The sequence below is a fragment of the Silene latifolia genome, chromosome 3 (genome assembly GCF_048544455.1).
Source record: "Silene latifolia isolate original U9 population chromosome 3, ASM4854445v1, whole genome shotgun sequence".
NCBI lineage: Eukaryota > Viridiplantae > Streptophyta > Magnoliopsida > Caryophyllales > Caryophyllaceae > Silene > Silene latifolia.
Window position 1 is genome coordinate 21,852,091 of NC_133528.1, and position 72,089 is coordinate 21,924,179.

Consider the following 72,089-nt stretch of genomic DNA (forward strand, 5'->3'; position numbering starts at 1 on the left):
GGTGCCTGGCCGACTGGGAATGCGCTGACTTCCTCAATTCTTCGTTGACTTCCAACCCTTGTGTGTTCTCCCAGCCGGGCAACCGGTTACCGGGCTTATGACCGGCTGGGAAGTTCCTGTAAACTTAACTTCATTTCTTCACACTTGTTCTCCCAGCCGGGTAGCCGGCTGCCGGGCTACCGGCTGGGAGTTCTCTTTCCCTAAGCTGAGCTGAGTTGTATACATTTGGGGCTCCCAGCCGGCTGAACGGCTGCCGGCCTACCTGCTGGGAGTGCAGTTCGGCTTATTTTCCTCCTTATTCCATGCTTAGTCTAATCAACCCGTCTTTTTGCTTCAATTCTCCCGTTCCCGCCTCAATTCCTGCAAGGAGGGCACAATGTCATAGGCACGGGAATCGGGGCATGGATCGCAAGCAAGGACCTATAAAACCGACTCAAATGGAGTCGGAAAGCATGAAAATAGAGGGGAAAAAGGGTGCAAATGAATCCTATATCAGTAAACATCTCCAAGGCGTCCGATTTTTCTCTTACTCATATTGTATATATCTCGAAATGTTTCACCCTTGCTCAAATCATTGTCACTTATACCCTTACCAGAAGAATCACTAAAGAGTTCTTCATTACCCCACCACGGTATACCCTCCACCTCCCACCTCCTCCTAGGATTCAGATTTGTTTACAAAAAGCCGATCCCAACATCAGCTTTTTCTTTGCTAACTATAAAATACGTTCTTAGACACTCGCATGAACTACAGGCCTATAAACCACAAGCCTTTTCGGTTGCCCAATTTGATGCGCACGATTCATGGCTTGAAGCCTTGAATGTCCGCATGTAGGTTGAAATCTGAGTCGTATATTATCACAGTGTCAGCAGTAGCCAAATTGTTACCAAGGCCACAAGAACATGTTGAAAGTAGAAAAACAAATTGGCTCTTATCTTGATCCAAATTCAACCTACAAGTAATCTTAGAACAAGGGTTTACAAGTTTAAAAATCTTCTAACAATCTTGTAAGTGGTTAGAATAATGTTAAACTTGTAAGCTCTTATTCTCTTATTCATGTTATTAGGATGGCTGGCATGCCATTCATATTGACGAATTAAAGTCATTTCTTTAATATTTCCACGATACTCTACCACATTCAAATCTGGATTATGAAGACCCAAGAATTAAACTCCGTCATCCAATTAGGCATAGTTGAAAGAGAAACCAAGACAATACAAGGAAGCTCAAAAGAAAGTTATATTTATAAAATGTCAATCATTTACTACAAAATGTATTACTCCCTCCTATTTCATATGTTGTTCCCTTTTCAATAAAATACTACTTACATATATTAGAAAAAGTGGAACAACATATGAAATAGGAGTACTATAGACTAATAAGTAAAACTAGTGTAGTTCCCGTGCTATAGCACGGTACTTTTTAGATTTATTTTATAAAGAGATATTATCAATTAAATTATTTGCATAAATGAAGTATATTTTTAATTTAATGTTATAATCTACTAAATATAATATTAATAAGAGGTTGAAAAAAAAGTTTACTACCATAAGAAGACCTTTTAAGTTAAGTTATTTTTTTACTATTAAAAATAACACTATAATTTTATACCATTACATGCAACTAATTTATGACATTAATAGTACAATTATATTAAGTTAGTTGTATAATTTTATTAAAACGCATATTGACCTTAAAACGAAAAGCAGTAAAAACTATTCTTTGCGTCGAAAAAGACGATTTACGAATTATTAAAATAATGTTTTCACTTTTTAATTTCTAATAGAAAATACATAAGTGTTTTTACATCCTTCAAAAAATAGTCCATATTATTAAGACAAAAATTCACATAATAAATAACTGATGATTTCTTACAAAAGAGGTAACATATAAATATAATTTAAATTTAAATTTATACGAAATCAAATTCACTCATCTAGCTTATAATATGACATGTAAAGTCCAAAATTATGGGCTATTGATAACTTTTACTTTGATAGATGAGATAAAAAAAGTGGGCTACGTATAAGGTTCACAATTTACAATCTATCAAATCTTGTTGTGTTAGTAGTATCCAGAAAAATAGGCCCAATTAAGAAGAAGTCTCTTTAGGCGGGAAAACTAAGAGAATTTTTATTCTCTTAGTAGTAAGGGGGATGTATTACTATAGACTAATACGTAAAATGTTTTACTATAGACTAAACTCCATGTAGTCTACGGCACTAGACTATCATACAAAGTAAACTGGAGTAGTAGTATCACACAAGGTAAGCTGCTGGGTTGGGCAGCTTATCAAACGAAAGTTTGTATCTTAAGCACACGATTACTTGAAGAAAAAATACGTGCGTTGCTGCACCTTCTTACAGTGAATGTCTACTTCTTTCCCCAATTCTGACGTAAACCGGTTGATAAAGGTGTCACGAGGAGATGAAGAGCCAGGCAGAATCTCTGTAAACAAAAAAACAGGTTTACGTCAGAAGTGTATGTCGGCTTTCGGTCATAACCCTCCCTTCAAGACACCTCCCCCCCCTCTTTTTATATTAGGTGCATCCCACGTAGCTGTCATCTGAAAGTTTGAAACTGCACATATGAAAGACTATTCAGTAATTTGGTAGTTAACTAGTTTTATTACCTGTGAAATTCACAAGACTAGCTATGTTGTCGATGGTTTATGGACCTTAAGGACAAAATGGACTCATAAAAAAAAATTAATCAATACATATATATTTATTGTTATGTATATGACCACAATTTACTAAGCTTTTGCCCACGATTATTAATATTTTGTCACGTATATTGCTACGTTTCTTAGTGTTTTGCAACGATTATTATTGTTATTGTTGTATTTTTTTTTCTTTTTTTTATTATACTCCATCCGTCTGAGCCATTTTTCTACCTTTTATTATCTATAAAATCTTATTAAAAGGCTAGTCTCAAAAGGCCACGCAGACAATGCCACGTATGATAAGGAAAAGCCACGTATGCATTTGCAATGTCACATCTTAATCCGCGTATCACTCTAATCTATAAAATTTTATTAAAAGGCGACTTGAAACGCCTATTAAATGTCACGTAGACATCGAATAAAAGCCACCTGAGATTATAAATGTCATGTAGACATCGACTAAAAGCCACCTAGCAATAAATTATTTTTTAATCCACTCTTTTTTCCTTCTTTAAAAAAAAAACCAAAATCGGATTAGTAATCCCTGTTATTTACTCCACCCACATATGAATCAACTACTTATACAATTTTCAAAATATCATCTTCCCCATTTTTTTTGCCAAAATGCCTTTGGATTGCCGATGACCACGTTGAAATATATTTCTATCTATACAATATAGTTAAATGACTACCTAAATCATCTATAAAATACCATTAAAAGACTAACTTGAGTAGTATTTAATTGTCATGTGATAACTCTCAAAAACCTCCTACTATGCTATAATATTTCAATGCTAAAGAAACCCTATTATTTTATCACCTTTTTTTCCTAGTATTGGTAGTTTGATTTCTTACGTATAGGATGACCGTATACTCCATGACGGTACATGAGCACTAAGATGGTCTATCACTCTATTATTTGATATACATCATCTAATTGTGGAGGTAATTTAAACAATCTTACAATAAAAGCTCATAAAAAAATGGAGGAGGCACAAAAGAAGAAACACCCACATGAGTTGTTCAAAAGCAAGTTTGCTCTTAAAAAAAAGTTGAAGATCTGGGAAGGTTGCTTATCATCATGGACACTAATCCTCAGGAATGATATGATTATGATATATAACCTGATCTTTAACCTGATTTCCGCCGTACTCAACCACAACTGTAATCGCGTTCAAAAAATCACAAGTATATTAAGCAATAAAAGGAAAAGGTGATAAGACATATAGAGAGTTGTCTTGGGAAATTTCCAAAGTCGTTATGTGCAATTCCAACTTGCCCTCGGTAAACTTACGGCCTATTTGCAAATGTAACACGGTCTTGCTTAGTTTAACAACATAAAACATTAATTGCAACTCATGCTTACAAAGAAGATAAGAAAGGTATCTCAAATCTCCACTTTGGCTAAGTCCGACAACAACCATAGATATGATCCCATCTTCGAAAAAAATCATCACTCTATCCTGAAGTTCCGCATAAAGTCAAAGTTGTAATATATTTATACAGGCCATAAGACCCAAAGATAATCTCTACAAAATGACGACAAGAAAGGGGTGAATGTAAATCAGATTGTTGGTCAGCAGTTCTAATGAACATTGCAATTTGAATAGTTGTGAGACTTGAGATAGAATTGTTAACAGAGAGGCCAAATACTGACATATTTGAATAAATATGGCCAGACAGCCTCATAAAAAAGACCTTAATTGTTGTTCGAACTCTCAGAACCCTTAAGAAAAACAGTTGCATGCAAGAAAACACGATAGCACAACAAGCAATAAAATGGACCAACTGCAGAAAATATAGAGCAACTGAGTTAAAAGAAAAACACAAACTTAGAAAGAAAAAAAACTTTACAGGCCCAATTTGACTCACCGTAAGAAATGGGGAAAGGATCTTTACTTAATAAGAATTCTGTCCTTTATAAAATATGGTTGTCCGCAAAAACACTCTGGTTTTTCACTTATTATAAGACTTCGTTAACTCTCATATCCCAATAGATAGCAGTTTGAACAACATGCATGCATCACTAACCAGACTTCTCCAAAATACGATCCATCTTAACCAAACCTAGCGCCGATTGTAAAAGCCTGAGAATATGCTCTAACTAATTGTGTCTACTCTAAAGTTGATATGAATTGAGAAAAACGAGACTTGTATATGGCAACTCTAGTGTACCCGTTTAATCACTCACTTGAAAAACATAAAATGTATACTTAGGTTAACAAAAAATAACTACAATGGAAAATGATAATAAGATGGCACAATTAATGAAACAAAAAGAAATGGTAATCTTGAAAATAGGGAGACCAATTCAATTTCTGAAATCAACATCTTGTGCAGCATATGAACAAAAATCAACTACTCTATTCGAATGCTCCAAGCCTAAGATCTTTGGCAGATACGCCTGGGACCTTTAGGGCACCATAAAGCTATAATTTTTAGTATTGCTCATAGTTTGTGCTAATAAAATTTAAACTATGTACGTAATGCATATGACCTCAAAAGAAGTAAATTCTGGATCCGCCATTGGTGCCTCCCACTATGATACACTACAAACTAATGTAGTGGTATGCCGTATGGTAAGCTAAACTCGCATATAACACCACAAACAATTAGACAAACTAATATATTTTCAATTTGCATAGACAACTAGAAGTGAATTTGAAATCAATAACAACTATTATTCTAAGCATATTGTGTCTTTAACTTACAATTCTTCATACTCTAAAAACATTCACATTTCTAAAATACTACTCACTCCCTCTCATTCACTTGTCTACCTTTGATTTGACTAAAATACGGCAAAGGATTGCGACGGCGGCCAGCGAGCATATATAAAGTAGCCGATTTATATAAGGTACGTACACACAAAGCAATTCAATTTAGCATCAAGTAAAGTACATGTACATCAGTTCAAATACAACATCAGCACATGCATGCAACATTTCACAATATTGATAAAAAAAATATAGATCAAACTACATCCAGTACCTTATTACAATCTTAATTATAAAATTCAGCAATTAAAACGCAAAAATCAAATCAATTATTACTGACGTAAAAATAAAGGAATGATGAGATTCAAACAAATTACCTTATAACTGAATTAAGAAGAGTTGGACCTAGAAAATATTGCTTGAGGGCATCGAGATCGGCGAACAATTTTGGGGCAGTCAAACAGTGATAAAAAAAAAAATCTGCAAACGCTTACTAATTAGTCCAAAACAGTGAAAAATAATCAGCCGTTGGGTATTTGGCTCCCAAAATTGTGTTTGCAATGAAATGAAGAAGAAAGAATCTAGAGAATATAAATTAGAAGTGAAAGTAAGGAGGAACTGAGATAGTGTCTAGGTAAGAAGGAGGACATGAATACTGGTAATTGGTAAAGTGAAATGAACGATGGAGAGGAAATTTGGTGAAATGAGAGGGTGAGACTTGAGAGTGGAAAGACACATGAGCAAAGTGTGCAACACTGTTACTGGAACAGTAACTAAAGTTTGGTTTTTTTTTAAAGAGTATATATATATGGATATGGATATGGAAAAAAATTGATTTAACGTGTAAATGTAGTGCGCCACATGTCATTTTATTAGTTACTCAATCTATCATTTTTATGTTATTGTATAGACAATAAAACGTCAAAGATTAAGACTTTATGGATTTTGAAATTATATTTTTGTTTAGTTTATTTAACACTTACGAAGCCCAAAATGTAATATCTAATGTTCTTTTATTTGCATTTAATGTTTACAATTTTATTTTATTTTATCTTTTTTCTTTTTCTAAATAATAGTATAGATCCCGCGCTAATGCGCGGTATTTTAGATAAAGATATTAGAGAATTTAACAATTATACTAGTGGTATAACTCCATTTGAAATTTACTCATAAAATTTACTATTAGTAATGTTTGTTATTAAGAGATTGTCGGTTTTACTGAAATTATTTTGTTAACTTTATTTAAAAAAAACATTGTTGTTATATCATTATATCCAATAAAGGCGTAATATAAACGTGAATTAATGACATATGTAATAAAATCTAATAAGATATATGTTATAATAAATATACTTATGTACTCTGTATATGTTATATAAAAAAATTAAAAATTTTAACCAAAATTTAAAATGTTCACATAATAATTAGCAGAGATAGATATTAATATTAAGTCAGAATAATTCGTAAGTTTTTACGTTTTAGAATTAAAAATATCTATGAATATTATTAACTTGATGTACATAAGTTTGTATCAAAAGACGGAATAATAGAATTATTTAGAAAGTCTTTGCTAAAATAGTGTTTTATGGCCATCATGTTTAGTTTACCAAATAATAATAGTAAAATATTTTTCACATCATACGTTTAATAGTGTAATTTAATTAATCAGAATATCTAATTAATATATGTCTATGCAAATTGAAAAAATATTATATTCTTTTTAAATGGAATAGATTTATTTATTTTTTGGGAAAATTTTTTAGTAAGTTCTTATACTTTTAGTATAAGGGGGATAAGGGGATGACATGGCTTGCTTAGAACTCTCCAAAAAGTGAATGATATGTTATTATACTATAGATTTGCCTTTTTATATTATTTATAGATTAGCTCCATAATCCCTGAATTAAGTCTGTTTCAATGTATAGCCTTTCTACTTACCTGCACGGAAAAAAAAAACATAAATTCCAAGAAGAAATGGAACTCCAAGATGGCTACTTTACAGCATAATTGAGCTTCCTATATTCATTATCGACTGAAACACCTCGTAATTAAAGATAGAGAAAACTTAATCAAACTGATGCATACAATACACGGAGTATAAATTAAAAAGTAAGAGTCAAACATCATTTCTTTCCATTCTAGCATTATTTTCCTAAAGGAAGAGAGTGTTCGGCACTCCCTTCCACCCATTTTGGTATTCTCTTTAAAAAAAACCATTTTTATTCTAAACAGAACAATGACATTGATAATTGAAGTTTGAAATCTGCATAATTGTTACGTTTATGACTATGTACTCCGAAATTCAGATGATTTCGGTCCCTTGAGATGTGTGTGACGGACCATGTGGTGTTAGCAAAACTTTCTGCTTAAAAGTTATAAACTACTCAAAAGTCAATGCAAATCCTTAATCAATTGCCTCCTATTAAACAAGTCATTAGCGTTGTACTCACTTCGTAAAGGCTATATACTATGTTTAACTTTCTGTTTTTGGGGGCGGAGTTTACACATTTGAAGGATTTAAAGATTAGGGATATATGTCATGACGGAGGAGAATGATGGGAGGAAAAAATAAGACAAATCTTCGATGAAGAAGGCGCTAGGAAAATCCTCGCTATAGAAAAGATGAGGTGTATTGGACACATACTGAAAGTGGAGTGTATACTGTGAAAAGTGGATATGAAGTGGTGTTCAATAATTTTATGGACACAAAAGGGTCAACTAAGGATAAAGAGAGATTAAGCAATAGAGGACAGTCGTTTTGTAAGTCCCGATTATAGCATCTTCCTGGACCTCGAAAGTGGAGGATTTTAATGTGGAAGATTCTTTCCAAAACTTTATCTGTAGGAAGGGAACTCCTCAGAAGTAAATTGATGAATGAACATTCATGTTGTCTGTGTGACGGACACGACACTGCTCTGGAAACATTGGAACACCTTTTCAGGGATTGTGAAACAGTTAAAAGATTATGGGCGGGATCGAACCTGGGGCTCACCCCAAATCACTCGATGAATATGGATATAGGATTGTGGATTATAAATTGGATTACTTATCTTGAGAAGCTAGTGGATGTGGAAATGAGAGTGGTTCAGTTTTTAGTCGTTTTATGGAATATATGGACTATGCGTAATAATATTATGTTTAGAGGAGAAAAATTTCACCCACAAGATTTTTACAAGGTTTGGTCTCAAATGGTGGGGAAGTGGCAAACACTCTTAAATTTAAAGACAAGGAGCTGATTGACAAAGTTGAATCGCTTATGGATACGACAATGACTGATCTTAGGAGAATCCGTGATGGTTACCCTTACCTTCTCATAGGTGGGACTAGGACGTGTGAGGTCACAAGGTTAAAGTGGATGCGAGTTGGCAAAGATCTGTGATGCGGAAATTGGTTGGGTGGCTTATAATGGAGGAGAGGAATCCTTCTTTAAAGGGAGTTTTAAAGTAAGGTCTACTGAAATTGCTCCAGATATATAATTGATGTCGATACATGCGTGTTAAGTTTGTTAACAACGTAAAGGGATTGTTTTTAAATGCATATTACGATGGCTAATTCTCCACTTAAGAAGCGGAAACAGTGTACTAGGAATAAGGTCTCAACTAGGTTTGGTGTCCGGCTTCGCCCGGGCTACCTTTATTTACCGTTAAATTTTATTTTCAATGAAAAAATCTATGTTGGAATTGTCTAACTCACACATTTACTATTAGTAATATATTTTTCTTTGAAATATCTTCTAATTAAGATGAAATGTAAAATTTATTTTCAAATTATGAGACACCTTCATTACCCCGCTATTAATATTATTACTTTCACGACATTCTTTGTTAATATCATTACGTTCACTACTCCCGTGGTTACTATTGTTTCTTTTACTAATTCCTCTATTTTTTTTTGTTAAATTTATTATTTCCGTTAATTTTATCCGGCCTATATTTAAATCAATAAAATATTTCCTTGAGTCGATTGATTATTTAATTGTTTATACTTTTTCTCATTGTTATCACTACATTCGTTGTTACATTCACTACTCCCACTATCATTATTATAACTGTCACTACTCCCACATTAATACCCGTTAATTTTATTAATCTCGTTGCTGCTACTATTATTTTTACTACATTTAACTTAATTTATAATTCTATGATGATACTAATTAATTTCATAAGTAGGACATGTTAATTTTAAGAAAAATCACTATATTATTGTGTTTTCTAAATTTAATTACTTTAATTTAAGAGTAAATTATCAATTACATCCACGCTTAATACACATTTTTACATTTACTCCCACGTCAATTTTTTTTTTTAATTTACACCCAAATTAATAGCTCAGGTTAGAATTTGCACCCCAAGGCATTTTCAGGTGAAAAAGTTTATGAAATAACAAAATTGCCCCCGCGTATATTACTCTCAATAAACCTTTGACTCTTCATTTTACTTTCCCTATTTCACTTTTACCCTAATTTCATCCAAAATTTTCCCCTTTTAAATTCCCCCAAATTTTCGCAATAATTCCAATTAAACCTTAATTATTGATAGATTATCTATTGCTAATCCGCATTTCATCACACCTCTAAAGTGAACATTCAAATAAAAGCAAATGAACAAAATTGAGTATCGCTCAAATGAATTGCTCTCATGAAACAAAATCATTTCAGAAATGCAGATTGTTACTGGAAATAGGTTTATGAAATGTATATATGCCTTTCATATGATATATATGATAGATTGAAAAGAAAAGAGGATAGCAAACAAAAGAAAGTAGAACGAATACAAAGTGTAGAAAGAAAGCAGTGTCATATATAAAACAAAGTAAATCAAAGCAGATTGAAGTCTTGAATCTCAGCAATGGAAGTCAACTTGGTTATACGATCCAATTTGTTCATGGCATTACAATCTCTAGTTTGGTAAGTTCCAAATTGTTACACGAATCTACAAAGACGCTTTGAAGTGATGGGGTGTAAATTGGGATGTCCGAAATGAAAGTCAACTTGGTCATATAAGCTTAATAAAGGAATGAAGGAGGGCAAAGTCGTCGAAAAATAAATATTTTACCCAAAATATTTGAAATTTGACGGAAATTTAGCCTGAATTCGATATTGGGTGCAAATTTTAACCTGATCTATTAATTTGGGAGTAATTTAATAAAAAAATTTGACGTGGAAGTAAATGTAAAAATGTGTATTAAGAGTGGGTGTAATTGATAATTTACTCTTAATTTAATGTACTTTCCATAAATATTCTTCATCAAGGCATCTTTATATTATACTTTTAACCAAAACTATCTTATCTATATTAATGCAAAAGACAATGCTCAACACAGGATGCGCCACGTCATTCACCCAATTTTTCTTTTTCTTTTCTTTTTTTTGGAAAATTCAGGTAATGGTAGATCCTGTTTACGTGGAAAGAGTTTATTTCTTTAAATCGTCTCTGACAAACATGCGACAAATTATGTCATAGAAAATATTTTATGAAATAAATAGATAATCGGCAGAAGTAAAAGTAATTGCATATAAACGTAATGAATTAAAAATCGAAATAAATGAAAATAATTACATATAATCGGACTAAATTACATAGTTAATGAAATAAATAAATAATCGGCAGAAGTAAAAGAAATTGCATATAAACGGAATGAATTACAAATCGGAATAAATGAAAGTAATTACATATAATCGGACTGAATTACATAGTTAATGAAATAAATAGATAATCGGCAGAAGTAAAAGAAATTGCATATAAACGGAATGAATTACAAATCGGAATAAATGAAAGTAATTACATATAATCGGACTGAATTACATAGTTACTAATAAAATTACATAATTACGTGAATAAATTATATTTACTTATGGGATTGAATAACAAATAATGTGAATATTTTACAGAAATTAATGAAATAATTCGTCTTTGCCTTTATGCTTGACGAATATAGGTGTTCATACCTCCAAGAAACTTGGTGATTACGGAAAATACGTAACAATCAATGTCAAATCCCCGAGAACCACTATCATGAAAATTTTCAATTTTTAGAATAATTTGCCTATGTTAAAGTTGATTATTAAATTATATTTCTTTTTTCGGGATGTAAAGTTTTTTATGTATGCAAATTTTATTTACAATAGTATATTACGTTATTTCCTCTTAACCATTACATGTGAACACGTATTTGAAACAAGTGTAAACATTAATTATGTAGATCGCTGATCTAGACCAACTAGATAATTACAATTGAAATGCAAAAAAAAAAAAGATACATCCAAAAACATTAATACCGGCCCAAATACATACCCGTGCAATTTTGCACGGGTTTAAAACTAGTATAATATTTACATTGAGGTCCAATTCCTTTATCAAGTCCATCACACGGTACTATCGATTTAAAACTATATAGTATATTTAATTTGTATAAATTTCTTTAATTACATTAATTCCCTTGGTTTCTGGAATTAATATATAAATATTGATTGATAGCACAGCAAATTGTCAAACTAAAGAGTTCCCTCCATAACAAACCTGGGTTACCGAACTGGCTCGAGTACCCTACGAATCACGATAGTTAAGAGTGAATTCTATCCTATCGCTTACTAAAAATACATGTAACACACTTTATAAGGGCGAATCGTGAATGTAACCATGTCACAAACATTACTTTTATAACCATCAACAACAAAATTGTCCTATTATTAAGACAAGTGACACATGATTAATCCAACTCTATAACTTAAAACATTTAACACTGACCAACTATCGAACCGTAACAAGAATGCAGCTCCAAGAATCATGAACCTTTGAATGATACCTCATATTTGTCCAGTGAATTCAGTAAAGCCAATCTTGCATTAAACACTGCTGGAAATCGCTAAAGTGAGGCATGGTTTGACCATGATAGATGAAAGTCAAGCCCCACTGGAGCTCACAAGATTTGTATTGTCCAATCATCTGATATCCGAACATTAGGTTTACGAATTGTCAAAACCGGTGCTGTCTGAGGGTGGTGAACCAGGAGAGGGCCCATTTCAATTACTGCTTCATTGTTAGTAGGCTCAATGCGAGCGCTTTTGGGTCGAGATGACAGGCCAAGAATTATAATTCTTTCGATCACACAATCGGATGAAAAGAGCCTTTCATTATTGCCCAAGGGAGCCACGTTCAAGGAAGTAAGCTTGCCATCGGAGAAGATGAATCGGCGATGAATGTAGGCGTCACGCTGAAATTCGAAGGTCTTGCCATCGTCTACGTATAGCTCACCTTCGGCTTTTTGGGAACTGTTTAAAGCTATCACCTGAAACCAACAAGGGAAATATACACATCACAATACTCAAATAGATACCATTTTTTTTCATTGGAAGTGTCTTATAGAAATAGTTAGTCCCATTGATCCAAATCTAGTGACATATCATCAAATATTCCAATCCTCTGGTTGAAATGCACATATCGACAAGCTTAGCAACTAAAGCCATTGCGCGGAAGGAACTCTAGACTAAACACTCCCAAGCCCCACCCAAAAAAAAGGAAAGAAAAATATACATACCAGGGTGTATGGATCATTCACCATCTGGGTGGAACTTCGGCGGAAGCGATCTTTCCTGGGTATGATGGTACCAGCCCTTTGGAAAGCAGGAACACTTTCATCGGAGACATCCAATTTATGAGTGATCCCTCCCTTGTATGTGCTTCCACTCCTCATATCATACCAGGACTGTTCTCCGGGGAGATATACTGATACATGCTTAATTTTCTGGATAAAGCATATACATGTTCCACTATTATGATTTTCACGAGAAAAACAGGCACATGGAATTGACGTTAATTGGAGAATATGTAAGATCTCTAAAATCTGGAATTTTGGTAACAAACCTCAGAGTACACTCCTTGCACTAATATACCGTTTCCAACCATGAAGGCCTCGTCATTATTGAAAGCAGCTTCATCATTTGGAAACTCCATCCACAAAGGACGCATCACTGGAACACCACTTGTATTTGCCTCTCTAAATAACGTGTAGAAATAAGGAAGTAGCATGTACCGATTGTGAATGGCGTCTCTCATGAGTTCCGTGTTGCGTTCCCTGTGATTGAAAGAGAATTTATGAGTCAAGCATGTAAATCAGTTTCGAGAGTGTCTATCATTAGCCCTTTCTTCTCTTTAGTACACTTCTTTTCAAGAGGGACTTGTGACTTGTGACTTATGAGAGGTGTTAAGGGAGGTAAGAAATATATCCATGCACAATGTATTGACTCAAACATGTACCATAAATACTAAGATAAAATGCACAAGAATCAGAGTTACAATTCTTCATATAATCTCCCGTACACGTGTCGGCTTTTGACACTCATAAAGTGTTAATCAGTTAATGTACTTCAGCTCCATATACATATAAATGAACCCCTAGACATGAAACTAAAATAACTGGGCAGGTTTAACAGTAGAATAATTACCCAAACAACCATGGTTCTCTTCTTTTTGTGTCATGATGGGCATGCCCACGGAAGAAGGGATAGTAGGCACCCAATTGATACCAACGCACCAGTAGCTCAGGTTCAGGGTTACCGAAGAATCCACCAACATCAGCACCTATACAAAAAGACAACCGTGAGCGAGCAAACACTTACAAAATCTATTTTTTTTTTGTTTTTTTTTTTTTTTGCGGTGAAATGAACAAATATACCTGAAAAGGTAATTCCAGTGAGTCCCATGGTCAAGACCATGGGTACTGAAACCCTTAGCTGCTCCCATTCTGCGGTATTATCACCAGTCCAAATAGCTCCATATCTTTGACTTCCAGCAAAGAACGCCCTTGATAAGACGAAGGGTCTATCCTTCCCTTCACCTCGCTTTACAAGTCCATCAGATGTGCCCATGTGAAAATAATAACCATAAGCATTATGAAGTTCCCTGTGTTCAACACCTCCAACATGCAATGCATCTCTAGGCATTGTGACCTGGTGAAAGCAAGATACGAATAAGATCAGACCATGATAAAATAAAATACACTGACACTGTATATCCCGCTTTGCTGCATCAAAGGTATATCAAGATAAAGGCAAATTTGTTCTTGAAAAGAAGTCAAATGATGACAATGCTAGTACCATACACTCTGAAACACCACACAAAATTTCGTCAAATAGGAACAATACCAACTGGAGTCACTGGTAATTTGATAAAAACAATACAAAGTAAGTTATTTTCTAAAAATGAACTTAGAAGCCCAACTGAAATACAAAACAACTACCCTTCCCAGGCCAAGAGTCATATGGCTTAACGATGATCACTGCTAAACATTGAGACTTGAGAGAGTGAGACACAGTTCCACATAGAGTAATAAGGAGCAAAGCATTAGCACAAAGTCTTATGTAAGATCGTCTTGCAAGACCTCTTTAACACTTGTAAATTACCAGTAACCCTTACCGCCAATGACCTTTGGGATAGTGACTTTTTTCTATTGTTAGTGACCATTTTATCATTGAGAGTGATAGTTTTAGTTAGGGACCCTTTTTGTAGCATATAAGAAGAGGAAAAAAAAAACAAGCAACGAAGTTTGAACAAAGGATAAGATGGGAAGGATAATACAATGCCATCAACACCAACAGCCATAAGAATCCAGAGTTCCAGATCCATTCGAGAAGGAAAAGTTAGAAAAAAAAACAATTGTAATAATCATGAATTTATAAGCTCAATATCACAGATATGACCTTGAATAACAGTATCCATGCATAAGACGTAAATAGTATTCAGTGAATATACCATATATAAACATAAGTGCTAAGTCAGTAGAAATAGAGAAGAGACAACAAGTGACAGAAGAATACCTCCGGTCCATTAAATACAGAAGGTTCATTCATATCGTTCCATATGTATAGTGAGGGTGTGGACCCAACATAATTCTTGTAGGAGAATTTTTCAGCCCACCATTCCCTGACTTCCGGGCTCAACATATCCAGGTACGAGGAGGAGCCAGGCCAACACCATCCATCATAATCCTTCTTACTCCCATCCTTAACATAATGCCCCATGTCAGTAGCTTCTTTATGAATGTAGTACGATTCATCTCGCTTAATATGAGGATCAACAATGGTAACCATACGTCTCCCCTTGGCGGCCAACTTGTTCTGCATCTCTTCCGGATGAGGGAAAAGCATACTATCCCAAGTAAAATACCTCTTACCATCAGTATGCTCAATATCAAGCCACAAAACATCATACGGAATATCATGCTCATCAAACTTCGAGTCCACATGATAAACATCCTCCTCATCCCTATAATTCCACCTACACTGATGATAACCAGTAGCAAACAACTGCGGCATTGCAGGAAACCCAGTCACAGTCACATACTGCTTAACAACATCCTTAGGCTCCGGCCCAACAAAGAAAAACACATCAACAACCCCAGCTTCGGCCATCCACAACGTATCAATCCGCTTCTGATCAGAAGGTAACGAAATCCTAGACTCCCCAGCATCCCACCCATCACCAAGCACATCAATCTGCATTTCAGCCGCATTCAACCAAAAGAACCCAGAAGTACCCCTACCCTTCCCATGAGACAACATAAATGGAATACTCCCATACAACCCGAATGGCGATTCGTGCAGATACTCAAACACATCCAAATTAAACAACCTATAAGGCTCAGAAAACTCAACACCAGGACCTCTAGTAGGCTTAAGGGCAAGACTAGTAGCATGTTCAGGAATACCATAAACAAAATCAGCATCAAAAAACGAAACATCGAAACTAATAGATTGAGGTCCATAAGGTCTCCTATCAGTATGACTTCTAAAATTTTCCTCCCAATTTTCACCATCTTTTTTCACTTTTTTCAACTGTTCAAAATCAAATAAACCATGTGAATTCAATGAAATAACAAGCTTACCTCCATCTTTTTCCCTCACAAAAACCTCAAAAGGATCCCTTTTAACAACAGCTTCATACCCATCTGATAAATACACAACAACTGATGAAACCCCATTAATATTTTCCTCAGAAAATCTCTGTAACCACAACTTTTTCTCATCAAAATCACTTTCCACCACACTTGGAACTTCGAAACGTTTCTTGGGTGGATCAAATGTTGGATCTTCATCAATTTTAACACGCAAGATTCCACCTTTATATGCTGAAACCCTAAGAATTAGGGGATTTGATGGATTTGAGGATTGATCTTGATCATCAGTGGATGAATCTGTTGAATTTTGGTCAATTTGAGGTGGGTTTTTAGAGATTAACTTGGCTAGTAAATCACCATCAGAAATGGTGATTTCTGAAGCAATTAAAGAACAGGAATTGGGTTTTCGAGAACGAGCTCGATTGCAAAATGGGGTTTGGTTACAATTGCGAAACTCATCTTTTTTCCAGGAATTGACAGAGGTGAAGGTGATTAGGAAGAGAAGAAGGAGAAGGAAAATTGAGTTTTTGGGTTTAATGGAGATCATTGTTATTATGTTGGTGTGGAGAAGTAGTTGTGTGTGTAACCTAAGGGGTTTTGATCATAGTTGTTGTATGGTTGGTTTAGCTAATGTGGGTTTTGGGTTACTGGAAATGCAACCATGGGAGGGGAAGAGAAGTGAAGAACTAGAAGAGTGAAGAGGAAGAAAATGGTTTGGAATATTTAGAGTGTGATTGGGCCATTGGTTGGGTGACTTGGGTTGTTGGTAGGCATGGGCAATGTGTCTTTCGTAGCAAACGGGTCAACCAGGTTGAGTTCTGACCGTGTAAGTTCGGGCCGAGATAATTTTGGGTTGCAAAAGTTTGGGTCGGGTTAGGTCGAGTTATTTCAGATTTTCGTCATTTTCGGTAAACTATTATCAAGTTATTTATAGATAATAATGACTCTGTAACAATAGTTTTTAAGTCAGGTTATATTAGGTCGGGTCAAGCAAGGTCTTGAGTTCGAGTATCGGGTCATTGGGTTCGATATTGGTTAAACTAGGTCAGGTGGAGTTATTTTCTGCGTATTATGAATGTTGTATAGGTGGGCGGGATTCGGTTAGGATATTTTAAGTGTAGTTTTAGTTTGGGGTGAGTCAAGTTAGTCTGGTCTAAATCAGATTTTTTTTGGATGATTATTAAGTTTTTGTTGTTTTCTATGTAAAGTTATGTATAATTTCTTTTAAGAATAAAAAGCTTCGGCCCATAAGAGTTCTATATGTAAGGATCACACATTAGAGAAGAGTATTCCACGGCAAGCGGCTACTTCCTCTATAGAATTGGTTTTAGAGTGAACCCTCTTTGACTTTTATCGTGGACTCTTTCTTCTCCGTTCGGGGACGGCTCAGGCCTGCTGTTAAATTTTACAATTTCATTTGGGTTGTCTAGCGGTAATTGGGAAGTTACAAATGGTTTTTTTTTTTTTTTTTTTTTGTTGCAAATGATGGGTGAACTAGAGATGGCAATCCGGGCCGAGCTAATGCGGGCGGCACGGGCACGGCACGAGTCTGGCACGGGCACGACACGGCACGGATGAATAATACTAATGGCACGGGCACGGCACGAACGGGTTTGAGCCCGGCCGCGGCTGCATTTTTTGGAAATTCCCGTGCCTAGGCACGGCACGGCCCAAGCACGGAGGGTCCGGCACGAACCAGGCACGGCGGGCCTGACACGGCACGGCCCGAGATTTGATCCGTTTCTTAATTATTTAATTAAATTTCATTTTTTAATATCGTTTTTTAATTATTTAATTAAATCTAGTACATTAAAAATACAAGTAATCAACTAATCAAGACATCAAGTACATTAATATTTAATAAAATATATATTTAAATCGTTAATATTCATTATTTATATAAATAAAAGTGTATTTAGAAAAAAAATACTAAGGTTATTGGGCCGGCCCACGTGCTAGGCACGATTAGCCCATGGGCCATGCACGGCCCGAACACGAAATTGGGCGTGCCAGGAGCGGGCCGCGGCGGGGATTTGGGTGAGTGGGCCAGGCACGGCACGGCACGGCCAGCCCAATATCCGTGCCTGGGCCGGGCCATTTTTTGGGGAAGACACGATGGGCCGGCACGCGGGCCGGCCTAGCACGGCCCAATGCCAACTCTAGGGCGCGGGCCGGCCTAGCACGGCCCAATGCCAACTCTAGGGTGAACCCCGATATCTAAGAAGCTAATTACATGGAATAGCCACCCCAAAATGATAAAATTATGTAGAAATTTCCAACTCGGCTTAAAATCAAGTCTAGCAAAAATGATGTTTTGGTCATGTTCAGTTGTTCACATTACATTGTTCATGTCAAAGGAAGGCTCAAAGTCGAGCTATTCAAGTTAGGTGATTCGTGTCTATTGTGTTTTGCCAAGTCTAATGGGAAGGTCTGCTAGTAATACGCCCCGTTGTTATAATAATCCATCATATGTGATATGTCCATAACTAGAGTAAACCATCACCAAGGTTTGTGCCGATTTGAATGATCAAGGATTCAAGATACGGTTCGGTATAAACTAGTGCACTTCAGGGGATGTTAACCTCACCAAGTCAATACCAACATGGGCGGGCATGGAGAAACACAAATTGTTCGTTCCATATTATCGAGGTAAATATGATTGCGCAAGTATTTGCATTGAATTGTACATTTGTACGTGGATGTTTCGGATACTTGCCTGCAAGAATGAACTGAGAATTATTGCATTTCTTAAGCAAGAGTGAGTAGGCCGAGTACCATTTTTCAATCGGTAACAAAAACTCTTACTGTTTCCTTTCCTCAATCCTCACTCTCCCCTAGTTTTTTTTTTTTTTTTCTGGAAAGCGAGGATTATCCATACAATTCATCGCGATTGTAGCCACATTTTACATAATAGTGTAGTGACTGTCAAAGATGATCATCAAGTGAACCTTCTTGACAAGTAAACTGTGCAAATGGAACTGCACTTCATCCGCATACTGCTTCAACGGCAAGTCTTCTAACTGTACTAGAACAAGACCCTACATTGAAGTTCTCTTCTGTCAACTTAATGCTGCACTCTCTTCTGTTCAAGCAAGTCTGCAGAAACGTAGTAATATAGCATATGAGAAGAAATGTGTTACCCAAGAGATAGACCAGACTAATAGGGCCACTTTAATCTTTTAGGTCGTTTCGAGTCATGGCTAGTTGAAGTTTTGTTTTAAATTAGGGTCAGTTCAGGTTTCACAGTAATTTCTGGTTGCTCTTCTCGAGTAGGTTTAGGTCTACCAAGAAGATTGAAGGAGAATGTGCTAAACTCGGCAAAAAATTCCCGCAGGTGAAAAGGGTAAATTTTACGTCAACACCTTGGAAAAGATCGTGGAAGAAGTTATTTGTACCTTTTCCACCACTGACAGAGTATTGGGATCATGGCAATCTCCCTTACTGAAGGACCCACAGGCTCCTAACGGGGTTCCGAAGCTGGCAAACTTGATAGAAGAAATGCGAGTGCTGGCGGGACAGCTGAGAGTGGCAGCTGGTTTTTGGGCAGATGGCTCATTTACATTAGTCCAGGATGCAACAGAAACTGATGGATGATCCTCAGACACGAGACTGCAAACACCGGATGCTTTCCTCTTGGAAAATCTAATCTGAGTTGGATCTCCGCCTTTTTCTTCAAAGATGACCAATACATTGCCTGATGGCTTAAACCAAGATCTCGGAATGTGATACCTGCACCAGATAGGTGATTTATATTTTACAGATATATAATCATTCATACATCTAGATTTGGCCCCGAAGGACACAACAAGAGCAACCCAAACCCAAATCGACCCAATTAGAACAACCTGGCTCGAAATTGACTTAATCCTAAATTGACTAGACTGAAACAAAAATGATAACAAGCAGAACCATTACACCTGAAAATGACCTAACCCATAAACGCAGACCTGAAATCAGCTCAAAGCGGAAATGACTCGAACCCATAATGAACACATCCTAACGACCAGTTTTGCCAGTTTTACATACATCTCCCTAGTTGGGCACCTGAAAGAAGGGCTTTTCCCATATTCTCGTTCTTCCAAGGGCTTGGGCCATTGATGTTTGGAAGAGTGATCTGCCAAAGCTATGGCCGAGCAGGGTAGTCCTTGAACTTTGAAAAAAAAAATCCCTAATATTGACAATAAAGACGAAAAGGCAACGCTGGAATCTGCATATGCATTACCATCTCTGAGTTGGCTCTCCACATCCTGTGCTACACTTGTTGGGCATAAATTTTCCTCGGTAATCACAGTGATCTACACAGGCATCATGCTTGGAACTTTTTCTGGGCCAATATCTTCCAATTTCTTCCCCATTTAACCAAGCTAAACCCTTCCTCATATGTATCATATCTAACCCTATAGGCTCATCGCCAGATGGAGGGTCCACCAAAGCCTGCAGAGAAAACACAAGTGAAAAGAAGGCCTATCATCAGACGAGCAATTGAATCCACAAAATGCACATTTTTGAAATCAAGGATCAGATGCTTTTACCTTATACCAAGTAAGTGGTTGTCGCTTAGGTGGTTCAGTAACTAATATCCAATGCTCATTACCATCACCCTTGTATAAATTTAAGTGCTCTCCTAGCAGTCCAATCTGTGAATTAAAAACATCAAGTAAAACTTGTTTTCCTTGCTCTAGCCGATATAAATGGTGGTAAAGTTTATGGTGCGTAAGTGTTTCCTTCCACTTGTCACCCAAACACTAGAGTTATCAAAACTGTCTGCAGTTGCAGGGAGGTAGAATGGCAATTACAACTTCGGCAAAACAATCAAAGTGTCCAAGCAATGCTGCTATGGTATAGAAGGAACCTTCACAGCTTCACATTATACTTACACAAACTGTGTTAGCACAGAATTTATGATAGACGTAGAAGAAGATTGTAACCTTGTAGATCCAGGTAAATTTAGTCAAATCCACAGTTCGATTCTTAAGACCTTTTATCTCAACGCTTGTTAGGCCGGCTCCTATCCATTCGTATTGTGGCCCTGCAGTCTGACAGCAAATATTTATTTAGTGCTCAGTAAAAAACAAGTAGGATTGAACTTGAATTTTTTAAACAAAAAAAGGAATAAAAAAGACTCAGCTCCAAGTGTCAGGGCAAAGATGTGTGTCGGAGTGGTTCATGGGGCTATTTTGTGGGACAAAAAAAAAAACTCGTGCTTTTGGCCTAAAATGAAGGGTCGGTCTGAGCGTCTTGTTCGCATGCGACAGTTAACCGAAGTAACGTGGCGAAGTGACATAACATCAAAGATATTACAACTGTTCTACGCTTTTTATAAAGAAGGGAGCTCAGTTACAAACCCGAATAGTCGGAAGTATCAAGTCAATCAAATATACTGCATACTAATATCCTCGCACCTTGCACATAATTAGTAAACAGAAATCTGTTAAGAACCTTATATGGTGAAGCTAACTTACTTGAAGACCAACAGTCATGCTAAGAAGGGCAATTTCATTTTTCCCAGGCTTAAGCGAAATGGGGATTTCAGCTTTGAAAGGGAAGATTGTTCCATTGCCAGATGGGCTTCCTGGACACATAACAAAGCTTCTAAATAATATATTCAAAGTGTTGAAAGTCTTGAAACTGAACGCAATTCTTCAATCGTTATCATCACGAAAAAAAAAAAAAAAAAAAAAGACATACAGAAGTTCAGGAAGAAATTTACCAAAGTTCTCAACAAATACTATAGATGATGATATCATATTAACAAATTTATATGTTAACTAGTTTAGACCCGTGCAATAAATGCACCATATATAAAGTTTTTTTTACTTTTTAATAAATTACCTATATAATAGTGTCTCAATAATTGTTCGTATTTTTGTCATTATGTTTTTTTTCGAGGAAAAAAGTTGAAATGAAAATTGATTAAGAGAATTTAGTTATGTGCCGAAAGTTAATCTAAAAAAAAATATTTTTTATACCCTAAAATTAATGATTTCAATTTATAAATTCTATTAATTTTTTTCTTGCGAAAACATAATTAGTGATTTACAGTTCTGTTTGATACGTAGGATGGATCAAGTCCTTCTCAAATAATAACATTAACAAAATATTTAACAACTTATAATTTTGTATAAATTTTATTAATCCCCTATTTACTAAATGAATAGGTGAAACTCTCATTTTTCCCGCCTAAACCATATTCCTAAAATGAAACTTAGTATTTTTAACATATATTATAGATATGGTAGGTGATTAATGACACAATCTTTTCAATTTAATATTTTACATTCTGCATAAATTTATCACCATTCTTATATGATAAAAAAAAATGGTATACTTTTTTTTTAAAAAAAAAATAATTGTACATACAATAAAAATTCATTGACTTTTGATAAGATCTTTTTGGAGGAAAATTTGGATATGAGGCAAATTTTTATGGGTTGCGCTTTTTCACATACGGATTTTACTCTTTCACATACGCTTTTTACATTTTTATCCTTGTCATTTTTTCTCATCTCCCTCATTGAAAATCCCTTCCTGATCCGGCCTCAAACATACCGTTCCTCTATCCCAATTTTATTGTTTTCTTTTAATTTTGAGAGCGAATTGGATAGTAAAATTGGCAGCGGTCTAATAATCGATGAGTATGTAATTGAATTTTTTTTTTTTTTTTTTTTTTTTTTACCTTCTGTACATATTGCAATGCAGATGAGTGTGCATACAGCATACTTCAACTTGACTTGAACATGCATGTAAGGTTCAATTCAATTAGTTGTCCGTAATGCTCAATTCAACATTAGCCATGGATTATCATTTGAACAACTTGACGTATTCGTTCTACAAGTTTGATATCCACAATTCACCATCTTGATTCAATCATTAACACCAACCTTAATTTAATTAATTAAAGAAAATTCAACAAACCCTAATTTCACCCCCTTTAACAAATTAATAATAATATTAGTAATTGATAAACCAATAACTTACTTTATTAATTAGAAATTACGAGTTATAGTTCAAATTTTTTTTTGGAGCAATTAAATTAAGTTTTAGAGAAAAGGTTGACATAAGAATTAATTACTTTAGGTTTTAGGTAAAAGGGTATTAGATGGAAAATAAATGAAAAAGTGTATGTGAAAAAGTAATTTCGATTTTTATATGTCAGATGGATTTTTCATTGTTTTAGATGTTTTCAATTTTGTTATTTAAAAGTAGGGGCATATGTATAATTAAAGTTAACATAGTGAACATTAAAGCTGGTTTGCCCGAGTGGTTAAGGGGGAAGACTTAAGATCTTCTGCACATAAGTGCGCGTGGGTTCGAACCCCACAGCCAGCATTTTAAATCTTTATTTTTTAATTAAAATTAAAAGTTCATTTTCGATATATATACATAATTACATATTGAGATAGTTTAAGGATAGATTATTAGTGTAGACCCCGTGCATATTTGTACGATTTTTTAGACTAATTTATAAAGACGTTAAATATTATAATTTGCTAATATGATTAAGTGGTGTAAGTAGAGATGTCATTGGGGTGAGGCGGTGGTGGATACAGGCTCCCCCGTACCCATACCCACCAAGAAAAACTCTTACCCATCCCCGCCCCACCACCCGTGGCGGGTACAAGTTTCCAAATCCATCCCCGCCCCAACGAATGGAAATATAACACCGTACCCGCCCCGCTTACCAATTCACCCGCTACCCCCATAATTTTATTTGATAAATGTTTTCACAAAAGTTGGTTTAATCACTATTAATTTCTATTTTTTTGAATTTATCTTTATAATTTGAGTTTTTCACTAAAGAAGTTAGTAAAAAACTTTATAAAATAACTATTATTAACATTATACCTTAATTATAACTAAATAAGATTTATAAAATTATCATAATCCTACTAATTTTTTTAATGATTGGCGGGTATTAGGTGGATAAGATGCAAAATTCATCCCCGCTCCATTACCCATGGCGGGTACAATTTCCGTACCCGTACTCGCCTCACCACCCGTCAATGCTCTACCCATCCCCGCCCCAACTGGGGCGGGTGTGGGGCGGTACCCACTTGTACCCGCTCCGTTGACATCCCTAGGTGTAAGAGAAAAAAGTCGATTGTTTTCACACCAAATAAGATTTTTTTTTTTTTGAGGTAAGACACCAAATAAAATGATGTTTAAACTTAACCTAATTATATGAATAGTTTAGATCTCGTGCGAATGCATGATTTTTTAGATTGTAATATATAGAGAAATCAACATTTAGCAATTAGACTTTGGGTGTTTGGTGAACGGCATATTGACCGATTTTTAGCATATTCAAGGGTTATAACATGTTTGATCAATCAATATGCTAATTTTAGTGTTTGGTAAACAGTATATTGAAACAACATATTTAGGGTCAATACTCAATATGCTGCTTACCCTAACATATTTGTTAACATATTGTAAAATAAGAAATTCTACCCCATTTTACAAAGAAAATTAACAATCTACTAATCGTAATCTGCCAATTACCAAACACTCAAATTAATTCTGCTAATTATAATATGCTAGTCAAACCTTCTGATTAGATATGTCATTTATAATCTGCTTTTGCAATCTGCTTATGCTGAAATTAATCTGCTGTTTACCAAACATGGCCTTTAAATTTAATGTTATAGTGTACAATTATTAATGATTAGTATTAAGAGATAAAAATAACATTAATTTCTATTTTCGTGTTGTATTAAAAGGTAAAAATTAATGATAATATTAAAAGGTAGAATGATATTAATTTTTTAAATATAATGTTGCAGTTTACAATTCTTAAATATAATACTTGTATTTAAGATATATTTATGGGTAAAATTTGATGATAAGTATTAGTAAAATATGTAGTTGTCAGTATGATACAATGTGTTATGTAAAATGTATGGTAGATTGGTAGTCCAATATAATTGGTGGAATACATTTCTCTACAAAGATTGACACATAAGAGTAACAGAGTATACATGTTAGTCCCAAAATTTATATGGAATATCCAAAAATGTTAGGCCCAATTTATAGGTCAAATGATTTGAGCGGGAAGATATCTAAATTCACCTATTCTTTATAAGTAAATTCCTTATTTAGTAAATGGATTTAATTGTGATTAACTTCCTTATTTAAGAATATGCTTAAAAATCATGAGTTCACCTATTCATTTAGTAAATAGGGGATTGTACATGTATTTGGAAAGAATCAAAAGATGAACAGTCAAAAGTCGTCAATATTAGGCCAGTAAAATCATATCAAATGGGGATAATATAAATGGGATGTCGATAGTATACTCAATGGGCCGAAAGAACTAGTGAAAGAGGATTTATGGCTAACCTTGAAGTTGTTGATTCACAAAAGCATGAAGAGCATGACCCTTTGATTTCACTGCCAGTACGGGGCGACTGTTGTTTTCTAAAAGGATATCGTTGCTGTCAAGATAGAAGCTGCAAATAAGAAAATAAGTTCAGAACTATTTTCAAGACTTCCTCAACTCCAACAGTATCGTCAAATTCATGTTCTTGTGATCTTAAGATGGAATAACAATCCCAATATGAAAGAAGCTGGAATATAATCATGCAGTTAGCTTTGTGCCATTGAAGCAACCTTGTAGTGACCCACAGGTAGTCTGTTGTATCTTTGGTTGTATTTATATGATCAACAAAACCGGTGATATTGAAGTCAGGTTCTCCCCATATTCCAGGTGTTTCCATAAACACTTCCCATTGAAGAGGTTTCAAGTCTCTATTAGGCGACAAAACCGACGACTGCAGTTCTTCTGGCACCATATCAACTACAGAAGCCTGGGAGCCAACCTGAAAACAGTGACGTGTGTAACTTCAGAATTGATCAAGACAGAGTACACAGCCTAAATATCACTGGGAAACAAATATCAATTTCCCACACACAACACAAGCACCAACAGACAAATAATGTAAAAACATAAAAACAAGAGCAATGCAGGCATGTTATGAACTCGCTTACAAAGGGAAAGAATGTCGAGAGAAATTTCAGAGTTGTTAACCGGTTGTCCCACATCGAAACTCAAAAGATTGATGTGGATGGTCTTTATGAGTCTAGCGAGCTTTGCTCACACATTTGCTACAAGGAAAAAGGTACCTGAAATCTCTAGGGGGCAACAAAAATATCTAAATACTATCAATTGCCTAACAAGCAAAAAAATTGAACTATTAGCCAAAACAGGTATAACAACATTATTTGTTAACCTAGCGCGTCAAAGGCTTCCGCAAAAGGCAACGAACACAACTGCGCAAAGTTATTTTGTCCACATATACTAGGTTTTGCTTGACAACAAAGATTAGTAACAACCCAATTAAACATAGGCATGTCTGGCAGAAATGTTCGGTGGGAAAGGATGTTCAAATTCGGAAACTAACCTTTGCAGAGTTATATATCACGTTTTTGCAGTCTGGCAGAATGCTGACAGACCATGCTGGCAAATGGTATGTCATATTTCTGAATTTCACTACGCTGTCAGTTTTGTTGTCCATGTTTGCAAGAAAGGCTGCACAATCTCCATACGAGTCTGTATATACATCAGCCTGCGTAGTTGAATCAAGAAGCATATGGATTTGAATCAAATTAATATTGTGCAAGCATACAAATGCAGCACCACAAAGCTGGAATCAAAGGCTGCTGGGGATAGCTAATTCAAGGGGCTCTCTAGGATGACTCAAGTACATTCGTCTCTCACTTTGACTAATTACCCTAACAAACACATTAATTTAAGAGGCTAAGCGCTCGGCAGAAAAATCATTGCACACCCTTCACATGACAAAAAAATTAAAAAAAAAAAAAAGAAAAGAAAAATGGAGTTAAGATTAGATGGCTGTTTGAAGTTGGTTTTTATGCTATAGAACGTGTGGAGACATGTACACAGGTAAAAACAAAAGTTTGAACCTGTCAATAACTTGGAAGATAGCGTTGCATGGTTAAACAGATCAACTGAGTGCATTCTATATTTTCTGTATGCGTTATTTGTTGTAGAATATCTGACACTGTGATAATGAAAATTCAATACTCGAGAAGGGAAATTGTAACCTCTTGCATAGGACCAAGAGTCATATTAGTCTTTTTGCCATTCAAAAGGGCCTTCTCACACAACATTATTGCTCCATGTAGCTCTTTTAGATGCCCCCACTTAGGAAACCTTGCCAAGCCTGGAAGAGAAAAGGCAAAGCTGTCGGTATAGATGTATAATACCAACGTAGTACGTCCATCTTTCTAGTTTACCTACTGTCCGCCACCAAAGCATTAATTCAAAAGGATGATTTCGGATTTTCTATTTTTTCCAGATAGATATGAGGCATAAAATTTTTATAAGTTCGGACTAAAAATTAATTACCATATTCATCAATTGGAGCTTCATAATCATAACTTGTTGTGATGAATGGTCCACCAGCCGTGCGGCCAAAGTTTGTTCCTCCATGATACTGTGTTAAGAAAGAACATAGAAAGATGTTATATGTTCCAACTTCCAACAAATTTGTATTTCTTTCTATTTCTTCCTCGTTTCTCGTCTCACTCCTACTGTGTGCTTGTCTCGTCAGATGCTTCTATGAGCCTGCTGAGAGGGATTCGTTACTTTGATTCCCATAGCAGTAGTCACACGCTCATACCTCAGTATAATACAGCTAATGACTCATGCACAAACAATTACAAATAGATATCGCTCTATCTGCTAATTTACCATGTAATAGTTGTGTACACTGCCGCCCTTCTGAAAAAACCGCGCAACAGCATAAGCAACATCTTCAACGGGCCTGTGAGGATTTGTGGATCCAAAAGTTTGAAACCTGAAAAGCGGTAGTCATAGCAGATGTAGATAAATATTTAAGTTGAGCAAAGGTGTAGGTTCACCGACCATAATGACCACATATTACACATGTAAAAGCAAAGATTTCAAATGAGAAGTTTATTCATGGACACCCTAAAAAGGGAAATAGGAAGTTTATTCATGGACAAATGGAGTTCATTTTTCCAGAGAGCATGGCGTGCAGCTCAGATACACATGTCAGAAATAAACGAAGAACTTTTCATGCAAGTAAACCAAAAGGTTACCAGCCAGGCCAGTCCTCAGTCCACATCTTTGGAGACTTTGCAGAAATCGGAGTGAAATCATCACAGTAGAATCCATTACAAGTATTGATCTGCAATGTAACACTGTTGTCATTTATTTATCTAAATTACCTCAACATTTTCAAAAGGCCAGACGAATAGCAAATAACAAGAAAAGACCCATGTAGTATAATTGCATATTTGCAATACTCATAAAACAGAACAAACTCGCATCCTAAGAAAAATATTGAAAAAGGTAGTCTCTGATGGCAAGGCTAATTGTACATGACCACTCTTAACAACTGCACCTGTAGGGAAAAAATAGGGAGAACATTGTGAAGGGAGATGAAATTACGGGAAAATATAGAAGGTCCACAAGGCATGATGAAAGCCACAGATCAAGCCAGTTCAGATCACTGATGAAAGCTAGGAAGGTAGTTGAAAGGCAACGGAAGCCTCAGAAACGAGAGAATATTAAGGTCACAGAAGAGTCAGTGACAAAATAAATGTTTTTTAAGGAATTTATTAAGGGAACAACATGTTGCTTGACATTGGCAACCTAACTGTAATGAAAGATGTTGAGAAGGAGGAAAACATGTGAATACTGAATTAGAGATTTTAGACCAGGCAATTGGAGCTTCATAATTCAAGAGCGAAATTCTCACCACATGATCAGGAGTATCCCACTGCTGGCACATAATCCAAGGCACACCTATATCTTGAGAAAGGGCCATTTTGGCAGACCATTGAGCATATCTTTTCCCCCCATCTCCATATGATGCTTCATAATATCCGTATTCATTTTCTATCTGCATGAGAAGTTGAGAATAACCATTACTTTGGAAATTAATATGGTTGATTATCAGTCGTTCGATGCAACTTTCATTACGGGATATATGGAAATGGCCTCGGGTCATGTGTAATTGTCGTAATAGCACATCAAATTGGCATGAATGATGTACCTGAGCCAAGATGATTGGACCTCCTTGAGAGGCAAATAGCTTTTCTTGTTTCATCAAGTTCACTATATATGTTGTGAACTTCTGCATATAATACTGCAAAATGCAAACGTAGTGAATAAATAACAGAACAAATTCTGCAAAGACTCAGGCAATTGGAACTTGATTCTGACTTCCTGATAAAGGTTAATGCCATCAGAATGCAGATTTTATCCATCACAATTAATTAGTTAATGATTATTGTATGAAACATTCTCACCTGCGAAACCAGCCCATACCCTTCCGCATCCTGGTTTAATTATAGGTTCAATAGCTTGGTTTCACATGTGAGACCATCACATACAAGTTTTGTGTCGATTAAGTGACCGTCCTACGAAAAAGAAATCATTGTTTCAAGACTTTCAGTACCTTCCATGGCTCATTGTCTGTTCTAAATACAGTTCCTGGAACGTAGTGCAGCCAAACAGGCACTCCTCTGCAGAATAACATAAAACAACTTTTAGGACTTTAATATCAACAACCAATAATGATAAAACGATCAAATTCAATCGCATAAATTCCAACTTTTTAAAATGATGAGAATAGCAATTCAAACCCAAAATTCCATTCTGCTGCAACAAAGGGACCAATACGAAGTATCATATACATCCCCGCCTGCTGTACAGTTTTCACGAACTTGACCAAGTCGTATCTTTTCTCAAAATAATACTGAAATATCACCATTCATGACATAAAACACAGTTAAATTAAGCAATACAATAATTTCAATGTAAATGACATGTCGGAATTTGAATTAACTCTGCATTGTGACTTACATTGTTGGGAGACAATTCATGGCCATTCCAGAATACATATGATTCAATCACATTTGCTCCACCCTCTTTTGCCAATTGAATTAAACCTGGCCACATCTATAGTTTGCAAAAATCAAATCACTCGGCAATAATCCAACTGATCTCAAAGCAACCAATTCACCGTGTGCATTGAAGGCAGTACATGATCTTAACATGCGATGACACGCTAGCACGCTTATTTGATTAATTCTCAAATCTAATATTAAAAACATGTGGTTTTACAATATTGGTGTATAACAATTTGTGTCATACATGTATGCGACAATGTAGCTGAATCCTAAAAGAGAAAACCCAAGCACATAAAAATACTCCTTGTAACATAGTCAAGTTATGTCACACATACTCTTCGAGCATTTTCCTTAATGACACTTTGACATAGGCACCGGCATTCAGACCCTTCATGAAGCCGTATCAGATACTTCTCATACTTGTAGCCAAGTAGAGCATAAGTCCTAATCTTTCATCATATACCATAAGTTCAACAACACACATTACACTAAGCCAGCATTACAGATTTTCTGAACGGAACTGTTGTCCGAACAGAACAGAACTGAACTGAACGGAAATATAAGTCCAAAAGGACAGGGCCTAACACAAAATAAAAACTACCAAATCTTCTTCATTCCACTAAATGACCGGATAATTTAAACAATTAACTGAGAAAACAAATAAAACCCAAATAAAGAAAACAACCAACACCACAAAAATCAAACATAAAAAGTAAAAAGTACTCAGTCGTCTTAGTCATTTGTTTAGCTTTGATTAAAATATCTCGACAAAGAATTAAAAAGGTAAACAAAGGACTGAGACGGAGAGGAAGTAAGAAATTAAGATTAGAAAGAGAGACTAACAGCAGGAACACTACGAGGGTAGTGAATAGAAGCAGAAATAAGAAGCTTCCTTTGTCCATTAATAATCATAGAGCGACTATCATAAGAAACACTATAATTAGACCCTTTTACATAATTCACTTGTATTAACAATGCTAATGCTAAGAAAACACTATATGCTTCTAAAATGGAGATGATCCTCATCTTTTTTTGTGTGAATTTTGCTGTGAAAGTGGAAATTGAAGTATATTCAGCTCAAAGAATGCATTTTTATAGTGCTATGTAACCATATAACTATATAAGTACAGTAAAAGAGTAAATCTTTTTAGTAAGAGTGTTTTAAGGATTACTTTTTATCATTTTTGTGATATTTTTTTGGGTTAGTGTCTTTGTGGGAAGAGAGGTTGGTTCACTTGGTTGAGAAGTGGGTAAGTTCTGAAAGGAAAATGAAATGGCGTCACCGGGTGACGCTTAATTTGGGCGCCACCCTTTCATATGGGGTGTGTGGGGACCCCTTTAATAAAGAATTGTTGTGAGAGGGTGGTATCCAATTTGGGCGTCACTCGGTGGCGCCCTATCACTATCCGTTCTGAATTGGATTGCAGAAAACTAATGTTACACTCTTACGGAGTACGAAGCAATTGATCTTGCTTAAAACCGTCTTAACTTAGAACTCCTTTTATTTCAATCGATTGCGAAAGTTATTTTAGCTAAGACATGTTAAAAATGCTAGAGAATAATTAGGATACTCTTATGTAATCTTTGTTATTATCTTCCCCTTTTAGTTCCACAATATATACTTAATTAGGATAATACTTTCTCTCATCCAAATCGAAGGTAACCGTTGTTTTATCGCACTTGTGGACGCACGTTTTGTAACGTGAATATCTTTAATTACACATTATTAAAGATTATAAAAATTTGATATGGTATAAAATTTGATATTCTTATAGCATTCATAATAATATATCAAACAAGATCTCACGAGATTATACTATATTTTATCTTATAGATTAAGAATAATATTAAAGATTCCATATGATCATAAATAGTAGCTAAAAACTAGAAATATTATCCTAATTATTCACTAGTATTCTTAACAAGATAGTCTTAAACAATAATAAGTGCTTACGGAGTACCAATTACTGTACCAATAATGATTTTAAGAGAGTTAGATAGTAGAAACATCGTCTCAGTCTTAACTCTTACCGGGCAACGATATTTTCGTTGGTTAAACAGTATGAATCTGTCAATCGGCAAATTCCCATTTTTTTATACGGTCTTTCATAATACTGTAATTATGGTTGAAATTGTGTCAGAGTGATTAAATATTAATTAATGGTGACGTTTACCCATTTTTAAGGAGGGGAAGAAGAGAAAAGTTAATGCAGAATTCTGACAATAGGAAATTTAATTGCAGGATGGTCTACCCATAGTCCCATGTAAGATTTGCTGGTGACAATAATGTGACGTTAGGGAAGTCATTAGATATAAGTTAGTGGTTTTATATCAAAAAATATGTCAAGCATTAAATTTAGGATGACCACCGACATTTTTGTGGCTTGACTTGATAAACTTTTGCCAATCAGTACAAATCGACCAACTCCATATAACGTTGTTCACTTGCTCATATACGTGTATAATTTAAATTCAGGTTTGATTAAATTCGGATTACAAAATTAATTTAGATATCGAGTTCAATCTTTACCCGTTTTGTCCACATTTAAGAGTGCAAAATCAAAATTTGATTATCACCCTTTTGTATTCAATAACGCCATCTCATTTTTCGAGTTAATATATAGTACAAGCTTGATTTTACGTGATGGTCATGCTTTGTTCACTGACTCAGTTTATTGTCCTCACAGATTCGTATACAACAATTGAACAAATAAATCCCATACCACGTGTGTCTGTGCCGGGCGGTGATTAATTCATTGCTGGTAAACATCAATAACTCAATAAACAACAAAGTGGGCTCTTCTATTGGATTTGTAAGAAGTGGGCTCCATCAAGATTGAATTGGGCCAGTTTCCAACAAGGAAAACCGCCAACGGGCCGGCCAATCTCAAGTGTAGTTATGGTTATTTGCTATACTGGCGAAATAAATCCGAAACTGGAAAATCGATCGAAAATATCTGAACTGATAATCGATCATATACATAATATGAGTAACCTAAATAGTACTTCCTCCATTTTATTCAATTCCATACATTTGCCTTTTTGAGCACTATTCACAGATAGGGAGAATTTTCGATACAACTTCTAATATATAGCATGAAATATAGTCATGTGAGATCTTGTTTTAATTGTCTTACCGAGTTCATTGTAAATAACAAATTTTTATAATTTGTACTAATATGTAACTAAATATATGAACAAAAGAAAACGAGTATTGATATACGTGTATAAAGCAAATGTATGGAATTGAATGAAATGGAGGAAGTATATGAAATCCGACTCAGTCCAAATCGAACTGTAACTGAATCGAATTAATAATAACCAAATGATATTTGAACCTGAATATATTCAACATGTAAGAACTAAACTGATTAACCTGAATTAAAATTATTTATTTTCACATAAAAACACTCATATTTTAGGTATTGTTTCAGTGATTATTTATTTATTAATGCTATTATGGTTATTACATTCAAACTGAACAAAATTTGAAAAGTATAAGATACATTTAATGGTATGTTTGGGAACCTTGAATTAGAATTGAATTCCGTAATTGAAACATTTCAAGTGCTTGGGAACCCCAAAATTTAGAATTGGAATTGACTTCCTTATCAATTCCAAGCTAATTAATATTTTGGGGATCTCAAATATTTACCATATATATTAGTCATTTCAATTTCATCACTTCTTACGTTTTATTTTGTGATGCAAATTTAATCGCCATATTTTTATTTATGATATTTTTTCCGACCACAAATATTTTCCATGATAATTTATTTTTTTCAAATATAAAACATCCGATTATCTCGATCCATATCCGTCTCGCCCAAGTCCAATTCAATGAGTTTCCCAAACGCAATTTGGAATTGGATTTGAAATTGAATTCAAACATTTGGATTTCTACAATTGAAATTATGAAAATGGAATCAATTTCATGTTTTCAAGCACTACCTAAGCCAATTTTTTTGACCTGGAACTCAACTGCACTGATATTGACCTGACCGAAACAGTAATCGACTCGAAATAACACAAATCGATTAAAGTGGCTAATCGAAATGAGCTGTTTAAAATTAAAACTAAGGTCAATCGGATTTAAATCGAACCGAATGATGAATCCGATCCAAAACCGAATGGAATAACCCGTTTACCAGGTCTAAATTAATTAGTATCCTATACGGGTAAAATTACCGTCTTTATCTTGTTACCAGCCTACCAGGTAGGTACTCACTAGGTGATCATGAATACTGGAATATGTGATACTTTGCAAATCACGCATACTTGGTTAATAGTTAACCAGTATTTATATTTGGTCAAGTTTTAACCACTATACTCCATGAGTCTAATATATACTCCCTACTTTTGTATGCATGCTTTCAAATAACAGTTGCAAACTCGCAATTTGCAAATAACACGACATTGACCGTTGAGTAATCGTTATTTGAAGATTACCTCGGTAGCCTTGAGGACTTGAGGCGGTATCAACCTTAATTCTCATGTCATCACGGAAATCAAACCGGAACTATCGATCTAAAGAGACCGACTTCTTTCAATTTCTTTATCATCTTGTTCAGATATTTAATTTATATTCCATAGTTATATACAATTTTAAGTTATTGTACATCATAAATGTCTATTTTTCTAAATTTTGGAAGTTAAACTGCATGTATGATTTTCTTTGAGTGGGTAACTATAATTAAGGTGACTAGTATTAGTGCCCGTTACGTCCGGGCTATTTCTATTTACCATTAAAATTTAATTTCAATTAAATAAAACAACTTTAAAGTTGCATAACTCATAAGCTTATCTTTAATATATCTTTCTATGTCATATATTAAAATTACTATTTGATGGGGCATATTCTGCTCCCGCTGACCAAGTCAACATATTGAACAAGGTCAAAGATATCCACAAGCAAGTCAACGACTTAGACAGCCTAACCGACGCAGCCCGTCGGCCTGTCTCTTGGGTCCCGGCCGGGCAACTAGCCGGGGCACACATCCGCGGACTCATATCCAAGACCCCTCGGCGGCGAGTCAACAGGGCCCGCCGGCCTGCCATGGGTCCCTCGGCCGAGGGTAGATCAGTCTTTCCACCTGCTAGCCACTTGGCCACTTGGCCACTACGTGACAAAAGGTGAAAGTCTATAAATACTCCTCAACTCTCATTGAGGAAAGGATCCACAATTTAACCTAAGAATCACTATTCATCTGGTAATATCTTCCTTATCTCTCTACAAAATACATTTCGCCAAGTAACAACAACTTATCTCTCTAAGTTTACTGACTTGAGCGTCGGAGTGAGTTCGCTCGGTCCAAAGCCGAGCCCTCAGTTTGTTCATTGTTTCAGGAGACCGAGAGGAGGATTCATCCAAGGACGTCATTCTACAAGCACGGGTGGTAACAAATAACTGCTCTGGAATTACACCCGGAACAATTGGCGCCGTCTGTGGGAAAAGATACTAGAAGCTAGTCGCATTCATTCCCAAACAAAAAAAAAAAACACAAAACAAAAACCCACCCAAAAAGCTAAGAAGATGTCAAAACAGCAAGAGGTATTCGTGACTGACGAAACCGAATTCTACCAAGATGATACCGTCCACAATTCTGGAGTTGCGCAGCCCTCCACCGGCCGGGTAATTCAACCGGAGTACGGGATGCCAATAATACCAGATACGCCGCTGCCCGCCAACCAGGTCACCATCATGGGACATGTGGTTGATGCAAAGAAACCGAAGCTACTCCTGGACCTAATTGGTAGTACGCCGGCTCACACTGTCACACCGACAAGAGCGGCGGAACCCGTCCAGGAGGCCAGGGCCCAGAATGTGACTCCAAGAGACTTGAATGGAGCATTGGAAGAAGCTGGCCCTGTCAAGACGCCGGGGGAGCCCAGAGTGCTAGTGGTAGACCTGAGTCCTTCCCGCACTCGCGGGAGGACGCGCGCCGCCGCAAAGACCGACGAGGCATGCCCCGGAGGAGTGAAAGAAGTCCGACTCGCCGAGTCGGAGAAGGAGTCCGACTCACCAGAGTCAGAGAAGAAGCCCGACTCACCAGAGTCGGAGAAGAAGCCCTTCCCGCCACGGGGAGAGGAGCCGGACTAGGAATGCGGGGAGCCGATCGCCGCGTGTCATTCGACACGTGGTCAGACAGCCCCTCAGTGCCTACGTCCTTGAAACCACCGTGCCAACCAAGCTAAAGTTGTCGGCGTTCACATACAAAGGGGATAGCGACCCCACCGACCATGTCGAGGCCTTTGAGTCGTACATGTCGGTGTGGGAACAACCCGATGAAGTCTGGTGCCGAGTCTTCCCAACGACCTTGCATGGGATGGCTCAGAGTTGGTACAAGGGGCTGTCCGACGGCTCGGTATACTGTTACGCCGACCTAAGGGACGCCTTTTTAGCCCAGTACTCTTGCAATAAGAGAAGGGCCGTGGAGACATCGGATCTCCTGACTATCAGACAGGAGGGGAACGAGTCTCTACGAAGCTACGTGAAGAGGTTCGACGCCAAGGTTCAGCAGATTCGAGAGCTGAACCCCGAATCGCGCCTTCGCGCTGATGAAAGGCCTCCTAAGGGGAGACTTAAAAAACGAGCTCATCAAGTACGGAGGTCTGGGCCTAGACGCCGCTAGGAAGATGGCCGACCAGGCCATCAAGGTAGAAGACTATCACAAGACCTGGGTAGGCGACAGCGAGGCTGGGCGCTCAGAGAAGAAGAGCCACCGGGAGAACAACCCGGATGAAAGACGCCGTGACAATAATAGGTCACGTTCTGACAAGTCTGCCAGGAAACAGAACTCGGCGGGCGCCGGGAGAAGTTCGGGACCGCACAACCAAAAGCGGTACAATGATCACACCCCCTAGTCGTATCGGCCGCCGAAGTCTTCGCCCTGAGCAAAAACGAGGGTCAGAAGTGGGAAAGACCCCCCAGGCCGAGAAGTGACGGTGACACGAGCCAGTACTGTGAGTACCACGGCCACACCGGTCACTTAACTGACAACTGCCGGCATCTGAAGAATGCCATCGAAGAGCTGATCCGAAAGGGGAGCCTCGGCAAATATGTTGCCAAAGGCCAAAAGACTGACGCCGACGGTTCAAACAATAAATCCGTCTTTGAACGGATAGGAGTGATCCATGCTGTTATCGGGGGCAACGAGAACGGTGGGTCCGCTCATGGGCACAAACGACACCTGAACGAGCTGTATCAGGCCATCAACTTTGTGCCCAACACAGCGGCTCCCGCTTCCAACATCCCCGATATAACTATTGGGAAGAAGGACTACGAGGGAGTCACCGCCCCTCACAGCGACCCACTCGTAGTCCACTTGGACATAGCCAACCACCTGGTGAAGAGGTGCCTGATTGACACAGGCGCCTATACAAACATTATGTACAGCGAATGCCTTCTCAACCTCGGTCGAAGGTTGAAGACTTGAGCCCCCGCACCAACCCGTTGTACAACTTTTCGGGGCGGCCTGGTACCCCAGGGTCAATCAGCCGCCGGTGAGGTTCGGCGAGGGAAGTGCGGCCAAGAATGTTATGTCTGAGTTCGTGGTCATTGACGGCTCGTCGCCTACAACGTTCTCATAGGCCGAGTCACCCCGAGCGAGGCCGATGCAGTAATGTCCATCCGGCTCGATATTGATGTATGTCTCGGACGGGGGAAGCGCATAAGCTCGTCTCAAAGAACGAAAAGGACGAAGTGGTCAATGTCCAAGTGTCCGCCAGAGGGTGCAACATGCAATCCTTCAAAGCGGCGAAGAAGTCAGAGAAGGGGAAGAGCCCATCCTTGCAACAGGAGGGCGAACGCATGGATACCACCGTCGGCATGGTCGAAGGAGCGGAGACCGAGGAGGTGGAGATTGACCCGAGCCGCACCGTAACTATCGGTGTTAACCGGAGCCAAAATTCGAGCCGCCCTCCTAGACTCGCCGAGGAAGAACAAAGACGTCTTCGCCTACTCGGCAGCCGAGATGCCGGCGTGAGCCGGGAGGTAATTGTTCACAAGCTAAACGTACTCCCCACCGCTCGCCCTGTCAAGCAAAGGATGAGGAACTCCTCAGCCGAGAAGGATGAGGCCATCAAAGCCGAGGTAGATAAATTACTAGCGGCGGGCTTTATCATGCCTTGTACCTATCCTGAGTGGTTAGCTAATGTTGTAATGGTGAGGAAATCATCGGGGGCATGGAGGATGTGTGTAGATTTTACCAATCTTAATAAAGCATGCCCCAAAGATTGCTATCCCTTGCCTCGAATAGATAGTTTAATCGACGACGCGACGGCAGCTACACTATCCGAGCTGCCGGACGCCTTCTCAGGGTATCATCGGTGTTCATGGCCGAGGAAGACATGCCTAAATGCGCATTCATCATCGGTAACGGCACATACATGTACAAAATGATGCCGTTTGGTTTGAAGAACGCCGGTGCAACTTACACAAGACTGGTGGACAAAGTGTTCCAAAATCAAAAAGGGCGAAACATTGAGGCTTACGTCGACGATGCTATTGTGAAAAGCAAGTCTGACAGCGAGCACTTAGCCGATTTACACGAGACATTTTGTTCTCTAAGGAAATACAAGATGAAGCTCAACCCAATGAAATGCAACTTCGGTGTCCGGGCAGGTAAGTTCCTCGGCGTACTTGTCAGCGCCAGGGGAATTGATGCCAATCCAGACAAAGTCCGAGCAATCCTAGACCTGCCGGAGCCAAGGAATCGAAAAGAGGTTATGATGCTGACCGGGAGGATGGCGGCTCTAGCCCGTTTCATCTCTCGGTCAGCCGACAAGAGCACCCCATTCTTCAAAGTGTTGAAATGGAATAAGGACTTCAGCTGGGGGGAGGAACAGAGCACAGCTTTCAAGCAACTGAAAGCTCATCTTCAGACTCTCCCAACCCTGTCCAGGCCGATGCTGGGGGAGACGCTATATCTGTACATAGCGATTACCTCGGCCACGGTCGGTCCGTAATCGTCGAGAAGAGGACAAGCAAGAAAGACCAATCTACTTTGTCACCATACATTGTTGCCCGCCGAGAGAAATTACCCGCCGATTGAAAAAGCGAGCCTTTCTTTGTCGTCGTCGCCGCCGCAAGGAAACTTAAACCCTACTTCGACGCACATCCCGTGACGGTCTTAACCGATCAACCATTGGAGAAAGCATTGGAAAAATTTGAGCAATCCGGCAGGCTCATCAAATGGGCAGTAGAGCTATCCGGCTTCGGCATTCAATACAAGCCGAGGCCCTCGATAAAGGGACAAACACTTGCGGATTTCCTAGCCGAGTGCACATATCAAGAAGAGCAAAACCCCGGGGTATGGGAAGTGTACACCGACGGGTCCTCCACGGCGAACAGCTCAGGAGCCGGCATCCTTATCATCAGCCCAAACGGGGACGAGTTTGAGTATGCCTTGAAATTTACCTTCTCGGCCTCAAACAACGAATCTGAATACGAGGCGGTGATAACCGGAGTCGAGCTAGCTAGAGCCGCCGGGGCAGAGCACATCATTTTAAAGACAGATTCACTTTTAGTGGCTAATCAAATCAGAGGAGAGTACGAGACTCGAGACGACGGGATGGTAAGGTACCTGGAAAGGGTAAAAGCTGACACTTCTAAGTTGAAATCTTTTCAGATACAATGCATTCCCAGGTCTGAAAACAACCGAGCCGACGCTCTCTCAAAGCTTGCCAGTTCGACCATCAAGAATGTCACCGAACCGTCTTTGGTGGACATCAGGAATGCCAAGAGCATTACTGAGGCCGTCGGCATGGTGGGTAACATAGAGACCGAGACGACGTGGATGACTCCGATAATGAAATACAAATTGACAAATGAGTTACCGGAGGACCGCAGTCTCTCGTAGAAAATAAAAAGGATCGCAGCAAGGTACTTGGTATTTGAAGGGGAATTGTACAGGAGGTCCGTGATAAGGCCACTCCTGAAATGTGTCGGCCCAGCCGACGCGGAGCTAATACTGACAGAAATTCACGAAGGCATCTGCGGCCATCACATGGGGGCAAGAGCACTAGCCCACAAAGCCCTCCGAGCCGGCTACTTCTGGCCCACCATGCTTGCGGATTCCAGAGCCAAAACCAAAAAGTGCAACAACTGTCAAATGCATGCTCCGGTGATACATGCACCTTCCCGAGACCTGCAGCCGGTACTCAATCCCCTTCCTTTTGCACAGTGGGGGATGGATCTACTAGGGCCATTTCCAACGGCTTCCGGAGGAAGGAAGTACTTGATCGTCGCCGTTGACTACTTCACCAAATGGGTTGAAGCTGTAGCGGTACCTGCCAAGACCACGGCGGCCGTAAGAAAGGTAATCTGGGAAAATGTCATAACTCGTTTTGGGTTACCCCAAGTTATGGTATTTGACCACGGCCAAGAGTTTTGGAGTGACACAATAATGAACTGGTTGGAAGAACTTGGTATCAAATTTGCATACTCCTCCGTCTGCCACCCACAGAGCAACGGACAGGCAGAGGCAGCTAATAAAACAATCCTCAACGGTTTGAAGAAGACAGTTGAAGACCTAAAGGGAAGATGGGCCGATGAACTACCCGGCGTCCTGTGGTCCCTCCGGACCACGGAGAAAGAAGCAACGGGGTACAGTCCATTCCACTTAGTCTACGGATCCGAAGCAGTCCTGCCAATTGAAGCAACGGTGCCGACATTCAGAACGGCCACCTTTAACCAGGTTGAAAATGAGGAAGGTCTAAGAGCCTCCCTAGACCTGGTCGAGGAAAGCCGAGATACAGCACGCCTCAACTTGGCAGTATACCAAAACCGAATGAGAAGAGCATACAACCGAAGAGTCCACAAAAGGGACCTAAAAGTAGGAGATCTAGTCCTAAGAAAATTAGCCGCCACCAACAAAGGGAACATTCATGGTAAACTGACGGCTAACTGGGAAGGTCCCTACAAAGTCGTTGAAGAAATGAGGCCGGGTACATACCGGCTGACAGACATGGGGGGTGTGCCTTTGATGAGCCATTGGAACACTGACAACCTCAGGAAATACTTTGTATAGCGGCGGAGGTGCCTAAGACAACTGTGGGCACCCCGACGCATGTTTATGTCTAATGAAGAATCGTCCAAGTTTTCAATCAAAGTGTTCATTTTCCCCCCATAGTCATTACCAAGAAGTAGCCGCCACGGCAGTCACTACCAGTGCAGTTGCCAGATACAGACGCTATCGCGCCGTAACCCCTAGTCTCCTCGGCCCGCCGAAGGCCTGGCAGGGGACACAACGGTCGATACGCTAACAGACGCTATCGCGCCGTAACCCCTAGTCGCCTCGGCCCACCGAAGGCCTGGCAGGGGACACAACGGTCGATACGCTAACAGACGCTGTCGCGCCGTAACCTCTAGTCGCCTCGGCCAAACCGAAGGCCTGGCAGAGGACACAACGGTCGATACGCCAACATGTTCACAACGGCGGTTGGGAAGCGCAATTCCGACGCCTCGGCTAGACCGAGAGTGAAAGAGGAAGCGACCAACATGCTAACATGTTCAAGAAAAAGACGTTAAACGCAGTTGAGATGCGCATTCTAGTTGCCTCGGCCAAGCCGAAGGTAAAAATGAAAAAAGCGCTCAATTAATAACGCAAGAAGACAAGAGAAGACCTCGGCCAAGCCAGAGGCAAAATGAGCAAACACTTATTACAAATAAGAAGAATACAGACGACGGCCGTCCCCATAGGGATGAGCCAAAACGCAACCTACCAAAGTTTTACAAAAACAAGGAAAAGAAAAGCAAAAGGTTACAAACATGACATTTGAAGCGCCAAAAGATGGCAGGGAGGAAAGGCTCAATAGTTGGCCCCGAACGCCTAAAGCTATCCGAGATGCCGGGTGAGTCCGGTGACGACCGCCCGTCTCCCTACGCTTATTCTTTGCCCCCATCGGCGGCAAAGAATAAAGATCATCTTCGGTGGCGGCCCAGAGGAAAGCTCGTCATTTTCACGTGCCTTTAGCCTCTCAGCCTCCTCTTCGGCCTCCTTCACCTTTGCATCGTAGGCCGCCTTGGCCTCAGCTATCTGAGCCGCCTTCGCCACCTCCGCCTTTTCCGCAGCCGCTTTTTCCGCAGCATCGGCCATCTCATCCAGAAGCTGCTCAAATTGTTGCCACGGGAAGGAACCTTCAGGAATGAGCTTCTTGATTGCCTCCCTGGTCGCTTCCTCGGCCTGGTCCCGGAATTGGGCGCACATGGTAGGGATGATCTCAGTCTGAAGCATCTCAATATCTTTCTCTTTTTGGGTAAGGATATCCCTTGTGCCCCTATGTGCCTCCGACTGAGCCAAGTACATTTCCTTCCATTCTTCCCTCTTGGCAACTACGGCGTCGTAACCGCCCTTATACATGTCCCGCTCCTCCAAAGAACTTGGCGGCGGTGGCATCAAGACCTCAACTTTGGCCCTCTCGGCCAATAGCTGCTTCTCAGCTTCCTCCACACGCTTTCGTGCAGCAAGGAGGTCAAGCTTAGCCTTCCCGGCTTCCCCCTTTGCAGCGGTAAGATCAAGCTTAAGCCGTTCGATCAATGGCCCAGCTTAGGCCATAGCCTTCTCTTGCTCCATAATGTGGGAGCCGGCTAGCTGAGTCCATTTCGAAAGCCTCTTGTATATTCTCGTCCCCTCTGCCACAAGCTCGGTGGGGGAAACCTTCTGGAGTAAGGAGTCAACGGTGACATTTCTATCACCCGCCTTCTCAGTCGTTTCTCTAATTGCCGCTCGGTGAACGGCGGGCCGCCAACGGCGGATCTACAAAAAATTCACACAGCGCATCCATGTCAACATTCATTGACACATCAGAGAGTCTGTCATCGGGAATGCATAATGAACCAGCTAAGTCTCGAACCACGGAGTTAGGTCCGTACCAGTCTGGACCTTCTTAGATAAAGGACCGGGTGAACCATTCTTTCCCAAGCCACGGTGGAAGCCGGCGGTGGTTCTTTTTCTTCTTTGGAGGAGGGCCCTTCGCAACGGTCACCACCTCCGCGATAATATCGACGACCTCCACATGCTCCTTCCGGACCGTTGGGGTTGAAGAGGAGTTGGGGTTGACGCCGTCGCCGATCTAGACGCGCCTTTGGTTTTCTCTTTGCACGCCTCCGAGAACCCGTGCTCGAGCCACCGCCGGATCCGGCGCCTTGTTTGCTTGTCCATGAGTCCGTTGGGAGCCAGTCTACGATAACGCGCGTCGCCCTGAGGATCTTCTTTGAACGACCTTCCCGTCCTTGTCAAGCCTTAACCTCTTCAAGGTCCTCTCAGACAGATCTTGGCCAAACCGGTCTGCAAGAAACCAGACAAGGGTTACATAAAAGAAGTAAAACAAAGCTCTAAAAGCAGGAGCATAACAGGCAAAAATGGGCCTCACACCGACCCTACTCACCCTGGTTGAGGGCGGTGATGAGGCCGACGCGGCAAAGCGGCTCATCCTCGAAGAATAATCCGAGTCGGGGCACCCATCCTTCAAAGCATCAAACAAGTGCATCGCCGCTTCTCATCTGCATTAAGATAGACCTTGAAGCGTCCATCTTAAGCTTACTCCGGGTTACCCATTGGTCACGCCCGCTCGCTCTCGCACCGCAAATTAATTTGGTCTTTGGAAGGCCGGGGCAGCGGATAGTCATCCGGAACTTCGACATACACCCACCGCCCCTTCCAGTCCTTGCAGAAGGAAAGCTTATCAACGGAGATGTAGCCCGGCTCCATCTGCACGCTGTACCACCCCACTTTACCGGGGGTCGATGGCCGAAGATGATGAAGCCGGCGGAATAAGTTAACTGTAGGGACCTCCCCCTTAAAGAGACAGAGCCACACGAAGCCAACTATCGTCCTAATGGCCAACGGATGCAGTTGAGCCACAGCGACGTTCATAGCTTTGATGATGGCCGTGACGTATTCATTCAAAGGAAACCGGAGCCCATACTCCAGGTGCCGGATATATACGCCGATATGACCCGGGGGAGGGCAACAGACCGCCTGACCCTCCTCAGGGATAACAATTTTGTATCCCTCACCGAAGGAGAAATCACCCTCGAAAAGAGTTCCACCGGAACAACTGGCGAATTTATTGGTCCAGGCACGATCAAGACCAGTCATGCAGGCCTCGCCGTGATTCGTGACATACTGTCTCCCCTCATTAGGATGAGCCCTTTCAGCGTCATCGCCGTCATCATCAACATCATCATCATCCTCCCAATCCTCCAAAGCCTTTGGATCGACTTCGGGAGAAGGAGACCTAGGGCCCCCAGACCTTATCGGGATGGCGTCTAGTATCTCTCCCTCATCAAGGCGCGACAGGGAACCCCCCGGCGCAGGCTTACTAGGTCCGGCATCAGCAGAAGACATTTTTACAACAAAACTTACAAGTTAAAAAGAGAAAAATTTGTTTGTTTACCTTGAAGAAAAGTACTAGCCGAAGTAACGACTCCGAAGATTAGAAGAGAAAGAAGCCCTTGAAAGTTTAGAGAGAAGAAAATTTTAGAGAAAGTGAAATTGGTGGCCGATTTCAGGGACTAACTGCCCTATTTATAGGGAAAAGCCCATGAAGAAGGACCAATCAGGGCACAGCCCATGAAACGTCAGCCAATCAACGAACAGACACGTGTCAGACATGCAACCACGGAATGTCAATCGTTGCAACAGTTGAACGTCAATCAATGCAACAGTGACCAAGCGTCTTCAACACGACCCTTCATATCTCTCTGCCTGTTCGTCTTCCTCAACAAATTCCTAAAGTATCTGTTCTCTGCCGGCCACATGATCAACCAAGCTAGGTAGCACCGGCTGGGGGCAATCAAAAACAACCGGCACTCTCAACCCAGGTCTCGGCCAGCGTCACTTTCCTTTCCACATCGGATGCCCTTTACACATCCATGTGGAGGGGGGATATGGTACGGCCTAAGCAGAACCAAGCCGAGGTAGAAGAGGCCGGGGCAGAAAAATTTTGTCTTGCGCAGAATATACGCTCAACATACATCGGAGCCCATACCACGGCATAGACTACGATGGGGGCAAATTGATGGGGCATATTCTGCACCCGCTGACCAAGTCAACATATTGAACAAGGTCAAAGATATCCACAAGCAAGTCAACGACTTAGACAGCCTAACCGACGCAGCCCGTCGGCCTGTCTCTTGGGTCCCGGCCGGGGCAACTAGCCAGCCGGGGCACACATCCGCGGACTCATATCCAAGACCCCTCGGCGGCGAGTCAACAGGGCCCGCCGGCCTGCCATGGGTCCCTCGGCCGAGGGTAGATCAGTCTTTCCACCTGCTAGCCACTTGGCCACTTGGCCACTACGTGACAAAAGGTGAAAGTCTATAAATACTCCTCAACTCTCATTGAGGAAAGGATCCACAATTTAACCTAAGAATCACTATTCATCTGGTAATATCTTCCTTATCTCTCTACAAAATACATTTCGCCAAGTAACAACAACTTATCTCTCTAAGTTTACTGACTTGAGCGTCGGAGTGAGTTCGCTCGGTCCAAAGCCGAGCCCTCAGTTTGTTCATTGTTTCAGGAGACCGAGAGGAGGATTCATCCAAGGACGTCATTCTACAAGAACGGGTGGTAACAAATAACTGCTCTGGAATTACACCCGGAACACTATTAAATAAATTATGAGACAAATTCACTAATCCCGTTATTAATATTTTACTTAAATCCATTAGTTAGCTAATTGTTCATATATGCTTTGTTTTGTTGTTAGTATTGTTACTTTTATTCCATTCGTTATTACTACGGTTACTTTCACTACCACCGCATGAATATAGATAATTTCAATATTGATAAGTTTCTTTTTTGTTTGTTGTGTGTAGATTTCTTTACCGTGATTTATGATTGTGATGCCTGAGTTGCTTTTCATTTTGCTAGATATGTAACTAAGTTTGGTTTATTTTTGATTCTTCGTCGAAGTTTAATGCTACATTTTCAAAAATTTGACTTCTTTCAGAGTTTAAAAATGGATATTTTACTTTCAATTTAGCTTTTTCAAAAGAAAATTTGAGTGGTTATTATTGGAGCTATGACTGATACTCATGGAACTGTTTGTATGGGTCATGAGAAAGTAGCTCATGCTTTTCTCACTTATTATCAGGACTTGCTGGGGATTTCTAAACCTAGTGTTCTTTTGCCCTCTGCTATCTTTCAGGATCAAGTCTTAGCCCAACCTGCTTCCCTGGACACTATGGTTACTATCTCTGAAATTGAAAAAGCTTTATTTTCTGTTGACAGTAATAAGATTCCTGGCATTAATGGGTACACTTCTGGTTTTTTTAATTAAAGACACTTGGGCTATTACTGGCCCTGCTTTTGTGGCTGCTGTAACTGAGTTTTTCACAAAAGGGATCATGCCTAGAGCTGCTAACTCTACCCTTATTTCTTTGGTTCCTAAATCTGCTTCTCCCAATTCTGTTACTGAGTTCAGACCTATATCTTGCTGCACTGTTTTTTATAAGACAGTTAGCAAGATACTTGCAAATAGAATGAAACTTGTCTTGAGTGATATTATTGGGTTAGAGCAAGCTGCCTTTATTGAGGGAAGGGATCTTTTTGATAATTCCATGTTGGCCCATGAATTAGCTGCCAAATATAGTAGAGCTTATCTTACTCCCAGGTGTATTTTAAAAGTGGATATTAAGAAAGCCTTTGATTCGGTCAATTGGCAATTCTTGGCTGACTATCTTAAGTTTTTTGGGTTCCCTGATCAGTTTAGGACTTGTGTCCTTGCCTGTGTCACCACTTCTCATTTTTCTCTTAACTAGTTTTTGAACCCGTGCAATGCACGAGTGGCAACAGAAAGTATTATTAAAAGTAAAAACTTAAGTATTTTTTTTATTTAGTAAATTACTAAATTTTAGAAAATTTTGTTTGTCTATCCTTACATTTTTGATAAGTTTATGTTGCTTAATTTTATTCGAAGTATGATACGTTTTTTTTCCTCGACCGTTTAACATATGAGAGGTGAAATTTGAAAAGTGGATATAAAATTATTGTAGATTTCAAAACCTATTTATTTACGCAATATACATTTAATTTTTTTTTCTGAGAATAATATACATTTAATTTTACTCATTGTTGTACGCTTTTTATCATATTACCGCTCTTATTTGTTGTTCTCTCAATTCTCTGCCTTCTCTCTTCTTTCCTCTCCCGCCTACCATATCCTGGACTTCTCGAAGCAGCGTTCACCATCGCAGATCAATTACCTCGAGACTCACAAACAATAGACCCTCCATCACAGTGGTAACCGCACCTAACATACCTCAGACCACGACTTCCCACAACTAACCACTCCCTGCAATCCATATCATACGTCCTTCAACTATCCTACCCCTTTTACCTTCACCATCCCCTACACCCCCACCGTCATTCTAGCATAACCATATTGTCGGACCCACCCTGTGAGCGACCCCTAACCCTTCCCGTAACCCTAAGCGACTCCCCACCCCCATCATTACTCACCCGTCGCGACCCCACTTTGATCAGGATCACCCTTCGATCAGGATAACCCATTAATTCGCCTTTTAAGTCGCCAAATAATAATCTTTTGGATTACTTTTCTTTTGTTTATTGAGGCATATTAACATTTGCCCCTTAACATTGCAAATCATTTTGTCCGTGATTAAAATGGATAAAGTATATTTTCCATAACACCTTATTTACTCATTACCTTTTAATGTGTTATGCATTAGTTGTTAGATATTTTTTTAAAATCACTCCAACTTATATAAATTGAAAATAATACGAAGTATCCACATATTGTTTTTTTTGATAATTTTATATTATCTATTGATCATGACTTGATATATATTATGAAATTACTGTAGAAATTTTAGGTGATTTATATTTATTTTTAAATAAAATTTTAAATATGTCAATTTCTCATGCTTATGATAGTTGATACTACATTTGACTTAAAGAGAATATTTACATTTTTATTATTTTGTGAGGAGTATTTAATATCAAAGGTAAACAATTTTTTTGGTACATGAAGGTAATTAATTGTGGTTCACTATTACCAATTGTCTAAATTTTCCGACCCTCTCACGGTTAGTTTCCACTATCATCTCTTCTACCCCCATATTATCAATCTATGATAGGCGATTATTTTGAGCGCATTGCTTTGCGTAATTCGTTTACATATCTATAATTTGTCGTAGCCATTAATTTGTTTACCACTACTTACAGAACCTCCATTTTGGTTAATGTTATGCATGTCAATTTCACGTATTCTTTTAAGGTAATTTCATCCTATTACAGCTGCAGCCTGCAAGTAAAGGGTTTCGACTTAATTTATGTGAATTAACTCAAATTAGTCCGTTTTATTCAGTCATCCCAATTTAACCGTTTGATCAATTTTTTTTATGCCAGGTAAATTACCCGCAAACAACTTGATAGATAACATAAAACTTACATAATAAAACCGAAAATAAAGATTAGTGTTGAAACTGAAATTTTTTTATTGTCGAATAAAACCGATGACATAATAATAAAAGGTGAGTATGCTACTAATTTTTCTCCACTTTACAATGATATGACTTTTGATGGTAGAAATTGAAAAGTTGATAGTCTATCGCGTTTATTCCAGTTAAATTTTCATTGAATCTTGAGAATGGTCACTTTAGTGGTTGTTTCCTCCATTGATGTTGTTTGTCCACCATAAGATTCACGAAGTGCATCATTAACTTGCAATAGTGTCTTCTTACAAGCACTTTACTCTAACGCCATATAATGCACCAATTTGAATAAATTAGATCTTATAAAAGTTTATTTTAACTGGAATAAACGCGACACCAACACTTCTTTCTGATTTTCAGGGCTCAGATTAGACGCCAAAGACCATTTATGCATTAGTTCAAAGCATTCAAAACTTGTCATATCACCTTTGTAATTTTCACATCTTTAATGGACTATAGTACAACTAACCTAATTGTTTAAAATAGGTGTCTTTCCCTCTAGCTACAGTTTCATGATCATCTGTCTTGAAAACAAATTCTAGGCCGATAAAGACCTTAAGCTCTTCATGTATGTAATCCTTCACGCCATTTTACTAACCATCGTGTAAGAATTAGAATGTATAATAACGTATTTAAAACCTCAATTTTAATAGTATATTGAAAAAGTATGTTACATGTTCTTGTTTGCCAAGAATTCCATCATGATCAATTCAACCTCCTTGGAAATATGACGCTTAAACAGTGTGATCTGAGGCGCCGTTGAAAGTTTGAAACCGCCACAAAGTTTACCTGGAATATACATAAGAATAACATCTAACGTTAAAAAAAATTGCATTTTAGCATTTGTAACTTCCATATTTACAAAGATAAATATTATCCTTATAATAAGCTACACCATCATCATGTTTAACAACTCTTTTGAAGGGTTTTTGCTTGATGCGGTGGATATAATACCAGTTGGCCTTTGTGTTAATATTTGTCATTCCAACAAGTCTCACACAATCCCACCCTTTAATATGTACAGGTAAATATGATAAGTTAATGTTGTATATCAACGAAGCAGCAAATCTAAACAAAATTTTATAATTCTTTAAAAAGAAGAAGAGTTATATGGACTATGGAGTATAAACTTACGAAGTACTCGTACCTGTTAACTATTGACAACTTCAGAAATAGTCTTGAATAGGTCCGGCTTGATAAGGTCGTTGTCTCGCTTGATATCTGAGTTATCCTTACGAAGTCAGATGCTTCTGTCAAAGGCGCGGTTTCTAAGATACAAAACACATGAAAATGAAAATCAAAACTTGTGAAATAGGGGATTATAATAATAGATTTTATGCGAAAATCTTCAACCTCGGGATATCAGAGTTTATAATGATTCGGACAGCATATGTTGTATGTAGTAGTGCAAATTCTCACTTCACCTATTATAAAATTTTTAAAAAAAATGTTTCACTTTATTGACCAAGTTATTTAGAGACTGAATATAAATAATGTGTATAATCAGAATTATTTTGGCCGAGATTTTAGCATGTAGATATTCTGTTATTGGGATATATATGGCAAGGTTTGGGTTAAACTGAAAAAAATATTCTATCAATGATTTTCTCCTATTTTTTAAATGATTTTATATGAGAAAGGATTGTTTTAAATCAAATTTTAAAAACGGAACTATAATTATGTGAGTGGAAAAATAATATGTGACTGATTCTTTCCCATTAAAATAGTCAACATTTTAGTTAGAGGACTACTATAATCATTGTTAATTCTATAAGACGTAAATAATTAGTGAATGATTTGAATAAAATTGGAAAGTTTGATTTTTGTATTAAATGCATTGAATTGGTGGAAGGCCTTTCAAATATGGCAATCGTATATACCTTTAACAAATTTAACGTTTCAGTTATTATGGGAAAGTGGATTAAAATGACAATTTAAAACTGAAAATACATGCTTATGACATGTGGCAGAAGCCATCTGCTGATGACACGTGGCAGATGGTTTCTGCTTTAATATAATATATGATATAAATGGTTCTGTGGAGAGTTTCTTTCTTGGTAGAAGGGGGCTTAGGCAAGGAGACCCCCTCTCTCCTTATCTTTTTGCCTTGTGTATGGAAGTTCTCTCTAGGCTGCTCAAAAGATTACCCCAATCACCTGGGTTTTCTTATCATCTCAAATGTGTTAAGATTAAACTTACTCATCTTATTTTTGCTGATGACCTACTTGTTTTTACTAGAGCAGATCTTCCTTCAGTGTTAGCTGTGCATAAATGTTTGGCTCTCTTTGCTACTTACTCAGGTCTGTCTGTCAACCCAATGAAGTCCAATCTGTATTTTGGAGGGGTTTCACTACAGATTAAGGAGCTTATATTGGCCTCTACTGGTTATGTTGAAGGGGACTTTCCTGTAAGATACCTAGGCATTCCTCTATTCAGTGCTAGGTTGACTCATAATATGTTTCTGCCAATGTTGGATAAAATTAGGGGTAAGCTTACTCATTGGGCTAACAACTATTTAAGCTATGCTGGGAAAATTGCTTTGATTAATTCAGTGATTTTTGGTATCCAAAATTTTTGGTGTGCTAGTGTTTTGTTGCCTAAGGGTGTGGTTAAGAGAATTAATAAGATGTGCAAATATTTCTTATGGGGCATTGGTGATGGCCAAAGAAAGATGGTGTTTAAAAGCTGGGAGAGTTTTTGCTGTCCTAGGGAGGAATGGGGAGTTAATATTAAGTAAGTGTTAAGTTGGAATAAGTGTCTGCTGTTGTCTTGGATTAAGAAGATTATACTTAATTCTCCTACTATCTGGATTAAATGGATTAATGCTTATGTTCTGAAAGGAGCTAGTATATGGGACTTCAATCCTACTGCTGCTTGTTCCTGGGGCTGGAGTAGTATTATTTCCTGTCGAGATTCTCTGCTTGCTTCTACTGGATCTGTTACTGCAGCTCATTCTTTTTATGCCAGCAGGATTATAAGCAGCAGGCTTATGATCTGTTTAGGACCGGGGGAGACCTGATTTCAATGCATACAACTTTGTGTGATACTCTCCCTTATCCTAAGCATGCTGTTATTGGTCTGTTAGCTATTCAGAACAAGCTCACTACTACAGATAATCTTTGTAAGAGAGGGATTGTCATGGTTAGCAGATGTGTTCTTTGTGAAAAACAGGTAGAGAGTAGAGACCATTTGTTTTTTGCCTGCTCCTACTCTGCTGCTGTTTGGCTGGGTATTTCTAAGTGGCTGTGTATAAGGGTTATGTTTGACCTGGGAGCTCTTTTTGGATTATTTAAACATTGCAATAGAGGTCGTAGCCTGCTTAAAAGACAACGTAGATGAGCTTTCCTTTGTGCTCTGTACCTCATTTGGCAAGAAAGAAACCGGAGGATATTTTCCAACAAGTCATATCTCCTTGAGAACCTTGTTTGGAAAATTAAGTATCCTGTACTTATTCGTTCCTCTCGTTTGTTAGCTTAGCTTGGTTGCTTTTCTTTTGTTGTTTGTTGGCTGTTTGTTAGGGTAAGGTGGCCTCCCTGGCTTTCCTTGTAGGATTATTAGGATTTTGTACTGTCACTCCTTCTTTTTATTAATATTATGATCCTAACTTTATGCAAAATAAAATAAAATAAAAAATAATAATAATCGTCTTAAGTTTGTAGTAGATTATGACACGTGTTTTAATGCTTATCGACTCATTTGGGTCTAATAAATCTATTGGGCTCCTCTCTACTCTTCTCCCTCCACCCAAAACCCATAACAAAACCCTAAAATCTCATCTTTCTCCCCCATTTCTCAGCGCACTATTCACCACCTAACACCTCAAAACCTCCATTTTTACACATCTCAAACCTTCAACCTTAAGATGAGCATAAAATATTGTTTCTTATCGGTTTTCAACGATTTTCGCACCATTCTTTTCTTTATCTCGCCCTCGTTCTTTCTAGGTATGAAAGGTGAAACCTTTCCAAGTTTCTCTACAAATCCATCTTTCTAGGGTTAGAGATTTTCACTCTTTTCCTTGGAGTTTTTGTTGGGGATCAAGCTTGGAGGACTCGGGCATGGCTATTTGACGATTTGGAGGGCTAAAACGTAACGGTGATAGGTTACTCGATATTATGTCAATTTTATATGTTTATATTTTATACTTTACTCTTGTGTTTGTTAAAGTTTGAATCTTTACATGGTTAACATGTTCATTGTTGGATAAGTTGGTGTGTGAGACTAGGGATGGCAACATGCTGGATCTGGATAGGGTCCAATAGGATCCAGATTCGCGATGCGAAAGCGGGATCCAGATCCGGACCCTACGGATCCGGGTAGAATCCGGGTTACCCATGGGTCCCATGTATAAAATAGTAAAAAATAAAAAATAAAATTGAATTTGCACTTGACAATAGCATGAATCAGTGCCCCTCAATTCATCCCATCTTCATTGTCAAATAAGCTTTCTCAACAAAAGAGATAGCTAGAAGGTAGTGACTTGAGCTTCAGTTTTACAAATCCAAAAGATTACAATTTTACAAGTCAAAGTCTTACAAAATGAAAGTCCTACAATTAAAGTCTTATAAAATGGAGTACAACTTAGAGAAAACAATTAAGCGAAGTAATAATTGTGAAAGTCCCACAATTAGTTAACACTTAAAACTTCTTGATCATCATCTTCCTCCATGTCTTCCTTAGCAATATCATCAACATCCTAATGTAAAAAAGGATACACCAAATAAGAATATAGAAACAAGTAACTAAAAGTCAGTTAACTAGTCTGTAAACTAAATATATGTACTCCGATTAAATAACAAGGCTAAGTAAGAAAAACTCACCATGTCAATTATATCAATCATTTCTCCTTCAAGATCTGAATCCTCATTCATGGTAGAACACGCACTAGTGCCCTCCAGTTTACAACAACAAAACTGCCCTCCAGTTCACAACAACAAAACTGACAATAATAGGGTTATAAATTAGGGTTACAAAATCAATTTAATTATAAACAATAATTATCAACAACCATAATTCATAACAATCAAAACAATAAATTAGGGTTAGAAAAACACGAAATGTAAGAGACTAAAACTGTATCACCCATATATACAACATCACTTAATCAATTTATATTGTTCTAAAATAGGTTTTTGTAAAGTTTGTACAAAAGTAAAGTGGAAAATCAGCGAGATTATCACGAAATTAACAAGATATAGACTAATTATTACAACAATATCATGAAATTAACAAGATATTTTACAAATTAAAAAGGTTCGATTCGTAGATCTTCGAGGATAGTTATTGGCTAGGTAGACCATTGGGGAGAAGCATTCAGGCGGTGGATCTACTGATGTTTAGGCGGCGGGATAAGGAAGGGTTGGGTTGAGAAGGGATTTAGGTTTTGAACATGGGAGTGAATGAGGGATAGGCGTGTTACTGTGTTATAATTTTGTGTTTGTAACTTGTAAATTTGAAAGTGGTACGCATAACTAAAGCGTCAGACCATCAAATTTTTTTATTTTTTAAAAATTAATATTAAAAACGGGTCTTAGGGTCGGATCCGGGTCTAACGATCTGGGTTTAGCGATCCGGGTTTAGCCGACCAGATCCAGATCCAGGTCCATTTTTAAATTCGTGGATCCAGATCCGATCCAGATCCGTAGGGTCTGAAATATAAAGATCCATATCCTATCCATCAGGGTAGGGTCTAGCGGATCTGGACCGGATCCAGGATCCATTTCCATCCCTATGTGAGACCGTCTTATGGTTGTTTGAGGAATTTCTAATCTTTTGTCACATGTTTGTTTAATTGGATGAAATGGGTTGTTTACATGAGTTAATTAGAGAAAAATCCGTCTTAATCATGCTTAGTTGACATGTTTAATTATGTCATGAGATTATTTGTTGGATTAATATTGTAAATGATGAAGTTGGTAGTATTGTTGTTGTGAAATATGTCTAATAGTGATTTTGTATGTTGGTAAGTAGAGATCTAGCCTTTTTGGGTGAAAAAGAATGAATATTTATGTTGAGTTTACCTTATTAAGTCTTATTTATGAACATGGAGTAATTTATGAATGTTGTTTGTTGTGGATTCTTGTTTTTAATTGTATAATTGAAATTTGGAGGTTGATTTTGGGTCTAACAATGATGTTGGAGCAACTCCGATAAAGATAGTGATGTGGTTGTTGAATTTATCCCTTATAAGGGTGATATTTAAATTCTGGCGCAAATGAGCCGAAACTCATCTTTGACAGAATTTTTGAGAAGTGAATTTTTAAATGTTGTAAAGTTTGAGCTTCAACTCATTGTGGACAATATTCATTTTAAGGTTGTTTTCTTATCAAGTGATTATCTACTTGGTTAACTTAAGTATTTTTATACGTTGTTTGACATGATCTACTTCATATGCTTCTTACTCTTGGTTCTAATGCTTATGAATGGTTCGGCTTTGGTCCCCACCCGGCTGGGAGTCCCATGATGGTTTTACTTCACTTGTAACTTCTATTAATCATTTATTTAACTATGCATTTTTCTTATGATTGGTAAATGGTCAATTTAGGACTTGTTTATGTTATGATCATGCAAATTATTGTTGCTCTTATTTGTGACTCGAGTGTGACGTGTTACGTAGTGTGACGACTTGACATTCCTTATTTACCCCTTCGGATCTTTGGTTATGGTTATGTGTGCCATGTTTTCGGTTTAGGTTATCCTTCCACCTTTCTTTGAACCTTTGGTTACGGTTATGTGTGCCATGTTTCCGATTAGAAGTTACTCGACCGTTGGTTACGGCTATGTGTGCCATGTTTCGAGTCTTGAATGCGATTGGTATATCGTTTGTCGAATCGGGTGACGCCCATCCTGAGAGTCTGGATCCAGGTTTATACTAGGACCGTATTATGATCGTCATCCTACCAAGAGGTTGGAGTCTAGGTTGTTGTCTTGTAAGTCCATGCTACGTAAATGTCTTACACTTGTTTAGTCGAGATTTTACGTCTTATATGGTTATTTGTAAGAGTCTTGGTCCTATCGAATACTAGAGGTGAGATGCAAGCCTTATAGTTGCGATATGATCGCCGAGATTGATGCTCTCATCCGTTCTTAGGGTGAGATACAAGCCATAAGTGCGCATGTGACGTTAATAGCCACGTCCCATGCAATGTTTGTTATAAGATTTCGTAAATAATGACTATGGTTTTAAACTATATGTATTGCGATGATTGACCACTCGTTTATCTATCTCACATGACTTAAGTATTAGTCTTGTATAATTTGGATAGTTGCATATGTCACATTTCATTGGAATTCGTGCTTGTGATTAATTAACCGTATCTATGTTCTTTCCTTTACTTTAGTTATTTAAATATGCCTATGATATGCTCATTTTGCTATTCTATCTTGCTTCCTCTTATTATTCTAAAATGAATGATCCCATGCTTATTCGTTTAAGTGAATTGTATCCCGTATTTATCATGCCTTGTCTTATTTGAGTTCTTTGTTATGTTCATTTTGATATAATGTGGCTGGGAGAATGATACGTGCAATTTATATAGACTTTTTTGCCTCTTATTGCATGCATTTCTATGCCATTTGTATCGTTATATATTTCAAAATGCCCCGAATTGGCTACTTTGGTTTGTTTTGTCTTAATTGTAGGAATTAACCCAAAAGTATTGGAATCGTCCCTTATTTGTCCCATTTAGCATGCATTGTAAGGTGGCGGAGATTTAGAGCAAGAGTCGTACCTCGGGAAGCGTGAAGAAAAGTCTTAGGAAGCTGCCAAGATAAAGTCAAGGCTGATCTCAGTGGGAAATACTCGATCGAGATGTTCTGGAGTCCGATCGAGTGTTCTGGCAGAAGCTGAAGGTCGATCGAGTGATTTATATGCTCGATCAAAATGTGCTTTTATGGGAATACTCGATCGAGAGCCTAAAGTGCTCGATCGAGAAGTTTCGCTGGAGAAGTCCTCGATTGAGTGATTAGCTAGATTACACGGGTCATCTAAACCCATGTTAGGTTTATTTTAGTTAATTTTTACTCCCCTATATAAGGGAGTCGTAATTAGGTCTAAAATATATCTTTATTACTCAGACTCTTAATTATGTTTTGCATACTCTTAATCTCTCGAACTTTCCTCTGCCTCTTTTCTCTCCGGATTCAAACTTTGTAATCTTTCCTTTCTCTTTAATCTCAATTCTTTGTTTGCTCTCATTAATTGTTCTCTTATTTTAGTTTATGCTTTATTATCATTCTTTTATCACGTCTCTTGTTAGTATGCTTATCGCTATTATTGTTGATTGCATTAAAAACATGAGTAGCTAATCTCCCTATGTTAGGATTAGGGGAACCATGGTAGTGATGAGATGATGTAGTGAATAAACTAGGTGATTTACTTGTGAGAATCTGTGACCATAGCAATATAACTGTAACATATTTAGTTGAGTGCACGCTTCTAAATAACATTAATTCGGTTAACTTTGTTCCTGGAGCGGAAGATTGGAATAAACAGACCTGCTATGAACAGTAGACTACCCTAATGAGGACGGAAGTTAAGTTAGTGGAAATCTAGGGTGGATAGCGGACCGGAAGGACCTTTCCCTTGCCCTTCTCACAGTAGATTGTCTAGGCTATTTACAACTGAGTCGATAAACTGCCATGGTGAACCGAAATCCTGACATTCCCTCTTTTATCTGATCACTTATCTACTATTTTCTTACTTTACTGCTCTTGTTTTATTTCTCTTGCCCCTTAATCTCTAGTAGTTTAGAAAACAAAATATAAACCCCCCAATTGTGACTTAGATAGACGGAGTTACAGATAAATACCTTGCCTCCCTGTGGAGATCGACCCTACTTATCACTAGTTTATGTTAGTTATATTTAGGTATTTATTTTTGGTACATAACGACCGTATCAAATTTTGGCGCCATTGCCGAGGAGGCAATCGACTATTTGTCTCTGTTTGTTTCGTTTATCTCTTCATCTTAGGGAATTTTTCAATTCCTTGAGACTGTTCTTATTTATTTCCTTCAGTGTTGTGTATGACCAGGACTAACAGGTCAGAATTAGTTCTAGCTGATCCTGAGCCAGGGAGGTCCTTTCAGCATAGACTAAGACTGCATAGGAAGATTCAAAAGGAAGTCTTGAGTACTTTTGAACCCGAGCTACAACATATTATGTTTGGAGAAGATCCGTCTTGTGAAAAAAGACAACTCTATTCCTACTATAAAGCCAGTGAGCATGCCTAACATTGCAAGTCATTCGGAGCCCACAGCCGCCTCAATCCCTAAAGGTTTCAAGCTTTCGACAGAGGATGGAATTACATTTGATATCAGGCCGTCCTACATCAACCTGGTCGAACAAGACATGTACCAAGGTGTGGCGGGTGAGATCCGCGCAAACATATGGAAGTCTTCACTGACTATTGCTCTACCATTCCTGCTACTAAGGGAGTGACTCAGGACAAGATTAAGGAGGTCTTATTTCCTTTTTCTTTTGACTGATGGAGCCCGAGAGTGGCTCACTGATCTTGATAGAGAAGCAGCCGGTATCACCAACTGGGAGACTCTTGAACTTGCCTTCTATAAAAGGTATTTTCCTCCACAACGTACTAATCAGATGAGAGGAAAAATCACGAGTTTCAAGCAGGCACCCGATGAGAACTTTTATGAAGCTTGGGGCTGGTTCAAGAAGTTAGTGCAGTCTCTTCCTCACCATGGTTTCGATCAGTGGTTATTATGCAATCAATTTTATAATGGGTTGTATGATGACCACCGCGCTATTCTGGATGCTTCATCAAATGGTCGATTCCAGAAAAATATCGATGATGACAAAGTTGTTAGGTTCATATACCTATTATTAGACTCTTCTAATAGTGAACTAATTAACTTCTTAATATTTGTTCTTTAGATCTAGTGCATGCATAACAAAATAAAAGATTAATAAAGAAAAACAATGTCCCTTACATTATTATATGGTTCGAAATAATGGGCACAAATAAGGTCACCTTCCTTATTTGTTCTTGAGCTTAATATGGTGGATGATCCTCCAAAAATCACAATGTAGAGATTCTCCTTTGATTGCACCCAAGACTAATCCCTTAAACTAGTATACTAATTAACTAGATTAATACACTAGTACCCTTAAAATTAATTCTAATAATATGCTTATTACTACACTAGTAATCCTATATTATGTTTAGAATTTATGATGAACAACTTCTAAGTTCTAAAAATTTGTTTTGTGAGAAGTAGAGAGAATATTGAGCAAGCTTGCATGTAATGTGAATGAATGAATATAAGAGAACAAAATTCTCTTAAAAGAAAGAGGGAGGACCGGTTGGAGCAAGGGCTAGGTGCCAAAAATTGGCATCTTGCTTTTTCCTTTTGGTCTTCTCAATATATTAGGTGTGTAAGAGTTGTAGTGTAGGCATGGTTAGCTATTTTATCAAATAAAAATAAAACAACCATAATCCATCACTACTCCCTCCATATTTCGGTCCACCTTATAAAATGGACTACCATTTTATTTTGTCAATTTGTCATTTGTCGCACAATATGTCACATGTAGTATGTTACATGTTATTAATCAGTGGCAGATCCAGGATTTGAACTTGGGGGGGGGGGGGAGGGGCGAAAATTTTTAGGAGGGGCTGATGAGTAAAAATTAATGATGGGGTCAAGTCTCTTACCATCAACAAAATATAACCCAATTTAGTGCGTAAATCGGGGTCGAACCACAAGGATGGAGGGGTTTCTACTTAGTCTAAATAGGAGTCTAGTCTAGTCACAAATGAAAGAAAAGGAGTTGATTTAAACTAGTAGATGCAACTAAACAACGATTGAGGAAAGATGTATTCGATTGATTAAAGGCTAGGGTTTTCGGGTTTATCTAAATGGTTTAAGGGCAAACAAGTCGATTCAAGGAGTCTATGATGAGGTTTGTCCTAGGATGAAAATCAATCTCTTGATTATCCTAAAGGTGATTACCAACTCTCATTAAGCAACACACCATTCTAAAGCATGCAACAAGACCACCACAAACTCTCATTCAATGGAGAAATTAAGCAACTATGACAAAAAGCACAAGTTCTCACTCACACAAATCATCAAACACCTTGTGTGCATTACTAAGAAAGACAAACATTTTACCAAAGACTCAAAATAATCAAACTATCATGCCCAAAAATCCTATTTAGACTCCCCCTAAACCCTAGAAGGGTTACTACTCACTCATGTTCAAATTGTTCAAGCAAATAAATGGAAAAGAACAAACAACAAAAGGAGATGACATGGTAATTATTCCAACAATTATAAAAGACTACTCAAAATGTAAACAATTGATTAAGCAAGTAAATAAGAGAAGAGATGTACCAACAAGAGTAAAGATGATTGCTTTGATTGAATAAATGAAGGAAATCCTCCAAAATCTCTCAATACAATCCCAAAAACCAAGTGTAAACAATTGATAATTACTAATACTAACTAATTTTACTAAGTAATTAATAATAATTATGGAAAGATTAAAGCTTGATTAGGGAAAGATTACAATAATTAGGGAAAGTTTTCAGATCTAGGGTTGTGTTTATAATTGATTAGGGGAAGGGTATATATAGTGTTTCATTGGATTAAGGGAGGAAATGAGGAAAAAGCCCATTATGCGTGTAGCGTCCTCCTGTGCCGGCAGGCCGGCTGCCGACTACACCAACCGGCAGCGCCATCTTGCAATTTCAATGTGAATTAGACCTGCTGATATTCTCTGCCGGTGGGCCGGCTGCCGGCCTGCCGGTAGAGGATACCTTTACTTCAAATTTTCTTCTTCACTTCTACACTCCTGCTGCTCCATGCCGGCTACTTATGCCGGCAGCGAGACTCTCAAATTTTGGCTCAAAAATACTTCTTCAAAAAATTCTAAGTATAGGCTTGTGTTCCCTGCTAGTTGGCCGGCTACCGGCCTGCCGGCAGAGAACATCTCCTGGCTTCTTTTCCTCCTTTTCTCCTCACAGCAGTATCCCCTACCGGTGGGCCGGTTGCCGGCCTGCCGGCAGAGGACTACACTCAGCTCCTTATCTCCCTTTTCTTCATGTAAAGGCATTGAGATGCCTTCCTTGCCCCAATTCCTCTATACTCGACTCGATTCCTGTAAGAGGATACACCAAATCACAGGTACGGGGATTGGGCACAAAATACAAGGAAAAGCATATGAAACCGACTCGATATGAGTCGGAATGCGTAAAACAAAAAGGGAAATTTGGTGCAAATAAATCATATATCAAACCTCCCCACACTTGAACATTACTTGTCCTCGAGTAAGTCCAAAATTAATGCAAAAGACACTACTATGATGGTCATCAAGAGTGTATGCACAATATAAGCATCACTCAACCAATCTACAAATAATATCCAAATGAGTATTAGCGCACTCAACGCTCCTTCAACTCACAATTTGACACCCATGAGGGAAGAGTGCTCTATTGCAAGGCAAGTTGGGTCTTGCTACAAAATTGTGATGCATCTATCATGAAAGCACATATTCAAGCAATAGAATGCATTTAACAAAATGGTCCACTTTCCTCATCTAAGTGGCCGGAATTTTAAACAACAAAACACGGTCTAGGTCGGGAGTACCGTCTCAGAAGTTGCAACGGAGGTGCCAACCCCCTAAGCATGGCTCAAACAACCCTAGTGTGACCAATGCTCAAGAAACACATTTAAGAGCGGGGAAAGGGGAAGTAGGCAAGTCCGCCGAGAATTATAAAACCGACACAAGATTCAACCAAAAGACCCATGACTAAGGGGACCTAGGCAACGACATCCTCACGGTTTTCACTCGTCACTCAATGAACGAACAAGGTGATTTTTGTGACAATTAGTAACCAAAACCACTCTCCTAACTCGACTAGCGGAAGCGTGCCCGCAATCTTATGTGTAATACCGTCCTATGTTCAATGAAATGCAAACAATGGTAAAATGCACACAATATGAAACAAGGGTTGTAACGGGGCTAGGGAGTAGGAATAAACGGGATTGGTGCAAGCACCGTTTGGATATGTGGAGTTCAAATCAAGAATTGCCGACACATCGTAACCCATTTCTTATTGCAACACATGAGACACGTCTATGCCCTAACATAGCATGGATCACCAAAACTATGCAAAAATTGCATAAACCCAACTCAAATTGGAAAAACTCAAAAGTACTCCTCTTATTTCAACAAATGGTAATGTCTACACCCTAACAAAGACTCGGTTTACCAAGTCTTGCAAAAAATGTGTAAACCCGACTCATTTTGGAAAAACATCAATTTGCCCTTTTATTTAGCAACGGCTTTTTCTACCCCGTTTAATGATGAGGAGGGGTGTTGCTTGCCTCTTTCTTTTCTTAACAACATATATATAACACAAGTAACTCATTTTTTTGATTTTTCATGACTTTTTCACTTTTCTATTTTGTTTTTTATTTCTTTCCTTTTTTTTTTGAAACCTCTTATTTATATACAATGCCAAAAACACCAAACTTTTGACCCGAGTGGACATGTAAACTATCCATCATCACGACCCAAATCACCTCCTACAACACAACTACAAAACCGACCAATTCTTGATTAAGGAAGGTTGGTTATGGGATGTAGCTATTTTGGTGGTTTTTCCAAATGAAAAGGCTTAAGCTCAAAGGGGCGAATCAAAAGGGAGATAATGGAAGGGACAAAACAAGGCTATTTGGCTATGTGAGGTTCATACAAACTGATTTTGCTTCATTTCATGTGCACAAAAATGTAATGCAATTTCACGGACTAAGGACGAAATGACACACTTATGCGTCTTGATGTGACACACCTCGCGAGGAGGCCTACTCTCAAACCTAGATGAGGGCGGGGTATGAATGTACCCACCCTAGGAGGCTCTACCCTTACCTTTGAGTGGCTAAGTCGAGTCCTAGGTCTAGTCTACGGCCTAGGTCTCACAAGGTCGGTCTAAACTCATTGGTCAAGCCCGCTCCCCTCGGCTAACTAAGAGGCCACGGGTGCAAGTCACGGGAAGGGGAAAGGCACAATTGGACACACAGCTCATCACGGGGGTACTTGGTTCCCTTCCTCGACCATGCTTATGCAAATCATTTATGTACAAACTCATGCAAGACTATATGTAAAGACAACACATATATACATTTGACAAATGCAAGCTGGAATCAAAAGGACATGAAAATAAATATGCAACCAATATCTAATCCTAGCAGCACGCATCAACACCAACAATCCACGTGGTCTCCCAAGGAGACACCCAAGGCAACAAAATTCCCATTCTCCTTCAAAATATCAAAGATATCAAAAAGAAAGAATAGTAAAAAGAAGTAAGAGATAGGAAGGATTATACCAAGCGGTCTTCTAGCTCCTTTTTGCCTCAAATAGTCAATGCGCTATGCCAAAGGTTAGACAAATCATATATATATACAATGCAAATGTTTTGTATTTTTTTAAATTTTTTTTCAATTTTTATGGATTTTTTGAAGTTTTATCAAATTTAGAGCTATATACAAATATAAAAAAATATTCACAAAGTGGTTATTTACCTCCCTACACTTGAAATTTACATTGTCCTCAATGGAATAAAGTATAGGGAGAGAATAGGGAAAAGAAAGGAACATATTTTTGCATTTTTCAATTTTTGAAAAGAAAATAACATATTTTTGGTATTTTGTTTTTGAAAATGAAAAATAACATATTTTTGGGTTTTTTTAGGCCCTCCTCACACTTATTTATAGACATGGGAGGGTAAGAAGAGAACTAAAAAGAACATGTTTTTGGATTTTTGAATATTTGAAATTAAATAACATGTTTTTGGTATTTTTTTTTTAGATGGTGGAATTTCCTCCCCACACTTATTTATTTACATATTTCCAATGGAAATAAATGTGTGGAGGAAATTCGGAAATGAATACATGTTTTGGGTTTTTGAAATTTTTCAAATTTTTAGTGGTTTTTAAATAAGAATGCAATGCATGCTCTATTCTATATGCAATAATTGAATTACAATGCAAGGTATACTACGTAAATGCAATATCTAAATGTGACGATATATTACAAATTTTAAATCTAATGCAAGCTTAGATGGATGCAACTATATGAATTTCTAAGTTAAATGCATGCGGAAAATTAAATATGAATGAGAAAGTTTGGATTAAGGGAGGGATCATACTTGACTTTTTGATTGGGAAGGGAGCAAAAATAGGCCAAGTGCGAGGCCGTTTAGGACTCATTGTCCTCCTCCTCATCATCATCATCGTCCCCGTCCACGGTTCCAAATTCGGACTCCCTAAGGAAGTCGTCGGTGTTCATGGGACCGGAGGAATCGCTGAAAGCCACGTCGGATGCGATGAAACCACCCGCGGCCGCCCCCGAGGCACTCCCAACCTCGGGGTTGGAGAAGATGGAGAGGGTGCCCCCAAACCATTGAGCATCATGCCCCTCCCCTTGAGAAGCGAGAGGGGGAAAGACCGGGGAGGCAAAGTAATCCGGCCGAAGATTGATGTCGGCGTAGACAAACCTCCCATCCTTGTGGTATCCACCATCCGGCTCAAGGTAGTAAGAAGGGTGGAGGTGGGAAGGATGCTCGTAGTTCCTCCTCATGTAATCGTCGTAGACCGGAAATTGACCCACAGAGTTGTCATAGTAGATATGGTCCAACCTTTGTTCAATGCCCCGCCTCTCACTAGCGGCGGTTTTCAAACCCAACCGCATATCATTCATAAATGTGATCAAATCGGCATGTATAGGAGGCGGGGGAGGAGGAGCGTTGCTAGAAGAGGCTTCACCGAAGTTACCCGCCCAAGGTTGAGGTTGGAAGGTTGGCGGTTGGAAAGAGGGAGGTGGCATGGTGTAGTGGAGGGTAGAGGGAGTCTCCCTCCGGTGTTCTCGACCATAGGTGATTGGTTGGGTCGGGGGAGGTCGGGTCTCATCGGCCTCCTCCTCAATCTCAAGGAGGTAGGAGGCCTCTCCGGGCTTGATTTTAAATTTTGAAGCATTGGGAATTGGGACCGAATTTTTCTTTTGCACTTGCCAATAATCGATCCCATCAAAAGGATTGGTTTTAATCCACTCAAGCTTTTTCGTTATCCAATCCTTGGTGATGTAGGTGTCCCCTCGGATCCACCTCAAGTTGGTCAAGTCCACCGGACGGTCTAGGCACTTGGCAATTCGGGTGATTATTCCACCCACATGTAGAGGGACCTTTTGCCCCGACGAATTAACAAGCTTGTTCAAATGGAGGGCCAAATGGTGCCCCACATTAATCTCATAGGGGGCCGGGGTGGTGAGCAAATAAGGCCACAAAATTTCCAATTCAGTAACTCGGAAAACCCAAGGCTCGTGTGTTGCAAAAATTGAACCCCCCACAAATCGATGCCAAATGCGCACGGGGGCATTGTGGCACGCAATTTCCGGTCTCTTAACGTCATTTTGATCATCCAATCCCGAAATGGCTTTCCACACCCTAGAAAAGTGAGCGGTCTCGGGTGGCTTAAAGTTTGGGGGATTGGTGAGGCCGAAAATTCGGCACAATCGAGCAAGGGTCATAGAGTGATCACGGTTCATCAACCGGAAGTGAATTTGGGCGACCATACAGGTTTGCCGGTGCTTATCTAGGCGAAAGCTACTAAGGAATTCCCATGTGAGACGAGGATAAGTTTCCTCGTGCAAATCATACAATCCTTTCATTCCAACACCTTTAAACAATTCGAAAGTTTCCGTGTCTAAACCCATATTCCTCATATCCGGTCTACAAATGAATTTAGTCGGGGTTAAGGGGCGATTTTTGAACAAGATAAATTTACCTTTTTGTGTTTGAGTGACAAACTCCACATCCGGAAAATCGGGATCCGGGTTGGTGTCGTTCACCGCTGCCTCGAGTAATCGTTGTTGTGCTTGTGCCATTTCCGCCCTTGTCCTCTTGTTTGCCATTGTTGTTGGAAGTTTGAAGGATAAAAAAGGAAGGAGGAGTAAAGGGTTAATGGAGGAAGGATGTGTGAAGGTTGATGGGTGAAGGGTAGGGATGATTAATGGAGATTTGAGGTGATATGGTGGTAATGGAGAGGAGGAATGAGGAAGAAGAGTGAAGAAGAAATCAGAAAAGAATAAGAAAATAGGGATTATCGGGTTTATTTTACACGCATAAAGGGGTGTTCCTGCCGGTTGGTGAACCGGCAGTCGGTCTGCCGGTAGGGAACACGCCCAATATTTTCAAAAAAATCGAATTTCCTCAATTTAACTTCAACTCGCTGCCGGTGGAGGGCACCGGCTGTCGGTCCACCGGCAGAGAATACCCCCAATTCTTTTTTCTAACCTTCAGCAAATCCCCTACCGGTGGGCCGGCTGCCGGCCTGCCGGCAGGGAAATCTCCTCTTATGAATTTCTTCCCTTTTCTCCTAAATACGTGTTCCTCTACTGGTGGGCCGGCTGCCGGCCTGCCGGCAGAGGATACTCCTCCTTCCGAATTTCGCCTTTTTCATCAAGTGTGGATCTCCCTGCCGGTGGGCCGGCTGCCGGCCTGCCGGCAAGGACTTCTCCTCAGCATAATTCCTTCAATTTTTCACCAAAAATTTTCAACTCGCTACCGGTGGAGGGCACCGGCTGCCGGTCCACCGGCACAGAGTCACACAATCTCATTTTTCACCTTGTTTTCCTCTATTGACTCAACAATCAATTCCCGACTCCTTCACTTGCCCATTATTTTCGAGTTTTCAGCTTTCAAACCGATGGCTCATTTCGGGATTTTGGGCAAGGCTAAGGGTCTCGCTTTCCAATCTAATTTTGCCAAGAATATTTAATCCAAACTATCTCGACTCCTAACTATATGCATGCTATTTACAAGTGGTGGTTATTGAGGAACTCCACCAAACCAATGCTTGTTCAAATTTGAGATTACTCATCCCCCAAGGATGGGGGGTCTTCCAAATCAACTTCATTGCGGGTCTCAATGGGTAGACCTTCATAGAAGTACTTAACTCGATGACCATTCACTTTGAAACATTCTCCCTTGTCATTCTTCAACTCAAAGGAACCGTAAGGAAACACGGTGACTACCTCAAATGGTCCCGACCATCGAGACCTCAACTTTCTGGGAAATAGTTGAAAACGGGAATTGAAAAGTAGCACCTTGTCACCCACAACGATCTCCTTTCTTGTAATTTCTGAGTCATGCCATTTCTTGGTCCTTTCCTTGTAAAGGCTCGCAGTCTCATAAGCATCCATCCTCAACTCGTCAAGTTCATTGAGTTGAAGAAACCTCTTGTTTCCCGCGACATCTAAGTCATAGTTGAGCTCTTTGAGGGCCCATCTTGCTTTGTGTTCCAACTCGAGAGGTAGGTGACAAGATTTACCATAGACCAACCGGTAAGGAGTAGTGCCGAGTGGGGTCTTGTATGCGGTTCTTAGAGCCCACAACACATCGTTGAACTTAGCACTCCAATCCTTCCTAGACTTGTTCACAACCCGCTCCAATATAGCTTTGATTTGTTTATTGGAAACTTCCACTTGCCCATTGGTTTGGGGGTGGTATGCAAGAGCTACCTTATGCCGGACACCGTACTTCTTGAGGAGTGCGTAGATAGTGCGGTTGATGAAATGTGACCCACCATCACTTATAACGGCTCGGGGTACTCCAAAGCGGGGGAAAATAAAGTCTTTGAAGAGCTTGGAAACAACCTTTGAGTCATTGGTAGGGGCGGCTATTGCTTCGATCCACTTGGACACATAGTCCACCGCAACTAATATATATTGGTTTCCAAATGAAGATGGGAATGGTCCCATGAAGTCCACCCCCCACAGATCGAAAAGCTCAACTTCTAAAATGTTGTTCAATGGCATCTCATCTCTCCTCCCGATGTTGCCTCTCCTTTGGCAAGAGTCACAAGAGTGCACCATAGCATATGCATCTTTGAACAAGGAGGGCCAATAGAAGCCACAATGAAGAACCCGCGCTTGGGTCCTAGATGTGGACAAGTGCCCTCCATAAGTACTAGAGTGGCAAGCTTGGAGAATTTCACGACCTTCTTCTTGAGAGACACATCTCCGGTAAATCCCATCATTGCATCTTCTATAGAGGTAAGGGTCCTCCTACACATATCTCTTTGATTCGTACCTCAATTTCTTCCGAGCTTGGTTATCAAATTCTTCGGGGATGAAGCTAGAACTCAAGAAATTGGCTATGTCCGCATACCAAGGAGTGGAGTGGGTAATGGCAAGGATAGAATCGTCGGGTAGCCATTCATCAATTGGGACCCCATCGTCTTTATCCCCACGGGACTCTTTAGTTAACCTCGAAAGATGATCCGCCACAAGGTTTTCGGATCCTGGCTTGTCCTTAATCTCAAGATCGAATTCTTGAAGGAGTAGTACCCATCTCAAAAGTCGAGGTTTAGCGTCCTTCTTCACCATCAATTGTCTCAAGGCGGTGTGGTCGGAGTAAACCACCACCTTAGATCCCACAAGGTATTGTCGAAACTTTTCCACGGCATGAACAATTGCTAACATTTCCTTCTCGGTTGTAGAATACCCGCATTGTGTTTGGTCAAGGGTCTTATTTGTATAATATATCACATGATGCTTCCTATCCACCATTTGCCCAAGGACCGCACCAACCGCAAAGTCCGAAGCATCGCACATGATCTCGAAAGGAAGGCTCCAATCCAGAGCCCGGATTATCGGGGCCGTGACCAATGCTTTCTTCAACCTATGAAAAGCTTCAAGACAAGGTTCATCAAATACAAAAGGGGCATCTTTGAGGAGTAATGAGGTCAATGGCTTTGCTATCTTTGAAAAATCTTTAATGAAACGCCTATAGAATCCGGCGTGGCCTAGAAAACTCCTCACTCCCTTTACATTGGAAGGAGATGACAAGTTTTCTATAACGGCAACCTTAGCACTATCAACCTCAATACCCCTTCTAGAGACAACGTGGCCGAGTACAACCCCTTCCTCTACCATAAAATGGCATTTTTCCCAATTTAGGACGAGGTTGTGCTCCTCACATCTCTTCAACAAATTAGTCAAATTTTCAAGACCATGATCAAACGAGTCCCCATGGACACTAAAGTCGTCCATGAAAACTTCCATGCTTTTCTCTAGAAAGTCCGAAAAGATTGCCATCATGCACCTTTGAAAGGTTCCGGGCGCATTGCAAAGCCCGAATGGCATCCTATGATAAGCATAGACTCCTATTGGACAAGTGAAAGTTGTCTTTTCTTGGTCATCCGGGTGGATGGGAATTTGGAAGAACCCGGAGTAACCATCTAAAAAGCAATAATATGCATGGTCCGCGAGCCTCTCAAGCATTTGGTATATAAAGGGAATCGGGAAATGGTCTTTAAGGGTGGCGGCATTAAGTTTCCTATAGTCAATACACATGCGTCATCCGGTCACCGGTCTAGTAGGTAGGGTGGTCCCATCCTCTTGTTCAACCATTTGTACCCCCCCTTTCTTTGGTACCACATGAACCGGACTAACCCACTTGCTATCGGTTATTTGATAGATAATCCCGGCCTCAAGTAATTTTAACACTTCATTTTTAACTACCTCGGCCATTTAAGGGTTTATCCTCCTAAGACCATCTACCTTGGGTTGACTCCCCTCTTCCAAAACAATTCTATGCATGCACAAACTCAGGCTTAAGCCCTTGATGTCATCAATGCTATACCCAAGTGCCCCTCTATGAGTTCTCAAGGTTTGCAAAAGTTTCTTTTCTTGTGACTCACTTAGGTTAGCATTTATGATCACCGGGTAAGCCTCCCCCTCATCAAGGAAAGCATATGATACCGTCGTTTAGTACCAAAATTAAATTTATAATTCCAAACTAAAACTATAGCTAGTGATAGTAAGGGTCGAACCACAGAGAGACAAGGTTGATTTTGTTTGCTATCTTTCAGTCTATAAAGTAGCAATTAATTGGGAGTTTTGAAGTTGATTGATTAACTGGCTAATTGCTAAAATGAATATTCTTAACAAGATAAAAAGAGGATCGGGAACTTCGGTTCACCACGGCAAATAACAGGTCAGTCAAGCAGCAGAGGTCTCATAATACGGTCTCAGGGAAAATAGGCTAGTCTTTCGATCAAAGCTCAAATAACCTCACGGTCTAATAATTCCCTATAATTTATCAAAGCTTTCACTCAAGAGAAATTCTAAATCTAGCGATAAATCAAATTACCAATCTTTCAATCTAGCAAAGAAATCTATCAAAAGATAACAAGACCAATACGGAAGAACTCGTGCTACACAACAATCCTAATTTAATACCATGGCTCACCTTGTTCCCAATCAAAGAAATTACCTACGCATAATTATAACTATTCTAACTTCGAAATTGCTAATAAAGAACAAATTTAACATGATGGAATCTAACTAGAACAAAGGAGAGAAATTCAATTGCTGAAATTAATTGATGAAACAAGAATCAAAATAACAAGGAAAAATAAGAAAGAGGAAGAATTGCATAAAAAGCTTACTAACTGAATATCAAGAACAAAGCATTCGACTCCAAGGTTTCCGTCTCAAGCTAGATCTGAAAACTAAGTTTTTTTCAGAATGAAAAGCATAACCTAAAAGTTGCTGCATTCTCCTAATAAAAAGATACTGAAAGTTAATTACAAGTTGGGCTTTTAAAAGTCTAACACGAAGAAAAACATGTCAGCTCGAAAACTGGTCGATCGACAGGCCAGAGTGGTCGATCGACTGAATGTGCGGAACAGTAGCATCTGGCTAGCTTCAGTGGTCGATCGACTGAACAGCATTGTCGATCGACTGAATGTGCTGTGCAGTGGCTCCCTTCTTCCTTCCAATCAACTCTTCATCCTTTGCACGCATCCCAAGGTGAGTGAATACGACTCTCCTTCTTCTTGGCTTCCTTAAACCTGCTTCCGGAGGACGAACTTGGCTTGATTCAGCTTACTTCCACGCATTCCTACAATAAATCATAGAAAATGCAAAGTAAACCGTTTCGGGAGAAATAGCAGCCTTAAGCTAACAATTATGCATAGAAATACGTGCCAAAACCACAGATAAAGTGTATAGAATATGCACGTATCAAACTCCCCAAACCAAACCTTGCTTGTCCCCAAGCAAGCACTATGACCCGTATAAAACTAAATGGAAAGGAGTACATTTCAGAGCTAACTACAAGTCAATGCCAAACCATTTAATGCCCAAAGTCAACTACTGCAAAGCTTAAATCACGTGAACAAATTTATGCATATCATAGAATTAGGTCGGGCGTTCGACCTTGCAAGACTCATACAATCGGACTCTCAGGATCACTCTTCTCTCAAAGAAAGCAAATGGTAAGATTATATGTAAAAGAGAGGGAAGAAAAGTATAGTCTCTCACCTAGACTGCGACCGACAAAACATGTATGCTTGACTAGCATGAATAATGATTCTATTTACCGTACATACGCATAACCACCGTCAAGGACTATCACATGCCGAACTATTGCAACATTTGGATATGTGAGGCTAAGTGGGAAAGAAGGGGCAAAACAATTATGGAAGAGTGAAGGTAAGAGCCAAGCTAGTACCTAATGAACCATTAGAACCCGTATCCCGTTCTTCCAACTCAATAAAAAAAAAACCATGCCTTTATTGACTAGGCAACCCAAAAATCCAAATGAACGCCTCCAAATCAAGAGGTAAGCACATGAGGCGTGTTTTTATTCCAGCCAAAACCTTATTATTTTCAAGACTCTTTTTTTCTCTTTTTTTTTTTTTTTTTTTTTTTTTTTTTTCTGTTTCTTTCTTTTTCTTTCATTTTCATTTTTTTTTTTCAAAATCTGAACTGGTGGTCGATCGACCAATGATGGCAGTCGATCGACCACCCTGCACACTCCAGAACATTCTGCCCAGGTAAACAACTTCCTTTTTTTTTCATTTTTTCTGAATTTTTCCTTTCTTCCTGTTTTCAGGCTGAAGTAAATCCTTCACTTCTCAAAAATACCCGCTCCAACATTACAAGAGCGAACCAAAACAGCTTAAATCAACAAATTCCTCTACTACCTCCTAGCTTGGCACAATGGTAGGCTAAGTATGGGATGTAGTTGAGGGCAACTGACAATTTTGGCTTATAGTGGAGTTAATGGGGTAAAATGAGAAAGGGGAAGGTGCAGTAGTTCTCAAAACATGCAATACCGACCACAAACCAATGCGTATAGGCAATAAGTAATCAAAACTCATACACGTGCAAAACATGAAATGAAGGGAGTAACTACTCTCAATCCTAAATTAACCGGTCATAAATGTCACCAGTTATAGGCTCTATATCTCAGAAGGTATATGTAGTTTGCCAAAAGTAATGAGTCAAGTCTAATTGCCCGAAATGGATTCCATAACAAAATTTGAGAGATCACCATTAATTCTTGCTAAGCGGCTGTAAAAAGGCAAGGAATGGCATATTTGACTAATAGTGCAAAATCATCATTAAT

General features: G+C 38.9%; 2 protein-coding genes and 1 non-coding gene across 3 annotated transcripts; 1 reads left to right on the top strand and 2 right to left on the bottom strand.

The window, feature by feature from the left end:
• Positions 1 to 12,022: 12,022 nt before the first annotated feature.
• On the bottom strand, positions 12,023 to 17,014 carry LOC141647375 (putative glucan 1,3-alpha-glucosidase). Its single transcript, XM_074455522.1, has 6 exons — positions 15,198 to 17,014; positions 14,057 to 14,330; positions 13,827 to 13,962; positions 13,246 to 13,456; positions 12,920 to 13,126; positions 12,023 to 12,670 (listed from the first exon to the last, which is right to left on the bottom strand). The coding sequence occupies exons 1-6, from the start codon at positions 16,821 to 16,823 to the stop codon at positions 12,302 to 12,304; spliced, it is 2,823 nt and encodes a 940-aa protein (XP_074311623.1). The 5' UTR covers positions 16,824 to 17,014; the 3' UTR covers positions 12,023 to 12,301.
• Positions 17,015 to 19,003: 1,989 nt separating this feature from the next.
• Positions 19,004 to 31,430, bottom strand: LOC141647376 (beta-galactosidase 10-like). Its single transcript, XM_074455523.1, has 19 exons — positions 31,022 to 31,430; positions 30,132 to 30,227; positions 29,912 to 30,024; positions 29,725 to 29,791; positions 29,320 to 29,412; positions 29,023 to 29,166; positions 28,361 to 28,449; positions 27,990 to 28,095; positions 27,645 to 27,732; positions 27,341 to 27,459; positions 26,677 to 26,841; positions 25,886 to 26,094; positions 25,616 to 25,725; positions 21,739 to 21,848; positions 21,205 to 21,312; positions 20,809 to 20,913; positions 20,499 to 20,710; positions 19,672 to 20,005; positions 19,004 to 19,372 (listed from the first exon to the last, which is right to left on the bottom strand). The coding sequence occupies exons 1-19, from the start codon at positions 31,202 to 31,204 to the stop codon at positions 19,262 to 19,264; spliced, it is 2,562 nt and encodes an 853-aa protein (XP_074311624.1). The 5' UTR covers positions 31,205 to 31,430; the 3' UTR covers positions 19,004 to 19,261.
• TRNAL-UAA (transfer RNA leucine (anticodon UAA)) lies at positions 23,523 to 23,605 on the top strand. Its single transcript has one exon. It is a non-coding gene; the product is annotated as a tRNA-Leu (tRNA).
• Positions 31,431 to 72,089: the final 40,659 nt, after the last annotated feature.

Coding starts and splice junctions, on each gene's coding strand:
- LOC141647375 (XM_074455522.1), bottom strand. CDS start 16,823: ATGATCTCCATTAAACCCAAAAACTCAATTTTCCTTCTCCTTCTTCTC. Junction 13,963..14,056: donor CACTGGAATTACCTTTTCAG/GTATATTTGTTC, acceptor CTTTTTGTATAG/GTGCTGATGTTGGTGGATTC. Junction 13,127..13,245: donor TGCAAGGAGTGTACTCTGAG/GTTTGTTACCAA, acceptor TGCTTTATCCAG/AAAATTAAGCATGTATCAGT.
- LOC141647376 (XM_074455523.1), bottom strand. CDS start 31,204: ATGAGGATCATCTCCATTTTAGAAGCATATAGTGTTTTCTTAGCATTA. Junction 27,733..27,989: donor GTGTACACAACTATTACATG/GTAAATTAGCAG, acceptor TTCTTAACACAG/TATCATGGAGGAACAAACTT. Junction 19,373..19,671: donor CTCTGTCAGTGGTGGAAAAG/GTACAAATAACT, acceptor ACGTTTCTGCAG/ACTTGCTTGAACAGAAGAGA.